Here is a 71,068-nt window from a genome sequence, read left to right on the forward strand (position 1 = left end):
CAAGGATAGGTATTTTTACAATAGATCCGCAAAAAAATTGCATACAAATGTCATCCGTTTTTTTGCGGACCGCAAAATACTGTATTTTTTGCCATTCCCAAAAGTGGGGGGAAAATAGCAGTGCGTCTTATGGGGTGAATGCTGCAATTTACAATGATACACGGCCGCCGTGATGCCGCACAGCGCGGTCGGCAGGTGTATCAACTGAGAGGGAGGAGGGGCTGGGGGTTGGCATCTGGATTAGGAATGACAGCGGGGACCGGTGCAGTCCCTGTATTCTATTGCACCGCCCAGCTCACTGTTGTATAATCTTATCTAACCTGTAGGCATTGTTAAGATATAATAATCATGTGTAATCCAGCTGTATTACTTACAACATTAAGTTCCGTAGCAGAGAGGAAGGAGGAGGGCGTCCCAGCCTGCCTCCTCCCTCCTCTCTGCTACGGAACTTAATGTTGTAAGTAATACAGCTGGATTACACATGATTATTATATCTTAACAATGCCTACAGGTTAGATAAGATTATACAACAGTGAGCGGGGCCGATGCCGGATACGGCATTAATGCATGTCAATGGGAAAAAATGCCAGGCATGTGTTCCGGAATTTTGGATGGAGATAAAACCACAGCATGCTGCGGTATTATCTCCGTCCTGAAAAGTCAAAGTGACTGAACTGAAGACATCCTGATGCATCCTGAACGGATTACTCTCTATTCAGAATGCATGGGGGTAAAACTGATCAGTTATTTTCCGGTATAGAGCCCCTAGGACGGAAAAGAATAACGCTAGTGTGAAAGTACCTTTATATATGTTTTTTATGGAAACTACTGAAAGAAAACAAGTGAGACACTGCTATCAGGGTGTCTGTCAGTACTCACTGCGTGGTGCCCTCGGAGAAGCACCAACCTGGTGCCTGATTCCCATTAAAATACGTGCAGGCATTACTTTCTTAAGACATTCTTTACTATAAAATGAGCCTTGACCTGAGGTCAGATCATGAGATTACGATCCTAAATGTTTTTCTAGGATACCATCCATGATATATCATCCATTATTATATGAAGCAGCATGATGGGGCTATTGCAGTAATATTCATGCTATGCCTTACCTCGCAGATCTCTGGAATACGCCGCTATGATTGTTTTCATGGCTCTGAATGTTCAAGCTTCCTTTTCGTTGTCACCTTTGGTGAATTCTTAGTCTATTGGTGGGAGACTTCATCCATGTGCCCGAAGGGAGACAAAGCTGCACTTAGGTAGGAAAGACGCCAGACTGTACAGGGGGCGATTTGCGGCTGATCTGTGCCCATCTAGAGCTACATCATATCTGAATGAAATTCAGGGGCTGCAAGTTAATAGTTATTGTAAGTACCTGTAATGTCACCCTGCGCATTGTACAATGGAACATTCCACAAACTGATGAAACTTCACTGTCCTTGCTCCAGGGTTAATGGGACGATGTCCAAAACAAACCGAAGTCCTTATCAGTATATGTCCCAGGGGATGCGCAATGGGAGGGGGACAAGTGGCCTCCTCTCAATCTTCAAATCTGCAAATTCGTAAAATATGCAAAAATATAAATTGCAATATACTAGAAATCAATGGAGCTGTGTAAACTAATACATACAATCTGATCAGTATTAGAAAGTTTTAGCAGTTGAAAATCATCAGCCCCTTTGTGCAGCACTTGCTTTCTAAGAAAACGGAAATCAACACGACAACCTGGCACCAATTGAAACCTGAAATGCAGTATGTTAGTGGAAAGAGTAATGTATATGTTTTTATTAAAAATCTTTATTTCTGCTTTTTAAAAATTAAAATACCTTTAAATAGTGACCAATCTAATTCACAATGGCTTTCAGTCCCAGACTGAAAATCTGTCCTATCAGACTCCCTGTGCGCCACCAGTCCCATCCCTGTAATCTGTATCATTTACTTTACGTAAAGGGGTTGTCTCACTTCAACACATGGCATTTATCATGTAGAGAAAGTTAATACAAGGCAGTTACTAATGTGTTGTGATTGTCCATATTACCTCCTTATACAATATAGCGTAGTCAGTGTACAGCCTGTATAACAGTGTAAATTTGGTGTCCCCTTAACATAACCCAGCACACAGTCATTAATGTCTAAGGGTACTTTCACACTTGTGGCAGGACGGATCCGACAGGCTGTTCACCCTGTCGGATCAGTCCTTCCGCTATTTCACCGTGCCGCCGGACCGCCACTCCGTCCCCATTGACTATAATGGGGACAGGGTGGAGCTCCGGCGCAGTACGGCAGTTCGCGGTGAGAGTCCGCCGAACACGTAGGACCTTTAGTCCGATGCCCTTTCGCCGTGCACTGCTGCGCTGTGCCGGAGCTCCGCCCTGTCCCCATTATAGTCAATGGGGACGGAGCGGCGGTCCTGCGGCACGGCAAAATAGCGGAAGGATGGATCCGACAGAGTGAACAGCCTGTCGGATCCGTCCTGCCGCAAGTGTGAAAGTACCCTAAACCGCTGACAACAAAAGTGAGTACACCCCTAAGTGAAAAGGCCAAATTGTGCCCATTTAGCCATTTTCCATCCCATGTGTCATGTGACTCATTAGTGTTATAAGGTCTCAGGTGTGAATGGGGAGCAATCTCACACTCTCATACTGGTCACTGGAAGTTTAACATGGCACCTCATGGCAAAGTACTCTCTGAAGAGCGGGAAAAAAATTGTAGCTCTACAAAAAGATGGACTAGGCCAGGGATGGCCAACCTGAGGCTCTCCAGCTGTTGCAAAACTACAACTCCCAGCATGCCCAGACTACCTACAGGTATCAGCCTACAGCAGGGCATAGTGGGAGTTGTAGTTTTACAACAGCTGGAGAACTGCAGGTTGGCCATGCCTGGCCTAGACTATAAGAAGATTGCCAACACCCTGAGACTGAGCTGCAGAACGGTGATTAAGACTATACAGTGGTTTAACAAGAATGTTTCCACTCACGACAGGCCTCGCCATGGTCGACCAAAAAAGCTGAGTGCACATGCTCAGCGTGATATCCAGAGGTTTTCGTTTCAAAATAGACGTATGAGTGCTGCCAGCATTGCTGCAGAGGTTAAAGTGGTGGGGGTCAGCCTGTCAGTGCTCAGACCATACTCCGCATACTGCATCAAATTGGTCTGCATGGCTGTCGTCACAGAAGGAAGCCTCTTATAAAGATGATGCACAAGAAGACAAGCAAACTAAGGACATGGATTACTAGAAACATGTCCCGTGGTCTGATGAGACCAAGATAAACTTGGTTCAGATGATGTCAAGTGTATTTGGCGGCCACCAGATGAGGACTATCAAGTGTGTCTTGCCTGCAGTCAAGCATGGTGGTGGGAGTGTCATGGTTTGGGGCTGCATGAGTGCTGCCGACTGTGGGGAGCTACAGTTCATCGATGGAACCATGAATGCCAACATGTACTGTAACATACCAAAGCAGAGCATGATTCCCCTCGCTTCGGAAACGGCTGCAGGGCAGTATTCTTACATGATAACCCCACACACACATCCAGGATGACCACTGCCTTGCTAAAGAAACTGAGAGTAAAGGTACTGGACTGGCTAAGCATGTCTGTAGACCTAAACCCTATTGATCATCTTTGGGGCATCCTCAAACGGAAGGTGGAGGAGCGTAAAATCTCTAACATCCACCAGGTCCGTGATGTTGTCATGGAGGAGTGGAAGAGGATTCCAGTGGTAACCTGTGAAGCTCTAGTGAACTTGATGCCCAAGAGAGTTAAGGCAGTGCTGGAAACTAGTAATGGTGGCCACACAAAATAGACATTTTGGGCACAATTTGGCCATTTTACTTAGAGGTGTACTCACTTTTGTTGGCAGAGGTTTAGACGTTAATGGCTGTGTGTTGAGTTTTTTTGAGGGCACCTCATATTTATACTGTTATACAAGCTGTATACTGACTACTTTACATTGTATCAAAGTGTCATATCTTCAGTGTTGTCCCATGAAAATATATAATACAATATTTACAAAAATGTGAAGGGTGTACTTACTTTTAAGAGATACTGTACATGCAAGACTCCTTACTACTTACTTACTTACTAGTGAGATGCAAATGATACCGACAACAGAGGGTGAACTTATTCCAGAAACTAGCAAGTTTTCCTCTACTGTTCTGTGTGTACTGTTTTATGGGCTGCATGGGTCATTGTATGGAAAAGTGTGATCTCCAGGCTTGGGACTAAATTCCCAATACTAGAGGCCCCCTTGCAAGAAAGTTTTAAAGGGGTTGTCCCACGAAAACTATTCTGCAATTTCAAACCAGCACCTGGATCTGAATACTTTTGTAATTCCATGTGATTTAGAATAGCCACTGAGTTATTCAATAAAATGTATCTGTATAGCGCCACCTGATGTCCTGCTCACTGAGATGGCCGCACATGCTCAGTTTCATCCTTCATCTGCCTCCTGAGCTGTGATAGGAGAGCTGAGACACGCCCCCTGAGCTGTGATAGAAGAGCTGAGACACGCCTCCTGAGCTGTGATAGGGAGAGCATGAACACACCCCTGAGCTGCAGCAGAAAGGACACTCCCTTTGGGCTGCCAGCTTGATATAAATCTAGCAGAGCAATGAATGTGGAGATCTCTGGATCCATGTGAGGTACAGGGCTGGTTCTAGCTTTGTTAGAAAGACATTGGCATGTACTATATAAAGTCCGATTTTTATAATGGCTTGTTTTGTCCAGGGAGCAATCATTAGAAAAAATAAAATGGCCGCCATCCTACTAGTCCACACAAAACCTGTCCTAATTACACAGGAGGACAAGTTAAAGAGCTGTGCCATCTTCCTCTCTTATTTGTCAAGGATTATGATCCTGAATACAGTTTAAAGGGTTTCTGTAAGCAGAAAAATGGGTATTAACCTGGCTGACATTAGTGATGTGCTAATGTCAGCTGAACATAACTATATTAGTCCCATTTCACTATGTGCCGTTGTTTTAAAAAAAAATGAACTTGTATAATATGCAAATGAGCGTATAGGAGCAGGGGGATCATTCCTCCTAGAGGCTCTGTTCTCCCAACTCTGGCCACGTCCTGCTACACTAGATTGATGGCCAGGCAGCGTTCACGTCCTCCTGCCTGGCCCTGAGTTTGGATGAAATCTTCAGCCGCAGTAAGAAGTACAGACGTGGACAAAATTGTTGGTACCCTTTGGTCAATGAAAGAAAAAGTCACAATGGTCACAGAAATAACTTTAATCTGACAAAAGTAATAATAAATTAAAATTCTATAAATGTTAACCAATGAAAGTCAGACATTGTTTTTCAACCATGCTTCAACAGAATTATGTAAAAAAATAAACTCATGAAACAGGCATGGACAAAAATGATGGTACCCCTAACTTAATATTTTGTTGCGCAACCTTTTGAGGCAATCACTGCAATCAAACGCTTCCTGTAACTGTCAATGAGACATCTGCACCTCTCAGCAGGTATTTTGGCCCACTCCTCATGAGCAAACTGCTCCAGTTGTGTCCGGTTTGAAGGGTGCCTTTTCCAGACTGCATGTTTCAGCTCCTTCCAAAGATGCTCAATAGGATTGAGGTCAGGGCTCATAGAAGGCCACTTTAGAATAGTCCAATTTTTTCCTCTTAGCCATTCTTGGGTGTTTTTAGCGGTGTGTTTTGGGTCATTGTCCTGTTGCAAGACCCATGACCTGCGACTGAGACCAAGCTTTCTGACACTGGCTAGTACATTTCTCTCTAGAATTCCTTGATAGTCTTGAGATTTCATTGTACCCTGCACAGATTCAAGACACCCTGTGCCAGACGCAGCAAAGCAGCCCCAGAACATAACCGAGCCTCCTCCATGTTTCACAGTAGGGACAGTGTTCTTTTCTTGATATGCTTCATTTTTTCGTCTGTGAACATACAGCTGATGTGCCTTGGCAAAAACTTCGATTTTTGTCTCATCTGTCCACAGGACATTCTCCCAGAAGCTTTGTGGCTTGTCAACATGTAGTTTGGCATATTCCAGTCTTGCTTTTTTATGATTCGTTTTCAACAATGGTGTCCTCCTTGGTCGTCTCCCATGTAGTCCACTTTGGCTCAAACAACGACGGATGGTGCGATCTGACACTGATGTTCCTTGAGCATGAAGTTCACCTTGAATCTCTTTAGAAGTCTTTCTAGGCTCTTTTGTTACCATTCGGATTATCCGTCTCTTAGATTTGTCATCAATTTTCCTCCTGCGGCCACGTCCAGGGAGGTTGGCTACAGTCCCATGGATCTTAAACTTATGAATAATATGTGCAACTGTACTCACAGGAACATCTAGTTGCTTGGAGATGGTCTTATAGCCTTTACCTTTAACATGCTTGTCTATAATTTTCTTTCTGATCTCTTGAGACAGCTCTTTCCTTTGCTTCCTCTGGTCCATGTCGAGTGTGGTACACACCATATCACCAAACAACACAGTGATTACCTGGAGCCATATATATAGGCCCAATGGCTGATTACAAGGTTGTAGACACCTGTGATGCTAATTAGTGGACACACCTTGAATTAACATGTCCCTTTGGTCACATTATGTTCTGTGTTTTCTAGGGGTACCATCATTTTTGTCCATGCCTGTTTCATGAGTTTATTTTTTTACATAATTCTGTTGAAGCATGGTTGAAAAACAATGTCTGACTTTCATTGGTTAACATTTATAGAATTTTAATTTATTATTACTTTTGTCAGATTAAAGTTATTTCTGTGACCATTGTGACTTTTTCTTTCATTGACCAAAGGGTACCAACAATTTTGTCCACGTCTGTACACAGCCGGTAAGCATCCCTGCTTCACTACACCTGCATGCATACTAAACGACTGAAGATTTCACCCGAACTCAGGGCCAGGCAGGAGGACGTGAACGCTACCTGGCTGTTAATCAAGTGTAGTTGGGCGTGGCCAGAGGTGGGAGAACAGAGCCTCTAGGAGCAATGCCCCCCCCCCCCCCGCTCCTAGAGGCTCATTTGCATATCATAAAAGTTCTTTTTTTTTTTTATAACAGCGGCACATAGTGAAATGGGACTAATCTGCTGTAGTTATGTTGTGGTGACATTAGCACATTGCTAATGTCAGCCAGGTTAATGCCCATTTTTCTGCTGACAGAAACCCTTTAATATAATCTTCAGATAAATCTCTGTAGGAATGGAGTTCATGAGGAGACATGAAGTACAGAAAGGAGGTGGGGTTGTAGCTGATGAGCAGCACTTGTATGCAGTCTCCATTACTACAGTCCCATATTACCTGTCCTGTCCATCCTCTCTGTACTTCATGTCTCCTCATGAACTCCATACCTAGAGATTCAGCTGAAGATCTTATCATCTGTATTTAGGACCATAATTCCTGACGAGCAGAGAGGAGGATGAGGCAGCTCTTTACCTCAGTGTTGTGAAGTAACTTGTCCTGGTGTGTATTTAGGACAGGTTTCGTGTGGACTAGTAGGATAGCGGCCATTTTATTTCTCCCAATGATTGCTCCTTGGACAAAACGAGCCATTAGAACTAATGAAAGGTATTTGGTAATATACTTATAATAAAGTAATATTTAAGTATTTTCATGTTCTTAATTCCCAGAGAACCCTTTAAAGTCTGGATCTGGGAAGTCAGAATTTGCGTAGGATTAGTATCCAACATGATCTGGTTTCCACTCAACAACGATTTTTTTTTTCCTGTATTCTAATTCAAAATAAAAATTTCTGGGGGCGGAGCCGACTGAGCATGGTGGAGGACGTGTGCGACTGAGCTCCGCACCATTAACCCGGTCTTTTAGCCTGTTTCAAAGCTACCCATCGCAATCATGGTGAAAACTGGTAGAGAAAGAAGGGGAGAAGTGGAGAGTACCCCGAAACTAAAAAGCTCACAGAGCGATATGAATAAATACCTCAGCAAGAAGGTTTCTTCCCTGCCGGATCGAGGGAAGGCGACACGAACCACGCCATCAGTGGAGACGCGGGAAGATGACTCTGAGGGTGAAAGCTCTGATGCCTGCTCCGAGCTTCTCAGCGACCGGGACGCCCTGCCGATCACTAGAGCCTTCCTGCAGCAGTCGCTGGCCCAGTCACTGGACAAAGCCCTGACTCCAGTCTTAAAAGAGCTGTCGGACATTAAGGCAGAGGTCCTGCATATGGGCCACAGAGTAGAGGCCCTGGAGGATTCACACTCACTCATGACGCAGCACAGTGCAGGATTGCAAACTCAACTTGCCTCGGTCTGTAAGCAGGTAAATAATGCTTTCTTATGCCTGGAAGACCAGGAGAATAGGGGCCGTCGGAAGAACATACGCCTGAGAGGCTTACCTGAGTCGATCCCTGCAGAAGAGATAACACCTACTGTGCGCCATTTATTTGAATTGCTTATAGGCAAAGAACGTGCAGATGCCATCGTTATCGAAAGAGCACACAGAGCCTTAAGACCGAGACCGTCGGCCACAGAACCGCCGAGGGATGTGGTTTGTGCTCTCCTGAACTATCTTGACACAGCAGCCTTGCTTAAAGCCGCACGAGAAACGGGAGACCTTCTTTTAGAAGGCCATAAGATCCTACTATTCCAGGACCTGGCGGCAAGCACGCTGGCTAAAAGGAGAGCATTCCGTCCACTGACAAATGCCTTGAGGGAGAAGAAGTATCCGGTGAAATGGCTCTTCCCTTTTGGACTGACAACCAATATTGATGGCCGTCAGCTCACGGTTCGTGCGCCAGAGGACTTACCTAAGGTATGGGAGGCTTTACAGATGGAGCCGTTGGAAATTCCATCATGGCTCCCGACAGCGGTCCCGCCAGATCTTCCCCAGCTCCCGCTGAATCTACACTGGCAACCAGCCGGTAAAAGTCGCTCGCCGAAGAAGAGGATCACCTGAAGTGCAGGACTTTGATCCATTAAGAGAAGTGTATTTCTATTCCACTCTTCTTTAATTTCATTTTAGTTGGTGTTGATATACCTTGTGAATAATTTTACATGCCTAGTCCAACACTGAAGCTGCTGTGCTTTTCCATTCGATTAGGGGTTAATACTAACTTGAATCTACGTATTTTAACCCTTTTGTTCTTTTACAGTTTAATATTGTGACCAGGGGGTTTCTTCATAAGCTTGAGAGACCGAGTTTATGGTGATGTTCTATGTGGTTTTTCCACACACTACACCCCCCCCCCTCTACCCGCTGGCCTTGCTTTCTTGTCCAGGGTGAGAGTTACGGCGGGGAGACCGCCATTGGGCCCTATAGCCCCTTGTTATGTTCATAGTTAACCGTAGTAGTTACTGTTCCTGCCCTGCCCTGCTTGACATGCATAATGCTATTTGCCACCTAGAGAAATTTATGTTTGAATATGGCTGAAATGAAGGTTTACTCCCTTAATGTTAATGGCGCCAATATTCCTCAAAAGAGGAGTCAATTATATCACACTCTAAGGAAAGGCCATGTTGACATCGCCTTTATACAAGAGACCCATTTTAGGCATATGCATATACCTAATGTGATTAGCAAGCACTTCCCCTCATGGTTTCACGCGTCTCATTCGTCAGCCTCGAGAGGAGTATCAATCGGTATTGGGAAAAATATTCCGTTTCAATTGTTAGCAAAAATTGCTGATCCAGAAGGCAGGTATCTCCTGGTTAAAGGTAAAATCCTTAATTCAACCGTAACTATGGCGAACCTATACGCCCCCAACTGCAATCAGATTAGATGGATCTTGGGGACGCTTGAGATTCTGAAGCCTTTTGTGGAAGGATTGTTGATTGTGGGAGGGGACCTGAACATGGTCTTTGACCCTATGAAAGACACCACGTCTAAGTCCAGGACCTTGTCAACTAAGCAACTCCGCAAGCTTCACTTCGCATTATCGGATCTGGGAGTGTCAGATGTCTGGAGATTATTGCATCCAGAAGATAAGGATTATACATTCCACTCCAGAGTACATGATTCGTACCAGAGATTGGACTATATTTTCCTATCTAACCAGGCGCTTCCATTGGTTACAGAAGCCAAGATAGATAATGCGGTTATCTCGGATCATGCTCCTGTCAGTGTAGTGATGAAGCTTGCGGACTTGCCACATAGAACCTGGACTTGGCGATTAAACACCACGCTAATAGATGACACGCTACATGCACAAGTTATTTCGCAGAAGCTGAGTGAATATTTTTTGAATAACGACTCAGGTCAGGTGTCAAAATCCATCTTATGGGAGGCTCATAAAGAGGTAATCAGGGGGGAGTTTATTAGCTTAGGCACCAGGTTGAAGAGGAATAGGTTGAAGGAGCTGAACTCTCTGTTGCTGCAGATATCAACGCTTGAAAGCCTGCATAAGAAGTCGCGGACTGAGGAGGTGTATGCTTCCCTTGCTTCCTTGCGTAAACAAGTGAAAGATATCCTCAATGTTAGAACAGCCAAAACACTCCAGAACCTGCGTTTTAAACATTACCTTCACGGTAATAAAAGCACCAAATTGATGTCCGCTCTCCTGAAGCAACAGAGAGATAGGTCCTTTATACATGCAATAAAGTCCTCTGAAGGGGATAGATTACTAAACACACCTGCTATTGCCAGAGAGTTCTGTAAGTTTTATGAATCCCTATATAATTTAGAAGATAAAGACACAGGTATAGATAAAGCTTTGCAAATTAAGGAATTTTTGAGCTCCATTAAGATCCCGTCCATCTCGGAGGCAAATATCCTGGATTTACTTAGACCCTTTACAGCAGAGGAGGTGACACTAGTTCTGGACACTATTCCATCGGGGAAAAGCCCTGGCCCGGATGGGTTCCCTATCGTTTATTATAAAAAGTTCAGAGACATACTTATCCCCCAATTTGTAGGTCTGTGTAACTCTCTGCTAAGAGGTGAGACCCTACCCCCACAGGCTCAGGCGGCACATATTACAGTGATCCATAAAGAGGGGAAAGATAAAGAGGCTTGTGGGAGTTATAGACCGATCTCCCTGCTCAACACCGATTTAAAGTGGTGGGCTAAATTGTTGAGTAACAGAATCTCCAAACTTTTGCCTGAGCTTGTGGGGGAGGAGCAAGTGGGGTTTGTCCCAGGAAGAGAGGGGAGGCATAATGTTAGTAGGGTAGTCCATGCCGTTTGTTATGCTAAAAAGAACAAATCCCCATTGGTGCTCCTTGGTACTGATGCGGAAAAGGCGTTCGACAGAGTCAGTTGGCTATACATGCGAAGCGCCCTGGAAGCATTTGGTTTTCCTGAACAATTTGTTCGCGCTATTTTCTCACTATATTCCTCACCTTCTGCACGTGTGATGGTGAATGGGACTCTGTCGGACGCCTTCTCAATACGCAACGGCACGCGACAGGGGTGTCCACTCTCCCCCACTCTCTTTATACTTACCTTAGAGACCTTACTGTTAAAATTTAGACAAAACCCGTTGCTTAAAGGATTACACATGGGAGCATTTAACCATAAAATGGCGGCGTTCGCCGACGATTTACTTCTTATGCTCACTGACCCAGTAGACGCTATGGCAGAGGTTATGAGTACCTTCCATAAATTTGGAGAGTTGTCCAACTTTAAGATCAATATGGACAAATCGGAAGCATTAGGGATCTCCCTCTCACAGGCACAGCAAGCTAAACTTAGAGAGTTGACTCCTTTTAAGTGGCCATCAACTTCTATTAAGTACTTGGGCATTAATATACCTAGGGACCCTGGATTGTTGTTCAGTCAAAATTTTCCTCCTCTGCTGAAAAGGATCGAAACCTTTCTGAACAAAAGCTCTTTGCCTTTCCTCTCCTGGCTAGGGAGGAAAAATGTGGTCACGTCCTATATTCTCCCTCAACTAATATACACCCTTAGATCTCTCCCGCTAAACTTGCCGGCTAATTATATATCTAAGATCAGATTACTGATTGGGAGGTATATATGGGCGAACAAGAAAGCTAGACTCCCCTTTGGGTTGCTTACTAGAAGGAGAAAACAGGGTGGCATCTCACTCCCGGATATAGATCAATACATACAAGCCATACATCTGGAGAGATGGATGGCTTTGACTAGACCTTCACCCCCGCCCATTCATATTGAGATGGAACTTGCTCTTTTGGGAAAATCAGTGGACTATATGCTATGGTTCCCTTTTAAAAAGCCGGATAAGGATTCCTTGATCAGTGTGCTCACGAAAAGCACTGTCATTGTTTGCAACAAAACTGGAGCGCTTAACATGGGGAAGGGGAGACTGTCTCCTTTGATGCCGCTTAGATTGTTACCCCACGTACTGAACACAGCTCGGATTGAGGTTAGCCCCATTTGGAAGTCCTTGCCCGGAGTAAGAATAGGGGACCTTGCAAAGTTGTCCAGCCCTGTAGATTATTATGCCGCCCTTAGTGGAGGGACAAGTGCTAAGTGGGATTTTCTTCAGGCCAGGGATTTTGAAGCCACATGTGCTATGTTCAGGAAGTCCAGATTTGTTCCACTCGCGGACCCTACGTGGTTGGAGACGTATATTTTGCTACCCAAACCACCCCCGAAATGTATTTCACTCATATATACACAATTGCTGAGAGATAAGAATAGCAGTTTACCATCATATATAGGAGCCTGGGAGAAAGAACTGAAGTGTGTGCTGGATGATAGTGACAGAAGATTTGTTTTATCTCATTCACATGGATTCTCAAAATGTATTTTGACCCAAGAAAATTCCCTGAAGATACTCACTAGATGGTACAGAACTCCTCAATGGCTGTATCAATTGGGGTTGGTGATGGATGATCTCTGTTGGAGGTGCGGACAAGGTAGTGGGTCTCTGTCCCACATCTGGTGGTTCTGCCCGAGTCTGAGAGGGTTTTGGGAAAATATTGAAAAACTGATTAACCAGATTTGCTTAGTGAATCTGAAGCTGACACCGGAGTTAGTCCTATTGTGGTTACCCTCGGCCGTCTTCAGACCGGGCAGAATGAACCTCTCCACACATATGATTGCGGCTGCTAAGCTATTGATCCCTATTAAATGGAAAGATACAGAACCGCCGTCTCTAAAAATGTGGCATGAAAAAATGGATGACATTTGCAGGATGGAAGAGTTAGTGGGATGGACCTGCCATACTAGAGATAAATACTTGCAAGTTTGGGGACCATGGATTAAATATACTAAGGATGGGAGGGGTGAGGGAGAATAGGTAGAAAGAATACCGGAAAGTAGAAAACATACCTCAGGGAGTCTTTATAGCTTACTGAAGATAGCTCTAGTTTATTGGAACTGAACTTAGTATTTCATTAGGCGGTATAAGCTGGAGTGGAACCTTCAGTTTTGCCTTCAAGCTAGGTGACGAGGAAACTTAGGTCTCATCTTGGAGAGTCGGGTAGGCAGGATTTAGTTGTTGTTTATATCCTTTTTATTTTTTGCATACTTAAATGTGTGAGTGTTTTATAGTTACGTTTTATGTCTATCTCTTGCTTTTCTATGCAAACATATGGAGATAAACTGAACTGCTTGAATCGACTGTACTTGCTCACCAGCATGTGTTGTCAGGCTGATGCCTAAGAGCCTTGTTTGCCAGATTGTCATTGTGAGCCGGTACACTCGGCAATGTATGTAATTGAATAAGCAATGCTAAATGTTCTGTTTACACTGTATGTATCTGCTGCTCTTTACTTTGTCAATAAAAACAGATTTGACACAAAATAAAAATTTCTGCAAAAAATATAAGCCCTCATATGAATATTTAAACTAAACATTTAAAAAGTTATGGCTTGTGGAAGGTAGGAAGAAAATATAAGAAAATGCAGAAAATGAAAATTCGTCTCATCTTTGAGAAGTTAAAGAGGTTTTGACACATCATCAAGTGGCATTTATCATGTAGAGAAAGTTACTACAAGGCACTTATTAATTACCCATATTGCGTCACTTGCTGTCTGGATCCATTTTTCCATCACTGCTCGCTTCCATGGTTACGACCACCCTGCAATCCACTATCCATCAGTGGCGGTCGTGCTTGCACACTATAGGAAAAAATGCCAGCCTCTCTGCTGACCGGGACAGCGCACATAGGCTGGTGCTTTTTTTATTGTATGCAAGCACGGCCACGCTGATGGATTGCAGGTTGGTCATAACCATGGAAACGAGCAGTGTATAATGAATCCAGCCAGCAAAGGAGGCAATATGAACAATCACATTAGTAAGTGGCTTATAGTAACTTTCTCTACATAATAAATGCTATTTGCTAAAGTGACAATCCCTTTAGGCCCAACAATGGGAATTATCCATAAAATGTGCCATCAACATAGCAATGATATTGCATTGCAGTGCCCACATATGTACTGCTACATCAATAAACCATTGTTGATTTATAGATATTGCTCCCAAAATCAGAAATTTGGGGTGGACGTTCGATTATTTTTTTTTTTTGTAACTTAATGGGGTTGTCCGGGATTTTAATATTGATGGCCTAGCCTCAGGATAGGTCATCAATATCATATAGGTGGGGGTGCGACGCCTGGCACCCCCGCTGATCAGTTGTATGAGGAGACAGCGTGATCCGATATTGATGACCTATCCTGAGGATAGGCCATCAATGCTAAAAGCCTGGACAACCCCTTTAATCTCTTCTGCAGGAGATCGGTAATTTTCGTTTCTATTGAATAAGAGCTCTATGTGGTCAAAACTGCATACAGAATCATAACCCTTGCAGAGCCCCATATCTCTGGTCTACAGATCAGGTTGTTTCCACCAAGAAGATGACTTCCTTCTAGGCACAACTTCCTGTTAGTGGAAGATATAGTTACATGGATGGGACTGTCAGGAGAACACTGTGACACTTGGGCATCAAATAAATTATGATTGGTACTGATAGTTGGTTGGTGCAGACATCATGTCAAGTTCACTTCTTAACAAGGAACTATTTCCTCCAGGATTTGATTTCTGTATAATCAGAGATACTGCTGATGATTAACAGAATACTTGGCAAAATAATACTCTCTGTGTACTCTTGGGTTATGCAGAAGAGAAGTTGAAAACAACAGAGGGTAGGAAGTGTTACACAAGAGCCTATTGGTTGATCAGTGTTCACCTACCTGACCTGACCCCACAGTAAGGTACACATGGAGGGAGGATCTGTCCACAGCTTTATTACATACGTGTGACTAGTGCACCCCTGGGAGAAGAGCTCAGGGGTCTGCATTCTTCTCTAAATACTCCGGTGACTGCTTCTATGTCCTCGGGTGGCATAAAGCTGATCATAACATTTTCTTGAGGTAAAGGCCCTTTTCTATGCATGTGATGTGACTGCTTAGTTTCACGAGTACATACAAAGCAAAGGATCCGCTTAAGGCTACTTTCACACTTGTGTTCAGAGCGGATCCGCTCCTATAATGCAGACTGTGGCTCCGTTCAGTACGGATCCGTCTGCATTATAATGTTAAAAAATTTCTAAGTGTGAAAGTAGCCTCAGATGTTTGAAGATTGAGCCATAGTGTGTCATATTCAAATGGATCCGTCCCCATTGACTTACATTGTAAGTCTGGACGGATCCGCACGGCCAGACGGACACCCGAACGCTGCAAGCAGCGTTCAGGTGTCCGCCTGCTGAGCGGAGCGGAGGCTGAACGCTGCCAGACTGATGCATTCTGAGCGGATCCGCGTCCACTGAGAATGCATTAGGGCTGGACAGAAGCGTTCGGGTCCGCTCGTGAGCCCCTTCAAACGGAGCTCACAAGCGGACACCCGAACGCTAGTGTGAAAGCAGCCTAACCAGGGTATATTTTTGTACTCTTGATGGCATACTATGATTGTTGTCTTCAAAGGGGTTGTCTTATCTGAGACAATGGGGCATATCGTTAGGATATGCCCCCATTCTCTGATAGATGCGGGTCCCTGCAACTATCTCCTAAACAGAGCCCCGAATGTGGTGAAAATAGCTGAGCTGTCAGCAGATCTGTACCTATGACACTGGCTGGCCTGTTACATGTGTGACTGGCAGCTGATGGCATCTGTGTTGGTCCCATCTTCATATGTGCCTGCATTACTGAGGAAAATAATGCCTCTAGGAGCAATGGAGGCGTTGCCGTTACACCTAGAGGCTGCTCTCTCTGCAACTGCTGCACCATCTGCACTCTGACAAGGCCAGGCAATGAAAACATCATCACACCTGGTCCTGTCAATCAAAGTGCATAGGGCATGACAGTTGCAGAGAGAGCAGAGCCTCTAGGTGCAACAGCAACGCCCCCATTGCTCCGAGGCTCATTTGCATATATTAAAACCTCATTTTTCTCAGCAATGAACATGGGACCAACACAGAGGCCTTCTTCTGCCAAGAACACATGCAACAAATCAGCCAGTTTCATAGCCACAAATCTGCTGACAGATGCCCTTTAAGAAGAAGCAATTCTCACAATGGTAAAGGAAAACGTATAGCTGGGTTCTAGGTCTTACATGTGACTCATTTATCGCTACTTGTTTCCATCGAGGATCAAAAAAAAGAGAGATTTAGTTATAGTTATGCACTATGGATCTTAATCACTTTGTGACACAATTTGGGGAATTTAGGTAAAGTACTTGAATAGCATAGCAGGATGAATACTTGACAATACCTGAAATTGTTATAGTCCTTTAAACTTGTTCCGTTCCTGTAATAAAGTGGTAGGGCCTTTTTTCCTATTTTACATTCAAGTACAGTGGTGTAAAAACGATACTCAGGATGGGAAATTCTGAAAGATATTAGCTCTGGGGCCTGGACTCCATGTAAACTCTGCGTCATGCACATACTGTACATTCGTGTGCCGTATGCATCAGTACAGGCCATTTACTCCCACCTTGACCTGCGGGTTATTAGACAGCCATCTGGAACCCAGACAATCTTATCATAAATCTACTGAAGTTTCATCACAAAATCAACAAGTCTCAGAGCTCTGGATACGACACATTAGCATAAGGTAACCTCTGCCGGCAGGGCAGCTACTGAAACTAAATGTAAAGCTATTTCATATAAAAACACATCAATCTGTCATTTTAGTGCAGGAGGTGCAAAACAATGGAGACTGTTCATGTACGATTTTTAAAGCTATAAATCTATATCATACATTTATATGAAAACCCAATGAACACTGCATTACAGAGGCTGTTCTGTTACCACTTATCTCCTATCCACAGGACGTGTCTGAACAATGGTGGCCAGCCGCCGATCACTACAACCACCACTCTGCCATCTCTGGCTGCTCTATAGTGTAATGGGGCTGCAGTGCACATGTGTGTCCGCCGCACCATTCAACATTCAAACAGGCGACCATTAGCCTCCTTTCTAATGACTGGCGGTGGTCCCCGCTGTCTGATCCCCATCAATTGGACACTTGTGACCTATCCAGTGGATAGGGGACAAGTTGTTGTAATAGAAAAACCCCTTTAGGTCTCATGCACACAAACGTGTGCTGGCAATTCCGCAATTTGCCGTCCCCAATATACGGGCACCATCTGTGCAGTTGCCGCAGACGGATGCAGACCCATTCAACTTGAATGGGTCCGGGATCTGTCCGCATGTTCTATTTATTTTGTTGTGCAGAGGCACGGAGAGAAAAGGTTCCTTCCAGATCCTTTCAAATGCCTGGGTCCGCATCCGTGATATGGTGTGCACACGGCCGGTGCCCCTGTATGGCAGACCCACTGTTTGTGGGATGCAATACAGGCACAGCTGGACAATGTCCGTGTGCTTGAGGCCTTCTGTGGAGTCACATGGACATTTTTCACGCATGTTTTTGTTTTGATGAATGTTGTCAATTTTTGAGCAATTGGGAAAGCTACTGGTAACGTTTTGGTTAAAAAGTTATTTTTTTTTTATTTTTTTTATACACACTGGGACAGATTTGCTAATAGTGTATAGTGTCACACTTTACGCGGTCTAAAAATATGAATCAGTCTTTAACTCTTAATATTAGACACATTTACTACTGACGCATGCACCTCTGTAAATCTGGATCATCCTAAATCCAAGTTTACACTAGAATTCTGTCCCTGCACCAGAATTTTGTCTGTGAGCCAAACATTCTGTGCACGAAAAAAATCTCTGTCCACAAAAAAAACTTAACTCTAAGTTTACAGCCCTTTTAAAGTAGAACTCCGGCAGAAAGTGACTGTATTTGTGAGGTGTCCCCTCTCTAATTGTAGCCATGTCATGTGACCAACTCTCTGATCTCCAACTGACGCAGGACAGGAGGTCAGTTACTTCTCTATTCATTCCTATGAGACTGAGGCTCCCATAGGAATACATAGAGAAAGATAAGATGCTGTGGCAGTTGGAGAGTCTGATTGCTGGTCACATGACTCCCAAATACAGCCACTGGTAAGACAATTACCTTCACTACAGATTACATGTACCTTTCTAGCAGGTCAGAGAATAACATTTTTGAGGGAGTTCTTCTTTAAGTTGGTGTAGTATTAAGCATAAAAAGATGCACCAAAATTTTGGAGCACACATTTAGGCCATGCCACCTTCCTTCAAAGCCACGCCCTTTAGTTTATCTTGGAAAGGATGGGTGTGGAGCCCATGGGTAGAGAGTTGGCAATATTTTTCTCGGTGCTCTGACACATTATACCTATATTAGTGGCGTGGTGCCCGTCTCATCCCTGGATGGGGGGTGGTTATTTGTACTACAGTTGAAGGGGTATTTCTCTGTATCATGCACTTTGTGTATCGAAAGTTGGATGTGATATATGAAAATGTCCTAATAATTTTCTAAATGTCCAATGGGAATGTATGTACCCATTCATGTATCCTCTGATGGGCTGTTTTCTCTTTTCTTTTGTTTATGCACATTGGGGGGAAAAATTGTTAATAAAAATGATCTATAAAAAAAAAAAAAAAAAAGGGAACCCCGAGCTCATGTGATTAGTCATGCCAATAGAGGGCACATTGTTGCTTCTATATTACACTAGCAGAAGGACCCGGCTTTGCACGGGTATATGTCATCTATTTCATGTTTCCATGTGTCGTAAAAAGATAGACAGTTTCCCCCATAACAGTGACCTCTACAGTACCCGCCCCTTTAACATTGACCTCCACAGTGCCCGCCCCTTTAACAATGACCTCCACAGTGCCCGCCCCTTTAACAATGACCACCCCTTTAACAGTGCCCTTCATACTGGCCGCCCCTTTAACAGTGACCTTCATAGTGGCTGCCCCTTTAACAGTGACCTTCACAGTGGCCGCCCCTTTAAAGTTACTTTTTACAATAACTGCCTCTAACAGTAACTGCCCCTTTCACAGTAACATTCACAGTGCCCAACCCTTTAACAGGGACCTTCATAGCAGCCGTCCCTTTAATAACAGTGACCTCCACTATGCCCACCCCTTTAATAACAGTGCTACAAGAAAATTAAGACTGGCACATTCTTATTCATAGGTGCATATCCATAAAGCAAACATGGTTGAAAAAAAATATAATGGCTGCACACACAAGCAGTAACACCACTTGAATTTAGAATGATCCCCATTTCTCAGCTTTACTGCTTAAATGTGTGTGCAGCCATTATATTTTTTATCAACCATCTTTGCTTTATGGATATGCACCTATATAAATACGAATGTGCCAGTCTAAATTTTCTTGTTCCGACTGCTGGGACTCACCAAGCCTGAGAATGGGGGGAAAAAGGGCACCGATTCTCAGGCTTGGCGAGCGCCAGCAGTTGGAACCTAATCAATCTAACGCTTATTCTCTGTCCTGTGGTGATAACGTCTAACTAGTCCCCTGCATTTACGTTAAATGGGGGCCATGAACATAATGTGAACAGTGACTAATGCACAAAGCTTATATACTGCAAGATTTGCCTGGTGGCATGTGAAATATGCCTGTAGCTAATGATATGTGTGCAGCATGTGAATAGTGTGGTAGGATGGTACTAATGGCAAGTGGAATGTGTGGATTTACAATCTACCATCCAACAACAATAATAATAGACATAGTGATGTAACATGAACACGTAGTCTATGTACAAGCACGTCGGCAGCATCATGATAGATACTACCAACAAAACATTTATTAAAAATAAAAAAAACAGATCAGAAGTAAATACAGACATACATAAGTGCTGCGTCACAGGATCAGCCACTTTGAGAGCAAAGGCACACACCATACTGTCAGTAGGTGGCTAATGTCACTCCACAGATGACTATCCCTAGCACACGCCGGTCTTACTTGACCAGTAAGTTATGCAGAATCTCTCAAAGGAAGTCACTTAAAAACAAGACTGGCAACAATCCTAGCCCATGTGCTTGCGATTTCCATATCCCCGAGGATGGGTATCTTTCCAGTCATCCCAGTTGCGAGCCTTCTGCAATGCATCTGAATCATCCTGTTCTTCCTTTCGCTCCCGTTCAGCTGCCTCCTGCTCCTCATCTAGCGAAAATCATAAAACAATTTCAATTACTGCTATATAGGAACATCATCACAGGAATTTACTCAATTTGCAATACGGCATTATAAACTGGAATAATAAAGATTCATACATTTGGCTACAGGTAAAGCCCTCTTTGTAAAAGGCGCTTACTGTACTCAAAGGAGTTGTCAGAGTTATTTATTTTGTTCTTTATATGTTTTATGTTCTAACTAATCAAATGTAACAGCTTTACCATGCACTTACTGCATCTGTAGTTGTTCCTTACTCAGATTTCACTGAGGGTCACATGACCTGTGATGTCAGCTTCTCTCCTTGCTCTGATAATGATTCGTGCACAAGCCTGAGAGCGTAGATCTGTGTCTGTACACGAGACTTCACTGTGCTGGCCACGCCCCCCTTCACTGCCGGATGCTGCTTATTGCTCTCTCCCTGGATTCTTAACCCATTCAGCAGCACAGACTCAGGAATGAAGTCTTTACTGAGTAGCTGCAGGCAGGGTGGAGACAAATGCTGGGCACAGGAGCTCACAGACTAGAGGAGTTCTGCAGAGCATTGCACAACAGGTAGGGGGAAGATCCTATGTGTATCAGCAGTGTCATTGTACACCTGGGACCTGTAGTCCTACACATACAACATGCTGCAGGCAGACATGTCACTCAGGGCAGACTTATTCACTCCCTTTACAGAGCAGGGGGAGAGGCAGAGATTGTTATTGCAAGTAAACAAAAGGCCAGAAAAGAACCAGGGAAATTAGGAAAAATAATTTTTTTGCCTAAAACTTGCTTAGCTCAGTTATATATTGCTGCCCATCAGATTTACAGTGCTATATATTTTTTGATAACTGGACAACCCTTTTCTCTCAGGATAGGTCATCAATATCAGATCAGTGGGGGTCGGATTTCCAGCACCATGGCCGATCTCAGCTGTATGAAGAGGCAGTGGACCTCTGTGAGCACTGAGGCCTCTTTCCAGGCAATCTGAAGTCATGTTCATGCGAAGCGATACCAAGCATAGCTGCTATCCAATGGACGGCACTGTGCTTGGTAACCTGCGAGGAGGCCGCAGCTTCCTCAAACAGGCGATCGGAAGTGGCACCCCTGCCAACCTCATATTGAGGACCTATCCCAAGGATAGGTCATCAATACAAAAATGCCAGAGAGCCCCTTTAAAGGGGTTATCCAACCCCTGAAATGCTGCACCATAAGCCTGGGCCCCTCACAAATATACTTACCTTGCTCCCTGCCACCCGCATCGCTTCTGGTCCCTGCACAGCCGCCGCCACTGCTTTTCCCTGTGCGCGGATGAAAACATACGTTGGGGGGAGGCAGCCAATAGCAGTCGGGAAGGCCATGCGGACACCTGATGTTTTTATTCGCGCACGGGCGAAACAGCGCCAATGCGGGGACCAGGAGCGACGTGAGTGCCAGGGAGCAAAGTAAGTATATTGTGTGTGAGGGGCGTATGTTGCAGCATTTCAGGAGTTGGATAACCCCTTTAAGTGTTTGTTGCCTAGCTTTCCAAGGTTTCTATCTGCAAAGATGCTAATGTGTGCAAAGGGAAATACAGTGGGAGGCTCTTTATTACTTATAAGACAAATCCTGCGCTGGGGCTTCCTTTACAGAACTTTATGATTGGCATAAAGCACAAACATATGTAAGGAACAACGTAGGAGCTCTTATAGGGGTTGTTTTATGTCAATATGCCCTACTAAGGAATACAGCCATCATACAGGGGGTTGTCCATCCATGAGCCAGAAGCTGTAAGAAAGGCAAGTCAATCCATAACATTTCCTCTGCAGTGTGTGCAGAGTTTAAAGATGGCACGCCATTTAAAAAAGTGCAATATTTCTCCTGTGCAATATGGTTTTGCAGTTATAATTAGTTATGACTATTGTACAGAGTGGCCCACAAAAAAAGTAAACGTTGGACGATACTGCTCGCAGCTCTTCAGCAGTCATGCTGGGGATAGCTGGGGTCATTTATCAAACTGGTGTAAAGTAGAACTGGCTTAGATGCCCATAGCAACCAATAAGATTCCAGCTTTCATTTTTGACAGCTCCTTTGGAAAATAAAAGCTGGAATCCGATTTGTTGCTATGGGCAACTAAGGCTACTTTTACACTGTCGTTTCTGGGTCCGCCTGTGAGATCCATTTCAAGGCTCTCACAAGCGGCCCCAAACTGATCAGTTTAGCCCCAATGCATTCTGAATGGCTAAGGATCCGTTCAGAAAGCATCAGTTTGGCTCCGTTCCGCCTCCATTCCGCTCTTGAGGCGGACACCAAAACGCTGCTTGCAGCAATGCAGAGCTAAACGGATCCGTCCTGACTTACAATGTAATTCAATGGGGACGGATCCATTTACATTGACACAATATGGTGCAATTGTAAACGGATCTGTCCCCCAGTGACTTTGAATGTAAGTCAGGACGGATCCGTTTGACTTACTTAGACTTAGATTTTTTTTTGGGGACACAATAATGCAGACGGATCCATACTGAACGGATACAAGCATTTGCATTTATAGGTGCGCATCCGTCTGTGCAGATACCAGACAGATCCGCACCTAGCGCAGGTGTGAAAGTAGCCTAGGCCAGTTCTACTGTACACCAGTTTGATAAATGACCCCAAGTGTTTGTGATGTTTTCCTTGAGTTCATTCCGGGATGTAGATTGTTAGCATACACTTTCTGGTTTAAATTTCCCAGCAGATAAAAAAAAAAAATATATATATATATATCAAATGTGGACAAGTCTGGGGAACGTGGCGGCCATAACCCCTTGCTCACAGTTTGCTCCTCGGTAAACAGTTCATGAACCCGGGCCAGTGAGTTCTGTGATGTGCGGCATGTTGTCTTATCTTGTTGGAAAAAGCAGGACTTTTTTCTTCTGCAGCATCAACATAACCCGACATGCCCAGAGATGCATAGACGTGAACGGGACCGCTTTCAGCTTCTTCTCCTGTGACTTGCATTTATTAATTGCTGCAGTTTGTGTGCACGATGTGGAAAATGAACAGATTTATACACCAAGTAAGTAGTCTTACAATCACTCAGATTAAAGCAAGAAGTAATGTAAACGTTACACACCTCTTGGTTTACTTGACACCCCCTGGTCGGGGAGGACTCCTTTACTGCGATGTTGCTCGTACCAGTCATCAACAGTCATGGTAGCAAGACTAGGATATCCTGCTCCAAAGACCCTGCAGATTGAATCATTTAATAAAAATGTATAAAACGATAAAAAAATAAAGAATGCAGAGAAAACTCAAAATGAACATCAACTATCACATACTTGGCCTGGAGGGCATCTCGAGTTAGGATAAATGGTTTCATTGGTGGTCTTGCTGGGCGTGGAGGCCGAGTGACCTCTGCTCCCTACAGGAACAAATCAAAAGTGGTAATAACCAACAGTACAGTTCTTCAGGCATAACAAAGAATACAAAAAAGGAAGTGGATGGGCCATGTTGTAATTTTTTTCTATGGGCCTGTGTACATGAGCATTGTTTTTCATGCATCATCTCTGCGTTATGTGAAAATTGCAGCATGTTCTATATTCTGGTCCCATAGACGTGAAGGAGACTTCCGTGAAAAACGCATTGCATCCGGATGTAAAGCGTTTTTTCACTGATGGTTGCTAGGAGATTTAGATTTATAGTCTTCAGTTTTTTCAAAAATCATATTTAGCATGGCTGGATCTTAAAGAGGACCTTTGACCGATTATGACACTGTGAACTAAGTATACAGACATGTAGAGCGGCGGCCGGGGATCTCACTGCACTTACTATTATCCCTGGGCGCTCCTCCGTTCTCCCGCTATGCCTTCCGGTATCTCTGGCCACTAAGTTATGGGCCAAAAGAGTGATGTTATTCTCCTGGAAGAAGTCCCTTGTCCTGCGAGCATAGTGTACTGTAGCATTGTCCTATTGAAAAACCCAGTCGTAACCACACAGACGATGGCCCTCAGTCATGAGGAATGCTCTCTGCAACATCTGGACATAGCCAGCGGCCGTTTGACGCTTTTGTTTTTTAGGCCCTTCAGTCTCAGATGCCGTCTGATGGTTATGGGGCTGCAGTCAGCACCAGTAAGGGCCTTAATTTGGGTCGAGGATCGCCCGTTGTGTTGACGGACAGCTAATTGGATCCTCCGGCTCAGTGCTGGTGAAATTTTTTGGGGTCTTCCACTTGACTTTTTTGTTCCATAACCCTCAGGATCATTTAAGGCGCGCTGTGAGAGACCCTGCTTATGCAGTTCAACAACCCGACCACGTTCAAAAAGGGAGAGTTTGTTTGCCTTTGCCATCACAACGTGTGACTACCTGACAGAAAATGGCAATGAATCCACATCTTTGCACAGATTTGGCCTTTTAAAAGGCATGTGGTCCTAAAATTTGGATCAGCTGAAAAACAGCCCGTTTCATTTTAATCTTTATTTTCAATTAATTGAATGCTCAAAAATGTTTCGTCTCATTCTCATTTCTTCTTGTTGCATGTTGAAGCTCCACTTGGAACCTTGTTAAGATCCAACAATGTAAAATATGATTTTTTGCCATTTTTCAAGTGATCTTAAACTTTTGATCAGGACTGTAGTAACTTTATCTGACATTGATCACTGAGCAAGGCTGGATAAAGTTTGCTCCAGTGGTAATGGGAGATTATTGTATACATGTGTTTGTTAGCTGGCTATGTTATTTTAAATGATGGTGGTTTCTCATCTTCCTGTATCATCACTTCCTGTATGTCATCACTTCCTGTATCCATGTTACGTGAAGGAAGTGGTCGGGTGATGGGCCTGCCCCTTTCTATTGTTACACTCTTTTTGTGGCAAATAAATAAAAAGGTGAAACAGACTGGACATGAAGGTAGGCATTGCACAGCAGAACTCATGATGAAAACACCTTTGAGTCCTGAAGAGATTTACCTTTCCTTACACAAAGTCTGATGCGAGCGGATTTCTACTAAAAATATTTATATTACACTGACAAAGTTAATGCATTGGAACCCATGAAGCCAATGGCCGAGCATTAAAAAAAAAAAAATTAAATTATATTTTATATCCATGACATAATTTAAATAACATGATTTTACACAAATATCCACAAATTTACTCCACTTAACCATCATGAGTACAAAATTTGTATACAAACAATCCTATGTATCTAATCACCCACCCCACCACCCACTCTCAATGTTTCAGAGCGCATCCATGGCGAACAGGGCTATATGGCCATGTTGACCAAGTTCTATTCCATTTTGTTTTCTGACTCTTATTATGAATAGCGAGTTTCTCAAATATTTACTCATGTGGCAAACATCGCCACTTACAGAATGTCTTTGTATATATCTGCCTTCACTGTAATGTTTACTAGGTTAAATGTATGGCTTTTCTGCACGACTAGACAGCTGGTAGTACCCCAGAAATACAGACAGGAACTCCTTAGAATTGCGCACGATATTCCGTTATCTGGCCACCTAGGGATCACTCTAACTAGGTACCGATTAACCCATGCATTCTTCTGGCCAGGTATCTCTAAAGATGTGCAGCAGTACTGTCAGACCTGTGACATCTGTCAGAGGGTAGGGAAGAGGGGTGACCAACACAAAGCCAAACTATGCCCCCTTCCCATTACTGAAGAACCGTTTAGCAGAGTGACGGTAAATATAGTAGGACCTCTGTCAAAACCCAGTCCCTCCAGCAAGAAATACATTTTGACCGTTGTAGATTACGCCACCAGGTACCCCGAGGCAGTGGCCCTCACTAACATCCATGCTGAAACTGTGGCCAAGGCCAAGGCCCTGATGAAAGTATTTGAGGGTTCCCTCAAGAGATAATCTCTGATAGAGGGACACAGGTTACAGCCGAAGTGACCCACCAGCTGTGGAAAATATGTGGCATTAAGCTGATTGTAAACTCCGCTTATCACCCACAGTCCAATAGGTTATGTGAAAGATTTAATGGAACGTTGAAACAGATGCTCCGTACATTTGGAGAGTCCCATCAGGACTGGGAAAGGTTCTTACCCCATTTGCTGTTTGCGAACCAAGAGGTTCCCCAAGAGTCTACCGGGTTTTCTCCCTTTGAACTGTTTGGTAGAAGGGTGAGGGGGCCCCTATATTTAATTAGAGAGCATTAGGAGGGGAAGAGCCGTGCAGATGGAGTCCCCATTCTGCCATATGTACTGGAGTTCCGGGACCACTTGGAGGCATTAACCCAGATCGTACGGGTGAACCTCCGGGCTGCCCAGCAGTGCCAGCGCCGATGGTACGATAGGGGAGCCAGGGACTGTAGCTTTCAAGTAGGACAGAAAGTTTTGATTTTAAAACCTGTCCACACTGACAAGCTACAGGCTACCTGGCAGGGCCCATACCAAGTGGTGGAACAGTGATTTGACACCACTTACGTGATCGGCCCCTGCTTCATGTGAATATGCTCAAACCCTACCACGAGAGAATAGAGGACGTAGCAGCTATCTGTGCCCCGGCCTCTGAAGATTATGAAAATCTTCCACTGCCTGATTTATTAGAGAAGGAGGATCAGGCAGAGAATCCTACAAGGGTACAGCTGGGGGAGCGGTTAAGTCCCCAGGAGCGGGCCCAGGTACAGGAGTCGATTGCGGCTAAGGGGGCCATGTTCTCCAATTTACCAGGGTACACTCTGTTAGCTACACACCGGGTAGAGACTCCAGGGCAGCTACCTTTGAGGCAGACTCCATATCGTATCCCTGAAGCAGTCAGGGAACATATGAGGAAGGAGATTGAGGAGATGTTGCAGCTAGGGGTTATTGAGCATTCCGATGGCCCCTGGGCATCACCGGTAGTGCTAGTACCCAAGAAGGATGGCACGACACGCTTCTGTGTCGACTACCGGAGGCTAAATGACAAAACAGTGTCTGATGCCCCGGATAGACGAGCTGCTAGAAAAGATGGCCAGGGCCCAGTATTTCACTACTATTGATTGTGTAAGGGATAGCAGATTCTACTAGCCAAGTATGCCATCCCAAAGTTGGCGTTTGTCACCCCGTTTGGCCTGTTTCGTGTCATGCCATTAGGGATGAAAAAACGCTCCGGCTACCTTTCAAAGGATGGTAGATCAGCTACTGGATGGGTTCCAGGAGTATGCCTGCGCATACTTGGACTATATCGCCATATATAGCCAAACGTGGTCAGACCATTTGCGACATATTAGTGCTGTTATTGACCGTATTGGAGAGGCAGGGTTGACGCTGAAGCCCAGCAAGTGTCGCAGAGGTGCAGTATCTTTGTCACCGGGTAGGAAGTGGGCAACAGAAGCCGGAACCAGCCAAAATAGAGGCTGTAGCTAAGTGGCCTACCCCCCGGACAAAGACTCCAGTGTTGGCATTCCTAGGTACCACCGGGTACTACCGCAAATTCGTGCCCAACTACAGTGCGCTGGTCAAACCCCTCACTGACTTGACCCGTAAAAACCTTCCTCATCAGGTCACCAGGGCCCCAGAGTGTGATCAGGCATTTCAAAAGCTCAAGACTGCTTTAACCAATGCACCGGTACTGACTGCGCCTGATCCAACTAAACGATTTCTTGTCCACACAGACGCTTCAATGTTTGGATTGGGTGCAGTACTGAGCCAAGTTGGAACCGATGGCTGAGAACATCCTGTAGCTTACTTAAGCAGAAAGTTATTACCAAGGGAAGTAAGCTACGCCGCCATTGAGAAAGAATGCCTGGCCGTGGTGTGGGCCCTCAAAAAGCTGCAGCCCTAAATTTGTACAGACAACCATTCTCATTATTCACAGATCACAACCCATTGGTATGGCTCAACAGGGTGTCAGGAGACAATGCCCGGCTGCTGCGCTGGAGTTTGGCGCGGCAGCCGTTTGACTTTACCATTCACTACCGCCCTGGGAAACAAAATGGTAACGCTGACGGGTTATCCAGACAAACTGAACTTGAAAAGTGATCTGTGAACGCTCCTCCGGACATCCCCAAGCAGATCCGTTGGGATCAGACTCTGTATGCCGGCTTGGTTCTGGGGAGCATTGTGGCAAACATTGCCACTTATGTCTTTGTATATATCTACCTTTACTGTAATGTTTACTAGGTTAAATGTATGGCTTTTCTGTGCCTCTCCTCCACCCCCCCCTTTCCTGTCCCATTGTTTCTCCAGCAGGGTGTTGTCTCCAGGACACTGGGAGACCAGTTTACACTAGCTGCTCCGTCCCTCCTCAATCTCCCATAAGCCCTTGTTATTGTCTGGTCCCACCCTTCCTTATACCATAGTAATCCCTGTGCACTACTGTATGTAAATGAGGCTGTTGGGGGGTTTAAAGTAGGTGTGCTATGCCAAAATAAAGTAGTTGATTCCCAGAACTGTGTTTCGTCCAGTTACTGGCGGGAGGGGGGGGGGGGGGGGGAGAGATTTGGGAATATTGCCTATTTTCAGCGCTGTATCAGCGGAGCTATTGGGATTTAATATTGCGGCTCCACTACACTTCACTTTATCAACAAGTTGTTGCCATACCGATACAGTCAAATGGTTATTTGAGCCCCAATTCCTGGCAAATACAACCCTGGCCAACATCAGCGAATTCATCCAAAGCATATTTTCTCGGCCCTGCCCATCAAAACACCTAAAACAGCAGTGGTTATGTCTGGGTCATAATTAAATAAAAAGCATCTACGGAGCTCAGAAAAAACATTGGTCCAGAAACCCTGAATCACCAGACATAACCAGACAAGGTGTAAAAAAATGTGCTCGTTGGGCCAGGCATCTACGACATCTATCTGAGACATTATTATAGAACCGGGAAAGAGAAGAGGGCGTATAATATAGACTGTGTCGAATTCTAAACTGAATTAACCTGCGATTCCCTGATATAGAATTTTTTTTTATATTTCTGTATATTGCAATCTCAATTTAATATTTTATTATTCCCTATATCTTGTCCCCATTTCACTTCTGAACTTATTCATTTTACCCATTTCCACGCTCAATTTACTATATATTAGTGAAATAGACATACTATTCTGATATGAATTAAAGCACCAAGCCATAAAATCATGTGATTTGGTCGTAAAAACTCTTTATCTTTAGTGCACATAAAAGCATGTTTAACCTGAAAATATTTATACTTATCTAATATATTAACATTGTGACCAAGTATATCCACTAAAGTCCTAATGTCACCATTGTGTATCATTTACTCAACCCTAATTATTCCCTTCCTTTCCCAGAATTTTATATCAATCTTATTAACTTCACTAAAATTCACATTATACCATAGAGGGGTAAAATAAAGTGTATGAGCGATTCCCAAAATTACTTTAAGCGAGTTCCAGACAAGTTGCATAGAGTGTGATATAATACACTTTTCCCCCTTTTTCCTATATATCCAGTTTCTAGAATACTAAATATATCCCGCTGAACTCCTTTGTAATCTTTGATAAGTTGGGGGTATATATTAAGGGGAGCAGAAAGGTACCATTGTATTTGAGAGGCCAAGTAATAACCCCGCAAATACAGAAAAGATAAACCCCCATTCTCCTCTGCTAGCCATAGATAGTTCTGCTTAATACGTGCTCTTTTTCTGCCCCAAATTAGTTTGTTAAGCAATCTCTCCAGGACTTTAAAATGCGCATCTTCAATCCACACCGGGCAAGGAGCCAGTTGATATAGCATCTGTGGGAGGAGCACCATTTTAATTAAGGCAATCCTATCTGCCTGACCCATCGTCAACTTTTGCCATACCCGTACTTTATTTTTAATTTTATCTATCAGTGGGATAATATTCAATTTAGTATAATCTCTCACCAAGGGACCAATCCGAACCCCCAGATATTCCAGTGAGTCAGTTAACATTAGACATCTGACAACAGCCACTTCAACTGGAGGGGGGGGGGCACTATTTAGCGGTAATAGAGCAGATTTCTGCCAGTTCACTTCATACCCAGAGAAGAAACCAAAATTCATTTATTATCTTCATAACATGGAGCAGGGCTAAATATCCATCCCTTAAATATATAAGAACGTCCTCAGCATAGAGGCTAATTTTATCCTGGGAATCCTGGCCACCAAAACCACGAATATTAATGTCCTGTCTGACTTGCAGTGTGAAGGGGAACATGTCACACTGAACCGGAGCTGCAGGCACCATGTTATAGAGCAGAAGGAGCCAAAAAGATTGATATATAGTTTAAGGGGAAAAGATTCAGTAAAAATTATAATTTATTTATTTTTATCCCTGCTCATTCTGGGCTGTGAAGTCAAGGAGATGGCCCCATCTGTAAATGACAGCCTTCCCTCTATGGCTGTGTATAGCTACCAATCACTGATAGGACCGCCTCCGTGATGCGAAAATCCAAAATGAGCAGGAATTTAAGGGGGTCATTTATTAAGCTGAAATACACCAATATTAGGTATATTTCAGGTACAGATTCTGGCGTAACAGCTAGTTGTGCTGCAATCTGCAACTTCTTCCCGCTCACTCCAGGTCTAAAAAGTTGGCGTGGCGAGGAAGGGGACAGGCGGGCAAGGCCATCTCATGTACCATGTTCTACGCCTGTTTCACTGAATCTTTTCCCATAAATCTATATATCTGCTCAGCTCCTCCTGCTCTGCAAAATGCTGCTTGCAGTTGTATTAGCGTTTTGATGGTGACAGGTTCCCTTTAAGGCCTGCCCCTTCCTGTGAGCTCAGGCTACTGCACAGAGCCGATCTCTGGCTATAGATGGAGAAGCAGGGAGAAGAGAGACGCTTCACTGACTGACATCTATTTAACTGCTTTCTGCAGCAGCTTGGAGATGTCCATGAAGAAAGGAATAGAAACCTTCCTGAGCAGGTTATGCTTCATTTTTCTTGTTTTTCTGGGTTTATTGTCCCTTTAAAGGGGTTGAACCCGGACAATCCTCCATTTTCACCCAGGTAGCCCACCTGACTTGAGCATCGGAGCAGTTCATGCTCCGATGCTCTCCTTTGCCCTGCGCTAAATCGAGCAGGGCAAAGGCATTTTCAGGAGTTCCGGTGACAAACCGGGCTCTCCATGGGGCTACCAGGAAGCCCGGTGATGTCACCGGCACTGATGGGCGGGATTTAGTGCTGCCCTAGCTAGTAAAACGGCTAAAGCACTCCCATCTGAGCCAGTGACGTCACCGAACACACTGCCGGGCGGAAGCTTCTGCCCGGCAGTGTGTTATGATAAACAAAAGAGCCCATGCCCTGTGCGATTTAGCACAGGGCAAGGGAGCAGCACATCGGAGCATGAGATGCTCTGATGCTAACATCAGGGGGGCTGCCTGGGTTAAAATAAGGATATGTCCGGGTTCAGCTCTGAAACCAGACAACCCCTTTAACTGCTCTGATCAAAACTTTTTCATTTTTCTTTTTGTTTTCAATGACCATCACAGACTGGACTTGGCAATCAAAAGTACTTGCCAGAGCACTAGTGGGTGCAGATCTTCTCCTGCATAAGAAGCCAGGCTGACTGCTTTATAGGCATGTCTAGCACCCCACTCACCTTCATCATTTCCCTTGCCTTTACCATCGGCAGCTCTTGGTCAATGCTCTCCACCTCCTCGAGGGCAATGCACACCCAGTGCTGTAGATGCAGTAGATAATATTCCCTCACTTGCTCTTCTTCCGCAGTGCCACTTTTCACTGATGCTTTCAAGCTGGACAGTCTGTTCTCAAGCTCTTTCTTCTGCTTATACCTATAATCCATTTGATAAAAATGTCATTAAATGAAGTGATGCGGCAAGGGAATTCTTACAGGAGATGTCACACTTCAGCAAGTGTCATTTAACATGTAGAGAAAGTTAATACAAAGCACCTACTGATGTATTGTTATGACCCATATTGCTTCCTTTCATAGCTAGACTCATTTTTCCATCACATTATACACTGCTCGTTTCCATGGTTATGACCACCCTGCAATCCATCATCGATGGCCGTGCTTGCACAGTAAAGAAAAAAAAACACTGGCCTCTCTGGTGGCCGGGACCATAGCAACACACACAGGCTAGTGCTTTTTCCTATAGTGTGAAGGCCACCAATCCTGGATTGAAGGGTGGTCATAACCTTGGATGAGAAAGACATGTATAATGTGATGGAAAAATGAGTCTATCCAGCAAAAGAAGCAATATACACAATCACAATACATTGTAGTAAGTGCCTTGTATTAACTGTCTTTACATGATGAATGCTGTTTGCTGAAGTGAAACAACCCCTTTAAAGGATTTGTCCCGGACTTTAATACTGATGGCTTATCCTTAGGAGAGGTAACCAATAATTACTGTATGTTCCACTGTATAAGATGCACTTTTCCCCCTGAGGGAAATGGCGTCTTATAAAGCAAATACTACTGAGTGCTTCCATTATGGAAGAAGCGGGAGGTGAAGCATTGCTGTGCTCATCTCTCCCTGATCTTCTCCGGTCACTGCGACGCACTATCCTGTGTACAGCGGCAAGATATAGTGCATGCACGCAGTCAGGCCACGTTGCAGCGCAGGCCCAAAGAAGAACAGGGAGCGTGACTCCAGCATATAGACCGCCGGACCTGAAGAGCAGCAGCAGAGCTAGAGAGGTAAGTGAATTTATATATTTTATTTCTGATGTGCAACAGATCTAATATGGGGGCCTGATCTGAGGTCTGACATGGAGGTCTGATCTGAGTTTTGATATGGGGGTCTGATTTGAAGTCTGATGAAGATTGAGGGTCTAGTTTGGGGGTCTGATGAAGATTGGGGGTCTGTTCTGAAGGTGTGATGAAGATAGGGGGTCTGTTGCTTATTTTCCTCCTGAAAAACCTAGGTGCGTCTTATAAAGCAAAAAATATGGTAAATCCCGGACAAATCCTTTAGTAAATGTTTTAAACACACACAAAAAATGCCCATGAATCAGTATCAGTTTTTTCCAACAGAATTTAGCAAACTCCACACTAAAACTGTGGGCTGCCTGCAGGGCAACTGCTGCCTATTGTTTTCAATAAGAGGACGCTTTGCGGTTTATCTTCCATGACACATCCTTTCCTGTTGTGGCATCCACATGAATGTCACAGGAGACCACACAGGGTGTCTACTTGAGGTATAGCTCCATTCAATGGGTCCCAGGGGCACTCAAACTGAAAGACTGTAGTCAAAACCGGAGGGGTTTCTGCCACAGGTAAAAATCTGCAGTGCGAACTAGCCCTTACAGAGTTCACTGGATTTTTACGTTTGGTTGTCCATTTTAGTAAAAGTTTCTACAGGAAATACAGGAATATTGTTGACACCTTTGTATTAGCTTCTTGGTAAATTAGACCTTTGATATTGCTGTAACATGAACATGACAAGCGGTCATCGGTTACTGAGAAGAGGATTCAAAAGTAGTAATTAATATGGCTGCACATAGAAATGATAATTCCTCACGACGATGGAGTTTCTATATCGCACAACAGCATCGTGAGACGAGGGCGGGAAACCTGGATCTAAATAGAAGCACTTTGAGGTGCATTTATTAACCTCTTCCTGACTAAGCAATTTTCAGTTTTTGTGTTTTCCCTTTTCACACTCTGCCTTCCTGGGTCCATTACTTTTTTATTTTTCCGATCACATAGCTGTATGAGGGCTTGTTTTTTGTGGGACAAGTTGTACTTTCTAATGCCACCATTTAATATGGCATACAATGTAGAGGAAGCTGGAATTTTTTTTTTTTTTTTTTAGATATTTTTATTTTTTATTTATTTTTTACTTTTTGTTAGGTCCCCAATTGGACTTCAAATTACAAAAATGAGATTGCAATTTATATAGAAAATTGGAAGTTGGTCCATTATTCTTTACATAAATCACTATATTACAGTTCAGTGCTGCTACCTCCTGGCCTGAACTGTAATGTAAAAGCCTTGAAGCCTAATATAAGCTCAGGCTCATCAATGTAAAGGAACATCTTCCCAGATCTCCACCCAGGGGCTTTACTTACTCAGAAGCGTGCACTTCCAGGTTTTAGCCCCATCTGACCATGGCATCTGAAGGGTTACATGTCTGCGGTCAGCACTACCTGCGGGAAACAGCAGGCACCTGGTGGCTATGGCGCTCAATCCACTCCAGAGCGGGCACTATCTTTAATGACCTGACATCGACCGTACATGTACGGTGGATGTTGTCAAGTGGTAAAAAGGTTTACGTCTCAATAGTGGTGTAAAAAAAAAGTCATGGCACATAATTTGCAGCTTTTCATTTCTATTCCCACTTTTCAAGAATGGCGAGAAAAAAGTGGGTCTGGCGCACGGACTGTGCCTCAAACAGTCTTTGTATATGTGCTCCTTTTTCTCTCTCCCCTGTGGAGTACTGAGATCCCAACAGAATAAAAGAGAATAATTGAATAAGGGTATTGCCACACTGGTACGCAAGACATGTGACGCGGCCAGGATAGAGGTGTAGCGATGATCCCATACGCTGTGTAGCCGTACCCTAAAAAACAGCCAAAGATTTTTTTTCTGCAAGTGAACAACGCTAAAACCAGTGTTGTCATATGACCAAGACGAGCGGATTACCAATGAGTAATTACCATTTTCAGCTAAATAAAATCGGGGTGGGATTACAGCTTAAATCTGCACCCAAAGGAAAGGACTGCACCCATTTAATATTTTTTTTAAAGTTGAATGGGAAAACCAGACATTAGTGCTGTGAATCATCTATCATCTGTGAAAGTAGACTGCCATGGACAAGCACAGCCAAAGGCCATTAACCTCTTCAGGACACATGACGTACCGGTACTGTATGGAAAGGGTAAACAGTCAGGGAGCTCCCTCCCTCTCCCATCGGGGGGCTGCTGTGCCTTTGCAGCCCCCAGACAGGATGGGGTGACAGAGGGAGGGAGCTCCCCTCCTTCCCCTTCCCAGAATACTCAGTTGTGGCAGATGGGGAAGGTTCCCATGGCAACAGGACACCTTCTCAGGCATCCTGCTGTCCATGGTGCTGAACAGATCTGTGCTAAAGGCATAGATCATTTATTCAAAGTCCCTTTTAGAGACCCTCGGGATGTTAAATACAATTCAAAATAAGGTCTATAGGACCAATAATCCCTTTAGGGGTCCCTAACTAATGTAAACATAAATCTCATCTTTATTGAATCTATAAAAAGGACATAAACACTAAAGAAAACTGTTTAAAATGATCAGGGTACAGTGAGTGTTAGTAGGCAATTCGTATTTTCACTGGTTGCTCTTATAGCCCTCTGTTTGTCCACTGGTGCCTATTGGGAGCACTGCTTAAAGTGCATGGCAGTACATCCTATACATACTGGATCCATTTTGTGTGTTAAATCTGTGGGGTAGTTTACGCCGATCATTCTAATCAACCTTTATATTTAGGTCATAGAGTATTGCTTAGATTGTTATATCAATCATTTGGGGTTGCTATTCATTATAGCACCTTCCTTGTGTGTTACAACTGTAGCACATTGCCTACACGCTACAGTTATTGCGATCTAAATGAGCAACTTCTATGTCATTTATAGTAACAGTCCAGCTGTCTACTCATGCTCCTATTGGACGCCCCACTGATCGGTATCTCACACTAGGTCTACTGCAGACTCCTCTTGCTAGCTACAAATCAAACCCCAATGATACTTGATGTTATCTCATGTGACACGGTCATTTTCACCTTCCATTTTCTGCTTTGACTGCCTATGCCGCTTGCAGTGTTTCCCTAATGACTCACTAGCCCTGTCTAAAAAGCACACTACACTAATACACCCCTCCCGACATGTTTTGCCACCTGCATGGCTTCGTCAGGGAAAGTGGGGTGAAGGAATAGATCTGCTCAGACAAAGTGTAAGTAAAATACAGTACAATACCCTATATAGTGTACTGTACTGTATTATACAGACATCAGACCCACTGGACCTTCAATAACCAAGTGGGTCTGGGTCAAAAAAAATAAAAAAAAAAAAAAAAAAAAAAGATGAAAATTCCCTACACGTTTGATATCACCGCGTCCGTAACGACCTGATCTATAAAACGGTCATGTTACCTTACCTGAATGGTTAACGCCATAAAAATAAAAAACTATGATGAAATTGAAATTTTACCAACCTTACTTCCCCAAAAAGGTAATAAAAAAAGTGATCAAAAAAGTCGTATGTACGTCAAAATAGAGCCAAACAGTCATCTCATCCCACAAAAATCATACCCTACCCAAGATATTTGCCCAAAAACTGAAAAAACTATGGCTCTCAGACTATGGAGACACTGAAACATGATTTTTCTTTTTTCAAAAATGAAATCATTGTGTAAAACTTACATAAATAAAAAAATATAGTATACATATTAGGTATCGTCGCGTCCGTGACAACCTGCTCTATAAAAATATTACATGATCTAACCTGATGAATGTTAAAAATAACAAAAAATAAAAATGGTGCCAAAACAGCTATTTCTTGTTACCTTGCCTCACAAAAAGTGTAATATAGAGCAACCAAAAATCATATGTACCCTAAACTAGTACCAACGATACTACCACCCTATCCCGTAGTTTCTAAAATGTCACTTTTTTGGAGTTTCTACTCTAGGGGTGCATCAGGGTGGCTTCAAATGGGATATGGTGTCAAAAAAAACGGTCCAGCAAAATCTGCCTTCCAAAACCGTATGGCATTCCTTTCCTTCTGCGCTCTGTCGTGTGCCCGTACAGCGGTTTACAACCACATATGGGGTGTTTCTGTAAACTACAGAATCAGAGCCATAAATAGAGTTTTGTTTGGCTGTTAACCCTTGCTTTGTTACTGGAAAAAATGTGCCCAAAAAAAACTAAATTCTGAAATTTTATCACCATTTGCCATAAACTCTTGTGGAACACCTAAAGGGTTAACGTTTGTAAAATCAGTTTTGAATACCTTGAGGGGTGTAGTTTCTAGAATAGGGTCATTTTTGGGTGGTTTCTATTATGTAAGCCTTACAAAGTGACTTCAGACCTGCACTGGTCCCTAAAAAGTGGGTTTTTGAAAATTTCGGAAACATTTTAAGATTTGCTTCTAAACTTCTAAGCCTTGTAACATCCCCCAAAAATAAAATATCATTCCTAAATTGATCCAAACATGAAGTAGACATATGGGGAATATAAAGTAATAACTATTTTTGTAGAAATTTTCCATTTTTTTAAAAAAAATTGTAAATTTTGTATTTTATATACAGGTCCTTCTAAAAAAATTAGCATATTGTGATAAAGTTCATTATTTTCTGTAATGTACTGATAAACATTAGACTTTCATATATTTTAGATTCATTACACACCAACTGAAGTAGTTCAAGCCTTTTATTGTTTTAATATTGATGATTTTGGCATACAGCTCATGAAAACCCAAAATTCCTATCTCAAAAAATTAGCATATCATGAAAAGGTTCTCTAAACGAGCTATTAACCTAATCATCTGAATCAACTAATTTACTCTAAACACCTGCAAAAGATTCCTGAGGCTTTTAAAAACTCCCAGCCTGGTTCATGACTCAAAACCGCAATCATGGGTAAGACTGCCGACCTGACTGCTGTCCAGAAGGCCATCATTGACACCCTCAAGCAAGAGGGTAACACACAGAAAGAAATTTCTGAACGAATAGGCTGTTCCCAGAGTGCTGTATCAAGGCACCTCCGTGGGAAGTCTGTGGGAAGGAAAAAGTGTGGCAGAAAACGCTGCACAACGAGAAGAGGTGACCGGACCCTGAGGAAGATTGTGGAGAAGGACCGATTCCAGACCTTGGGGGACCTGCGGAAGCAGTGGACTGAGTCTGGAGTAGAAACATCCAGAGCCACCGTGTACAGGCGTGTGCAGGGAATGGGCTACAGGTGCCGCATTCCCCAGGTCAAGCCACTTTTGAACCAGAAACAGCGGCAGAAGCGCCTGACCTGGGCTACAGAGAAGCAGCACTGGACTGTTGCATGTCATTCGGAAATCAAGGTGCCAGAGTCTGGAGGAAGACTGGGGAGAGGGAAATGCCAAAATGCCTGAAGTCCAGTGTCAAGTACCCACAGTCAGTGATGGTCTGGGGTGCCATGTCAGCTGCTGGTGTTGGTCCACTGTGTTTTATCAAGGGCAGGGTCAATGCAGCTAGCTATCAGGAGATTTTGGAGCACTTCATGCTTCCATCTGCTGAAAAGCTTTATGGAGATGAAGATTTCATTTTTCAGCACGACCTGGCACCTGCTCACAGTGCCAAAACCACTGGTAAATGGTTTACTGACCATGGTATTACTGGGCTCAATTTGTCTGCCAACTCTCCTGACCTGAACCCCATAGAGAATCTGTGGGATATTGGGAAGAGAAAGTTGAGAGACGCAAGACCCAACACTCTGGATGAGCTTAAGGCCGCTATCGAAGCATCCTGGGCCTCCATAACACCTCAGCAGTGCCACCGGCTGATTGCCTCCATGCCACGCCGCATTGAAGCAGTCATTTCTGCAAAAGGATTCCCGACCAAGTATTGAGGGCATAACTGAACATCATTATTTGAAGGTTGACTTTTTTTGTATTAAAAACACTTTTCTTTTATTAGTCGGATGAAATATGCTAATTTTTTGAGATAGGAAATTTGGGTTTTCATGAGCTGTATGCCAAAATCATCAATATTAAAACAATAAAAGGCTTGAACTACTTCAGTTGGTGTGTAATGAATCTAAAATATATGAAAGTCTAATGTTTATCAGTACATTACAGAAAATAATGAACTTTATCACAATATGCTAATTTTTTTAGAAGGACCTGTAAATAAAAATAACTTTTTTTTACTTCATTTTACCAGTGTCATGAAGTAGAATATGTGACGAAAAAAATCTCTGAATGGCCTGGATAAGTCAAAGCGTTTTAAAGTTATCAGCACTTAAAGTGACACTGGTCAGATTTGCAAAAAATTGTGTGGTCCTTAAAGGGAACCTGTCACCGGTATTTTGTGTATAGAGCTGAGGACATGGGTCGCTAGATGGCCGCTAGCACATCCGGAATACCCAGTCCCCATAGCTCTGTGTGCTTTTATTGTGTAAAAAAACAAATTTGATACATATGCAAATTAACCTGAGATGAGTCCTGTATGCGACTCATCTCAGGGACAGGACTCATCGCAGGTTAATTTGCATATGTATCAAATAGGTTTTTTGACACAATAAAAGCACACAGAGCTATGAGGACTGGGTATTGCGGATGTGCTAGCGGCCATCTAGCAGCCCATGTCCTCAGCTCTATACACAAAATCCTGGTGACAGGTTCCCTTTAAGGTGAAATAAGGCTGTGTCCCTAAGGGGTTAAAGAGGTTTGCCAGGCTTTTAATATGGATGACCTGTCCTCAGGATAGGTCATCAATACCAGATCGGCGGGGTCAGACACCCCTGTCGATCAGCTGTATGAAGAGAACTCACGCGCCGTGTTCACATGCAGTCTCCCGTCTCTCTTCCTGCTCGCCGCTGCTAGGTCTACAGCAAGCAGGAAGAGATGCCTTCTCGTCATACAGCTGATCTTCGAACCCCCCGCCGATCTGATATTGATGACCTATCCTGAGGACAGGTCATCCATATTAAAAACCTGGAAAACCCCTTTATCTCTCCACCTGGATTTGGTGGTTGCTTCACCAGGCGGAATATGGCTTGGAGGCCCCCGTCCTGGAGATAGATCAGCCGGACATTTATGCCAGATCCTGAAAATACACCGTTTGCAAAAAGAGTACAAGGCGCCACAAAATGAAGTACAAGCCACATTAATAGTGACACACAAGCCAAAATCTATGAAAGGCCTATACCCTAAAGAGGTCTCCTATTCATCATAGAGTATTCATATTTAAAGGGATTGTGCAATGGTTTAATATAAATGACCTAACCTCAGCAAGGGTCCACTTACCAGAACGGTGCTCATGTGGGAGCTGTGTCCTCTTTAGTTTAACTGCACGCCGTAGTAGTCGCTGTGCAGTGTGATAACCACTGGTTTTCCCGTTTACTTGAATGCGCGAATGGTTCAGCCATACCCTGCACTGCATGGCACAGCCTAGCTGTGGCCCACAATACTCCAGCAGAACTGGGACCAAGCCCTGATATGCCCGAAGAACAGAGAAGATCCCCCAGACAGTATACTGGTACTCCAGCCTAGGGACTTATACTGCCAACTAGAGCGCCCAGGAGTCCCAACTACCAGAACAAGGTCTCCCTGAGAAAAACGTGGACAGCGATTGTCTGCTGCGTGTCAAGGCATTTACTGCTGCAGTCCAGGAGGAGCGCCTGTTTTTTTTTAACCCATTCTAGGGAGATTGCTAATTCTCAGACAACCCCTTTATTAGTCACGTTCTGACAGGCTGAAATAATAATAATGGTGCTCATTACAACAAGGAATGATTTCTTACCTTTCAATCTTGGCTTGCCTCTGCATTGCCATGGCAGTCAAACTGGGTGGCACTCCAGCATGGGCACTGCGTACTGGTACTTGCTCTCCTTGCACTGCCTCTACCTGTCCAGGAAGGTTGAAGCTGGAAACTTTGTAGTCATGGCACCTTTTCAGGAAGTCTAGGAAATAGGAGCGGGCGGCTTCAAGGTGCTGCAGTCTATGACTGAGGCCCACCTGCTTCAGAGTCAATGCGCCCAGCAGAGCTGGCAGCAGGAGATACCGAATATCTGTAGAGGAAATCTCATCCAGATCTTCATTAGAGCTACGAGAAAACATACAAAGTCATTGCTACAAGATGGGAGATGGGACAGCGACATAAGGAGCCTGTACAAGACCTAGTGATGACGTCTACCTCTCAGCCCACCACACAGATGTGAACAGAGCCTTACTTACCTACTTCCTTCCTGCCCATGCCTGGCACAGACACCCTTGGGTAGGCATCACATTTCATTACACAGAGAATGGCACGAGCCACTTCTGCTTTAACAAATGTTCTGCAGAAGCAGCGCAAGACATGCAGTACTTTTAGTCTGGCTGCCTCTCGCCGTGCGCTACTGCCGGAGCTCCGCCCCCGCCTCCATTATAGTCAATGGGGACAGAGCGGCAGTCCGGGGGCACACGTGAACTACGGATCCGACAGGCTGTTCACCCACCGGAACAGCCTGCCGGAGTCCCCTGCCGCTGGTGTGAAAGTACCCTAACACCATACAGATGGCTCAGCTTTTTTTTCTTTTTTTTTTTTTAAATAAAGGAATGGTGGTCTTCTATCACAGATTTGTATGGTATCAGACTGATACATTTCTTAGGTATTAAGACTCCAATCTGGATAGTCTGCAGCGATACTGGTGAGCCTGGCACATAATGGGCATGTAATAGGCATCCCTTGGCTCAAAAGGGCGCACATGACAATTAGAGGAAGGTGTGGAATAGAACTTGCTAAAGGGACACTTCCATAAAAGTGATCACGTATTCGTGTGTACGTGACTATTCTATGGTTTTTAATGGTTTTACGGATGTACTCCACCTATTCTCCTTCCATCATCTTTACCGAGGCCTATCAAAAAAACAATAGCGCTGTCATATTGTTATCCCGATTCTACCCCTACTGTTAGGGCTCATGCACACAAACTGTTTCCCTGTCCGTTTCTTTTGCAGACCACTTCCGCAAAAAAAAAAAAAAAAAAAACTGAAGTTACCCCGTGTGCATTCTGTTTCCGTATGTCAGTATTTCCATTCCGCAAAAAAATAGAACATGTCCTAGTATTGTCCGCATTACGGACGAGGATAGTACTGTTCTATTAGGGGCCAGCTGTTCCGTTCAGCAAAATACATCCGGTCGCATGCCTGAGCCCTTATCATGAGGATAAGCCTTCACATAACATCTTCCCCTCACAGCAGCAATAAACTGACAATGGATTACCTGCCTATATAGGAGGTCTTATCGCCCATGCTTTCACCAGTGGGGGTGGACTGACCGTAGACGCTATGGGGAGATTTCCCAGCCCTCCGTACTGCCGCTGGCCAAGTACATAATGACCTGATGCTCTCAGAGGTAATCATGTGCCCGGCCGGCGGCTGCAGGTGTCTGGCTGCCCTCTGGACCGTGATACGGTTGAATGCTGCAGCGGGGCGTGGTTGCCGATGGCTCCATATCTTATGTATAGACAACTGGAGGAGGTCAGAACGTGCAGCTATTGATGGCCACCACAGAAGGACAGATGCTGGGGCAGTACTCTGTGCTGCAATGTGGTATTTGGTTCTGCTGGGGCAGTATTGTGTGCTGCACTGTGGTATTACTGACCCCCCCTCTAGTCACCAGGATCAACCCTATACAACTAGGCATAAAGCCTGATAGGGTTGATGAAGCTGAGTAAATCGATACCTTTCTTTTCATGGTCAGTCCCGGCGTTCAGGAGAAATTAACAGAAATTTTTATGCAAATGAACTATTCGGAGCACCAGAAGGCGGGTTTACGCCCTGCTCCCCTCACATTGACGTCTGGTTTCCTAGCACAGCGCGTGCACGCCATGTCTTCTGCTGCTTGCTAAGCACCAAAGATGATCAGTGAGGATCGCACCAGTGACGTCGCTGAACCCCATAGTGGAGGCGCCGCAGTCAGCTTCATCTGCAGTTGTCGTCAATCTAAGGGGAGGGGGCACACAACCGTGCGTCCGCCGTGTCCCTGCTGCAGACAACAAATCTCAGTCCGCAATGCATGGGCACGGACAGAAAACCCACGGCAGCACTCCACTCCGTAGCACTTCCGATCCATGCCTCCGCTCTGCACCGCTCCTTCCAGATTGCAGACCCATTCAAGTGATACGGTGCTCACACAGCCAGTGCCCGTATATTGCGGACCACAATACCGGTATGGCTGGCACGCGTTCGTGTGCATGAGGCCTAAGGATGAAGGTGTCAGTACGGAGCACCAGGGGCATCGCTGAAGCGGCGCTCAAACAACATAAGCCCGCCGCCTGGTGCTCCAAATAAGTTAATTGCTCCTGAACGCCTGTGTTCTGCCGAAAGTCTATAGCGGAAGTCACGTGGCGCACTGCGCAAGCGCACAAGCGTACTTCTGCGAATCATTCCTGCAGCCTCCACTGCAGTAGTTCGCACACCGCGCGTGTGCACACTTAAGGGTATAGAGACTTCTTAAAGGGCCAGTCATCTCCATTAAAATACAGCTCCGCCGCCTCCCCCCCACCAGCACTCATTAATCTACATTAATTTGTACGCTCGCCACGCATCGGGTTCGGCCTCGCTGCGCACGGCATTTAGTAAAACTAACTCTATGCCGCCATTGATAGTAAAGAAGGAAATGGATGGTAAAGAGATGGATAGTCCCTTTCTTTACCATCCATTTCCTTCTTTACTATCAATGGCGGCACAGAGCTAGTTCTACTAAATGGCGAGCGCAGCGAGGCCGAGCCCGATGCGTGGCGAGCGTACAAATTAATGTAGATGCTGTATTTTACTTGAGGTAACTGTCACTTTAAGATGTCTCTATACCCTTAATGGTACGCAAAGTACTTTAATGGAGGCTGCAGGGATAATTCGTGGAAGTGCGCCTGTGCACTTCCGCACCACGTGACTTCCACTATAGACTTTTGGCAATCTATAGAGATCTGGCAGAACGCCGGCGCTGACAAATGAAAAGAAAGGTATGGATTTACTCAGCTTCATCAACCCTACCCGCTATATGGCTGGTTGTACAGGGTTGATCTGGTGACAGATGGACCAGGCCTGTAGCCCTGGGTGGTTGCCCGTCTATCACTCTCCACACCTGCTGTCGTTAGGGTTATTTGCTGGGGCAACCTGAGGGGAAGTCTAATCCCCAGCCACTTCCACATGGTCACCACTGACATTTGCAGTCATAAGCGGCATCTGTAATCCGTCCAAAATTCCTGCAGGGGCGAATACACTCAGGTGCCATCCCACACACCATGGCATGGACAGCAGACAGGCCGACCCACAGCCACCTCCACCTGGGCGGTACCTGAAGAGCTGCAGCTGGCTGACCATCAGGGTGGCTTGCTCCAGCATCCCCAGCCCTCGCTTCACCTTGTCCTGCACTTCCCGCGCCCCGGCCGGCTGGCTGCTGCTGCCTTCCACCTCCTCCAGGATCTGCCATCCTTTATCTAATAACTCCGATAATTTCGGCTGCTCGGGTTCAGATTCGGCCGCCATGTTTGTTGAGCATGTCTGAACTCTGGGGCTTCCGTAGTCAGGAAGTGACGTTGAGTGTGGCCACAGTACCCAGCGGTAAACGCGCGCCATCTTAGGTGTGGTGGAAGACGCGTGCTAGCTCGCCTGTAGAGGGCGCTAACAGAGCAGGTTCTTCAGGTTTACCGCTCTGTGTGAGGGCTGCTGGCCGCCTGGCTCTCTGCTGTACCCCGCATGCGCATTATGCTGGTGTCTGCACTGGGGTGTTCCTGTTGTTTCTGCCTCTGTGACAAAAAATGTAAAAAAAACAACTGCCATGTCTGTTTGAAGACAGACAGTATCCTCATAAATCATGGCAGGCAGTGCCCCCATAACCAGTGACAGGGTGTCCTTAACCAGTGCAGTGCTGACAACCAGAATTTTTCTTTTTTTTTTTTGGACAATATATCCCAAAATCATGGACAGACAATATTTTTTTACAGACAAATTAGAAAACCATAATGGATGATAAATAATTATTTGCAGACCCCATAACAAGTGGCTGCTAGGAATGTCCCCATAACCAGTGGCTGCTAGGAATGTCCCCATAACCAGTGGCTGCTAGGAATGTCCCCATAACCAGTGGCTGCTAGGAATGTCCCATAACCTGTGGCAGCCAGAATGTCCCCATGACCAGTGGCAGCAAGAATGTCCCCATGACCAGTGGCTGCTAGGAATGTCCCCATAACCAGTGGCAGACAGAATTTCCCCATAACCAGTGGCTGCTAGGAATGTCCCCATAACCAGTGGCAGACAGAATTTCCCCATAACCAGTGGCTGCTAGGAATGTCCCCATAACCAGTGGCTGCTAGGAATGTCCCCATAACCAGTGGCAGACAGAATTTCTCCATAACCAGTGGCTGCTAGGAATGTCCCCATAACCAGTGGCTGCTAGGAATGTCCCATAACCTGTGGCAGCCAAAATGTCCCCATAACCAGTGTTAGACAGAATGTCCCCATAACCAGTGGCAGCCAGAATGTCCCCATGACCAGTGGCAGCCAGAATGTCCCCATGACCAGTGGCAGACAGAATTTCCCCATAACCAGTGGCTGCTAGGAATGTCCCCATAACCAGTGGCTGCTAGGAATGTCCCCATAACCAGTGGCAGACAGAATTTCCCCATAACCAGTGGCTGCTAGGAATGTCCCCATAACCAGTGGCTGCTAGGAATGTCCCCATAACCAGTGGCAGACAGAATTTCTCCATAACCAGTGGCTGCTAGGAATGTCCCCATAACCGGTGGCTGCTAGGAATGTCCCAAAACCTGTGGCAGCCAGAATGTCCCCATAACCAGTGGCTGCTAGGAATGTCCCCATAACCAGTGGCTGCTAGGAATGTCCCCATAACCAGTGGCTGCTAGGAATGTCCCCATAACCGGTGGCTGCTAGGAATGTCCCAAAACCTGTGGCAGCCAGAATGTCCCCATAACCAGTGGCTGCTAGGAATGTCCCCATAACCAGTGGCTGCTAGGAATATCCCCTAACCGGTGGCTGCTAGGAATGTCCCATAACCTGTGGCAGACAGAATGTCCCCATAACCTGTGGCAGCCAGAATGTTCTCATAACCAGTGGCTGCCAAAATGTCCCCATAACCTATGGCTGCCAGAATGTCCCCAGGGGTCAAGTCCTGGGAAAAAAAGTGTGGGAACTCACCCAAGATCCACTGCAACCCCCCCCCCCCCCCCCCCCCTCCAAAAAATAAAAAAGCACAGAAAATCTAGCATGCTGTAATTTGTGTCGCTGCGGACTAAAAAATAAATTAAAAAAATAGCACTTTTAGAAAAGTTTGTCCTGGGATTCGATCTCATGACCTCTACACAGCAGAAGCAAGGCATATGCCCTCACAGCTATGAAAGCTGTCTAGCTTGCTACTTAAAAAAAATATATATAAGACTTCTACTGTAGGTAACTTTGCCCACTGTGTATAGATGTAGCAGAGCTGGGTGTGTTGGGGCAGCTGTCATGTGTATGGTTGTACACTAGGTATCAGTACACAAGGTATCAGTAGAAGTATCAGAAAAAGAAAAAAAAACACTTTTAGTTTGTCCTGGGATTCGAACTCATGACCTCTACACATTACAGGCAAGGCATTTACCCTCACAGCCATAAAAGCTGTTGAGGTAGTTGCTTAAAAAAAAAAAACTAAGACTTCTACTTATACCTAGTGTACTGATACCTAGTGTACAACCATACACATGACAGCTGCCCCAACACACCCAGCCCTGCTACATCCATACACAGTGGGCAGCTGTCATGTGTATGGTTGTACACTTGGTATCAGTAAACTAGGTATCAGTAGAAGTCTTATAAAAAAAAAAAAAACACTTTTAGAAAAGTTTGTCCTGGGATTCGAACTCATGACCTCTACACATCAGAGGCAAGGCATTTACCCTCACAGCCATAAAAGCTGTCAAGGTAGCTGTTTAAAAAAAAAAAAATAAGACTTCTACTTATACCTAGTGTACTGATACCTAGTGTACAACCATACACATGACAGCTGCCCCAACACACCCAGCTCTGCTACATCCATACACAGTGGGCAGCTGTCATGTGTATGGTTGTACACTAGATATCAGTACACTAGGTATAATTAGAAGTCTTATATTTTTTTTTTTAAGCATTTACCTAGATGGCTTTCATGGCTGTGAGGGTAAATGCCTTCCTCTGATGTGTAGAGGTCGTGAGTTCGAATCCCAGGACAAACTTTTCTAAAAGACATTCTAAATGATCTCGTAGTGAAGGAGATGATGTCATTAGGGGGCGGGGCGCCATGAGAGGAGTCGCAGGCAGTGGCACCGCACAGACAGCTTCCTCTCAACTGAAGCCTCCCCTAGCCTGCCCTGCACAGTGCGCTCCGTCTCCCCCTGTGAATCTGATTCAGCCGTGTTCTCCTGGCTTGAGGCTGAAAGGGAACGGCGTTCCTGCCATGAAAAAAGTGCAGGAACGCCGTTCCCATGCGTTCCCCCTCCACTCGACCCCTGAATGTCCCCATAACCAGTGGCTGACAGAATGTCCCCATAACCAGATTTCTAAGATTTTTATACTCTATCCTCTGGATAGGTCATCAGTATCTGATAGTGGGGGTCTGACACCCCGGACCCCCACCGATCAACCTTCCCCAGGCCAGTGACCGCACATCCATCGATCATATGGCCTAGGAGCAGCTCAGCCCCATAGAAGTGAATGGGGCTGAGCTGAGATACCAAGCACAGTCGCTATATAATGTACGGCACTGCGCTTGGCTGAATGTGGTTGCAGTGCAACTCGCAAGCTGCTGTGCTCGCGACCCTGGAATTGCAAAAAATTCAAGCAACCCCTTCATTTCTATGACTGCACTGTTACACAGCGACTCAAGTTCTTATGACTGGTGTTCTTATGACTGGCTTTATCATAAGTTAGGTGCGTCCTCTGGCAGTCTGTACTCCTAGACGGAACTCAACTCCAGCTGGTAGTAAACTGGCAAAAATGATAGTGAATGTGCTGAGGCTAATGGCAATATGGAAAGTGGTGGGTTTACATGGGCTGATTGTCGGGCAGATTATTAGGGAAGTACATTCCTACAAACGCTCGCTCCCAATAATCTGCCCGCCGAGAAGGTTCCGCTGATCACCTGATTAACGAGGTGATCATCGGGTGAAACAATCGTTAGTTCAGGCACCTAAATTATCTTTTCTAGGCAGCAGATCGAGGGGTCTAAACAGCGATCTACTGCCCAGAAATAAAGCAGCTATTTGAGGACGAGCGATTGCAGTAGTCATACTTCATACTATGGAGGTGATCACTGCGTGTAACCCTCACTGGATGGGCAGCCAGATGTCATCCATATAAGCTTCCTTCTCTATAATCAGCTGCTGCTCAGAGTGTGTAAACCTGCCTTTAGGGCGCCTTCACATGCGGCAGATCTTGTGGCAGAAAATTCTGCAACTAAAAATCAGTTCCATTCATTTGAATGGGGCAGCAAGAATATGGATTTCTGCACGCTCCATTAAAGTGAGTGGAACTGATTTTCAGTCGCAGAATTTTCTGCCACAAAATATGCCACGTGTGAAGGCGCCCTACTCTGCAATTGCAATTTGCTAACTGACATACCTTAGGATCCAGATTTGGAGTGTAATACTTCAGGCAAGGTCTCACAACCAATAAAAGCATTCCCCTCCGTGGCAGGCATACACTTCTGCTACATTATTTGTATAGGTTTCTAATCCTCTCTTCCACCCTTGGGATGTGAAGGTATACAATGGTGGGCCAAACTGTGTTGAATGTGCTGAGGCATCAGAGTCTTCTCCTGTCTCCTGTCTTCTGTTGTAGAGTCCATAAAGTCTTTTTTAAAACTGGTTACCTCTACAGCTCTTTCTCTAAAAAAACAAAAACAAAGGTAGGTCCAACTTCTTTATTGGGATCTCTTATGTGGACGAGTTCAAGTAAAGAACTCCTTTCTCAAGTCTTAGGGCGGGCAGGCAGACACGAGCTGAATGTGATAAACTCACATCCTCTAGCAGGGAGAGGTCCCGTTCTGGCCTCCACTCCTCTGACAGGAACGCACAGAATTAGCCCTCTTGCGCATGAACGTTGTGTGCCTGTGGCCTTATTGCCGCCAGCATATGGCGGATCCACAATACACGGAGATGCAGAACGGAAGCACGGATTGGAACCCCACGGAAGCACTACGGAGTGCTTCCATGGTGTTTCTGTCCGTGCCTCTGTACCACAAAAAAATAGAACTTGTTCTTTTTTTTGTGCTGCGGACGGATCACGGACCCATTCAAATTGAGTGGGTCTCGATCCATCCTGGCCACCACACAGACGTTGCCTGTACATTGGGGACAGCAAATTGCGGTCCCCAATGCACGGAACGGATGCACAACATTTGTGTGCAAGAGGCCTTATACCGATTTATAATTCTGTGTAACCCTTAGGGCACATGCACACAAACGTATTTTTTGTCCACATGCAATCCGCAATTTTTGCAGGTCAGATGCGGACCCATTCGCTTTAATGAGACCGGAAAAGATGCGGACCGCACTCCGTGTGCTTTTTTCATCCGTATGTCCATTCCGTGCCATCCGCAAAAATATAGAACATGTCCTATTCTTGTCTGCATTATGGACAAGGATAGGACTGTTCTATTATAGAATGGACGTTCAATTGCGTAACGCACATGGCTGGGATCCTCAATTTGTGGATCGCAAAATAGGCAACAGTGGTGTGCATGAGCCTTTAGGGTACTCAAATCTACGGAATTACACTGTCATAACGCTGTAAGTGTAAATCTTTATAATGCTGAGCGATCCTGTCAGAGGAGCGGAGGCCAGAAAAGGACCTCTTACTGACACATGCTGCGAGTTTATCGCATTCTACTCGCTCATATGTGTCTGCCCTAATAGAGATGACCACAAATCCTTGTTCTCTCTGCTATATCAGCTTGAGGAATGCTCTAATGACAGGCCTCTGGACCTCTGCCGTGCCGTACATGTATGGGGAAGTCCAGTTGTTAACAATAGCGCTTGCTTACAAGTGCAGCATGCACCATAACCACAGGTTTCTGCTGTTTCATACGGCAGAAACCCAAGGCTATTGCCTGTGATTTAACCCCTCAGATGCAGTGGTCAAGTGTGACTATGGCATCTGAGAGCAGAAAACTCAGGAGCGCTACGGTAATTAGGGGAGCTGTTGGTTGTATCTGAAAGCCCTGGTTTCTGAAGAAAGCAGAGCTTAGGCTGGGTTCAGACCTGAGCGTTTTTGTTGCGTGTTTTTGTCCATAGTCAACGCACGTAAAACACGCGTTTGTGTGATTGACAGCAGTGTTGTCCAATGAAAATACAGCCCTGTCTATATGAAAGGTGTCTAATGAGAGAGAAATGGAGGTGAGAAATTTCATGTGTGTTGGGAGAGTGGATTGTTTGCAGTCATGGAATTCTCCAGAAGGCGACAAATTGCGGCAATTGTGGCAGCAATCCTTCTCCGACGTTTGCGGCGAAGGAGAGAGAGAGCAGGCGACGCTTCTGGGTCCATCCTGTCATTGCCAATCGACAGGAAAGGGGACAGTTCTGGGCACTGTACGAGACCCTCCGGGCCCATGAAGACAAATGTTTTTCCTACACGCAGATGTCCATCACCAGGTTTGTACAAATACAGTAGTTCTAGGAGTGGGGTTCCAATTGTGAAGGTACCAGTTGTAGTTTTTTGGTATTGTTAACCCTCACCATTTTTGTTTTCAACAGCTTTGATGAGCTCCTGGGGTTGTTGGGCACCCGTTTACAACGTCAGGACACCTTCATGCGGGACAGTATACCACCAGCGGAAAGACTGATTATTACTTTGCGGTAAGTAGACTGTAATTGTGGCCTTATAAAGCATTTGCATTGTGTGATGACTGGATATTAGTGTGGCCTTTGTTATTTTCTACTGGTGGTTGTGACGTTTCAAGTGTTTTTGAGGGGGGGTATTGGATGTGTATGTATGTGTATGATATCTATATGCCTTTTTAAATTTGGCATATAGATACCATACATACATAGTTTACCCACAATTTTCCCTACGGAAACACTCTCTTCGAAATAAGAGTCCCAAAAAGTTTGCAAATGTTTTTATTTTTGGGAAAAGTAATAACATCTTAGAGTTCCTCAAAAAATGCGCAAACTGTGTTTAACACAATCAACATAAGTATCGTACTTTTTAACTTAAAATTATTAGGTAATTTTCAGATATTAACAATGAAGGTCGAACACCCCTGATGCACCAAATTATGTATGGTATTTCTCAAAGATTTTGGTATTGTGGGAATGCAAAATGTGGCTCGGTATCCCGCATGGCCTCTCTCATTCTGCCTGATTGCTGGCCAGGTTGCATTTGAGTGGTGGTGAAGGTGTTGTTGCCCATGCTGGTGGAGGGATAGCTGTATGATGATTGTGGTTGTGTGTGCCATGTGTCGTGAGGGTGTGGTATGTTAGTTTGTGGGTATGTTTGTGATGTGTATGTGTGAGTGGTTGGTGGATGTTGTGGTGGATGTTGTGGTGGATATTGTGGTGGATTGTTGGGCCGTGTGATGTCATAATGTGTAATGAAGCTGTCTAGGGTCCTTGTTATGGCCTCCCTCACTTCAGTTATGCGACTTCTGTGAACTTGCTGCATTTTTTCCTCCAAACTTAGTAAGAAATGGGCATCACTAGTGAGTTTGGGTGCTGGATAGGCAAGTGCATCCAGGCATGCAATTAGCCGGTCCTCCTGGCGATCTGTTCTTTTCCTTTTTGGACGGTGAGTCCAAATGTTTTCGGGTTCCACGACAGGTGGGGCAGGCTGTGTGGGTGTCTGGAATGGAGGGGTGGGATCGGGTGGAGGAGGACTTAGTGGCCCCGTAGACGCACAGGCCTCACTGTCCCTGGTGACCTCCTCCTCTTCCTCCTCCTGCTGTTGTCTTTTCGACCAGCTACTATCGATGCTGTGAACATGAAAATATACATAAGTATGTGCAAGATATGAAAGTGAATGCATGTCATACCACACCCTCTCCTGCATGTGTATGCCCTGGACTCACCTACGCATTTCAGTGCATGGTATTAGAAAGGCCATTTCCTCTGTATGGACAAAGCTGGACCGTGCACTTGGCGAAGCTCCGCTCCTCTGTTCCTTCACTTTGCGCCGATGACGAATGAAGGCATCTTTGAGGCTCTTCCATTTGCTTTTTAGTAAGTTTACTATTACTATAATAACATCCATTAATTTTTATCTTTATTTTCTCACATTTTTTTCAGCTATTTAGCTACAGGCCAATCTTTGATCAGTCTTCACTCCACCTTCCAGATCGGGAAATCCACAGCCAGTGTGATCGTGAAGGAAACCGTCAGCGCCATTTGTCAGGTCCTTCATGCTGTTGTGATGGGCCAACCAAACAAGGAGGAGTGGCTGAAAATTGCGGATACTTTTCAAAAAACCTGCAATTTCCCGAACTGTGTAGGAGCAATTGACGGAAAACACATCCGCGTTCTGAAGCCAATGAGGAGTGGCAGTCAGTTCTATAATTATAAAAAATACTTTTCTGTTGTTCTTTTTGCGGTATGTGATGCTAACTATTGTTTCCGTAATATCGATGTGGGTTCCTATGGCAGCAGCTCTGACTCTGCTGTTTTTGGGCATTCTGACTTTGGTCAAATGCTCAGTACTAATGCCCTTGACCTTCCCGGGAACACCACACTGCCTGGCACCACTTATCCATCTATGCCATTTGTTTTTGTTGGTGACGAGGCATTTGCTCTAGGTGAGCATCTTATGAGGCCATACTCCAGCCGTAGTCTCTCCATTGCGCGACGTGTTTTTAATTATCGCCTTACAAGAGCATGCAGGGTGGTGGCGCATTCGGCATAATAGCCAACAAATGGCGAGTTCTGCACGCACCCATAAATCTCAAATTGGAGACCGCCATCTCGGCTGTGAAGGCAGCATGTGCTCTTCACAATTTTGTCCGAGAAAGAGATGGCTTAAATTTTGAGGATTCGTTGAGCCATTCCATGAAGAGTCAGATTCGCAGCGGTGTTCGTGGGACCACACATGGTGCCGCCATTCGGGACCGCTTCACTGCTTATTTTATGTCACCACAGGGGGAGTTACCTTGGCAAATGCAAGCCATATAAATTTATATTATTTAGTCTTTTGCAGCTGCAAAGATTGTTTCTTTAACTTGTAATATTCCATTTTCTTTGTTTATTGTAATGGCTGAATTAAAAGATTTGAAGAGTGAATTTGTGCAATGCTGTTTTTTCACCTATATTGTGCCCCTTGTAGAAGCCCCAATAGTGCCCACCAATACTCGTCCATTAACAAGGGAAAACAATGTGGGCGGAATTAGGGGTCCCATTTATGTGCCCAATACTCGTCCATTAACAAGGGAAAACAATGTGGGCGGAATTAGGGGTCCCATTTATGTGCCCAATACTGGTACTATATAGACATACAATCACCTATAATGTGCCAGTGCTGCAATAGCCCACAAGCACAATAATGTTTCAACGTAGACAATATCCATATCAACTTTATAACCCAAATCCGCACCACAAATGTAGGCCAACATTTGAATTTAAAATACATTGCCAGATTGGAACAAGTGCAAATTGAGCATACTGGCCCACTACATTGTGCCAGAATGTAGGTGACGGGGAACCATTGACGGGCCATATACTAGAACAGGGATGGTGAAGCTGCGGCCCTCCAGCTGTAGCAAAACTCCAACTCCATGCATGCTTGAACAGGCTACAGCAAGTAAAATACAGCACAGCATATTGGGAGTTGTAGTTGGACAACAGCTGGAGGGCCGCAGGTAGAGCTGGGCTGGACTATTACATATAGTTTTTACACCAGTGCACACAAGGAGTTTGTTTTTTTTACACTCAGAACACACATGTCAATACCTTTGGCTTCTTGCACTGTTTTGGATAATCTCTTCCACTGCCAGATGCTTTGTCCAATGTCCTCCCATGCCTGCTGCCTGCTTCTCCTGTTTTTGTATTTGGCATCTTGGATGTCATACAGGCAATCCTATGGCCGCAAACGCGCGACAAAACGCCCCAAAGAAGCTCAAGAACTTTTTTGAGCGTAGGGCGTTTTTCAGCGCGTTGAAACGCGCTGTAAAACGCTCAAGTGTGAACCAGGGCCATAAGGAAGCATTGGTTTTCATGTGTTGAGCGTTTTACAGCGCGTTTGAACGCGCTGTAAAACGCTCAAGTGTGAACCCAGCCTTACAGAGCTGTAGTTCTTATGGAGCCTTACAGGTGGCAGGGTTTCATAAGAAAGAAGCAGTCTTGCAATGAATTGCAGTAGCAATTCAATGCAATATATTGTAAAAGCAATTTTTTTTTAAATAAATCTTTATTACAGTTTTCCAAATTTTACATAGATATTCAACAGTCATCTTATTCGTACATTACATGTATTCCCCATTCCCCCACCCCCAACCCATTAGTTGCTGGAAAAAAAATAAAAAAAATAAAAAGGATTTATAAATAAAAAAATAAAAATAAAATCCCCCTCTCTCTCTCCCATCCCCCCAAGGGCCCAACCTCCCCCCCACCAGGCTCAATTTCTATTTAACCATTTCTGCCATAACCTGGCAAATCTGAGTTAAGAAAAACAAATTGTAAAAGCAATCTAATGAGTGTTTATTAGTCTTTTAGGCTGACTTTAAACCAATAAAGAATAAATAAATAAATAAAAAGTTGTTAAAGATATTTAAAAAAAAATTAAATCACCCTCTCCCCATAATTAAAATAAACATAAAAAATAAATATCATTGGTATCACTGCATACAAAAATGCCTGTACTATTTTAATATAAAAATATTTAGCCCTCACAGTAAGCGGCCTAACCATTTTTTTCGTTGCTTCATGTCCCCGGAAAAAATGGAATAAAAAGCTCTCAAACAGTCAAAAGCACTTTAAAATGGTATCATCTAAAACTACAGATCATCCTTGAAAAAATAAGCCCTTTAGGCCCCTTGCAGACGAGCGTTTGTCACACTGCAAGTCCGCAGCGCAGCTCCCAGTCTGACCTCCCAGCACTGAGCAGGTCACATAGCATTATATTGATTAATGATGCTATGTAACCCTTAGGCCTCTTTCACACGGGCGTTATGTTTTTGGCCCGGATAAGATGCAGGTGCGTCGCAGAAAAATGCACAATTTTTCCGTGCGAGTGCAAAACATTGTATTGTGTTTTGCACACACGTGAGAAAAATCTGCATGTCTGGTACCCAAACCCGAACTTCTTCACAGAAGTTCAGGTGTGGGTTAGGTGTTGTGTAGATTGTATTATTTTCCCTCATAACATGGTTATAAGGGAAAATAATAGCATTCTTAATACAGAATGCTAAGTAAATGAGGGATAGAGGGGTTAAAAAAATAAAATAAAAATTTAACTCACCTTAATCCACTTGTTCGCGCAGCCCGGCTTGTCTTCTTTCTTCTTCTTTGAGGAATAGGACCTTTGATGACGTCACTGCGCTCATCACATGGTCCATCACATGATCGTTTACCATGGTGATGGATCATGTGACAGACCATGTGATGAGCGCAGTGACGTCACCACAGGTCCTTTTCCTAATGCACAGCAAAGATGAAGACAGAAGAGAAGCCGGGCTGCACGAACAAGTGGATTAAGGTTAAAGTTAAATTATTATTATTATTTATTTTTAACCCCTCCAGCCCTATTATACTATGCATTCTGTATTAAGAATGCTATTATTTTCCCTTATAACCATGTTCTAAGGGAAAATAATAATGATTGTATCCCCATCCCGATCGTCTCCTAGCAACCGTGCGTGAAAACCGCACCGCATCCACATTTGCTTGCGGATGCTTGCGATTTTCGCGCAGCCCCATTCACTTCTATAGGGCCTGCGTTGCGTGGAAAACGCACAAAGAGGAGCATGCTGCGAATTTCACGCAACGCTCAAGTGATGCTTGAAAATCACCGCTCATCTGCACAGCCCCATAGAAATGAATGGGTCCAGATTCAGTGAGGGTGCAATGCGTTCACCTCACGCATCGCACCCGCGCGGAAATCTCGCCCGTCTGAAAGAGGCCTTACAGTTCTGGAATATATTGGATAACACTGGCAGCATTATGTCAATGTTATCCAATACATTCCAGAACTGTAAGGGTTACATAGTATCATTAATCAATATAATGCTATGTAACCCCTGGCAGCGCTGGGAGTTCAGGCAAGGAGCTGCGCTGTGGACTCGAAGCGTGACAAACACTCGTCTACAAGGGGCCTTACACAGCTCTATAGACTTAACTATAAACAAACATGGGGGTCAGAATATGGCTATGAAAAGTATTTTTTTTCAGTATTAAAACACAAGAAAAACTATATACTGTATGTGGTTTCATTGTAATCGTACTGACGCAGAGAATGAAGGCAACAGGTCAGTTTTACGGCATAAAAACAAAACCCATAAAACTGTGGAGGAGTTTTTATCCAATTCCATCCCATTTGGAAATTTTTCTAGCTTACGACTTCATTGTATGTAATATTAAATGGTGCCGTTAGAAAGTACAACTTCAACTGCAACAAACCTGCATACGGCTATGTGAACAGAAAAAAAAAAAAAGTTATGGCTCTGGGAACGCAGGGAGTAAAAAATTAAAATGGAAAATCACAAGGTCCTGAGAGTGTTATGAATCTTCCCACCTACCTTTAACTTAAAAAACAACACACTGCCGACGATTCATAAACACCAGTGTTTTACGACATTCATTTCCCTCCTGCGCTGTGGAAGGATGCGTCAATTTTGACGTAAATTTGTTTTCCCTTAGTCCTAACAGCAGCACAAGTGGGGATTAACAAGTAATTCACACAACCAAAAGGGTGGGGAATTTGTGTGCTGCTGTTAGAACTAAGGGAAAACAAATTTACGCCAAAATTGACGCTTCCCTTTCGTCCTAACCAGCAGCACAAGTGGGGAAGTAGCAAGGACTATATACAAATCTGGGAGGGCAAAATATTATGTGAACATATACACCAACAAATAATTTCTCTCAGTCTAAAGGAGTGCAGCACTTAGAACGGAGTGTCCAAAGGCAGCTCTTTCAGCTCGCCTTGAATCTATCCGGTAGTGAGAGATAAAGGTGTTCTGGGAACTCCAAGAGGCGGCAGCGCAAATCTGGTCTAAAGGAATTAACTTCCTTTCAGCATACGATGTGGATACTGCCCTGGTCGAATGGGCAGATACAAATGACGGCGGTGACAGATTTTGTGATAAAAAGGTCAAATGGATAGTGTCCTTGATCCACCTACTCAAGGTAGGCTTGGAGGCTTTAAGCCCTCTGTTTTTCCCTGAGTAGGCTAGAAGGAGATTCTCAGATCTTCTGAAGTCCAGTGTTCTATGTAGATATATTTTTAGAACTCTTGGAATGTCCAGGGTAAGTAGCCTTTCCTCCTCTGGAGATGTTGGAGCAGGGGAAAACTTTGGTAATGTTATTGTCTGGTTAAGATTTGCGAATGAAGGCACCTTCGACAGAAAGGTTGTCAGGAACCTCAACAGGACCCTGTCCTGGAGGAAAGTTAGGTATGGCTCTGCCGCTCCTAGAGCTTGACGTTCCCCAATTCTTTTAGCCGAGGTAATGGCTAATAGAAAGGTGACTTTGAGAGATAGGAATCTCAAGTCTACCTTGTCTAATGGCTCAAAGGGGGAACACACAACCCCTTTAGCACTATTGCTAGATCTCACTCAGGGATCGGTCTCAGGATGCTAGGTTTAAGTCTCTGAGCTCCTGCAGTGTCCCACTAGGTAAAGGTGGGCACTACACAAGGGTTAGCATGTCTATTGCATTAATGTAATGTTTACTGTTCATTTCCCTGTATTATCTGGGTGTCAGGCCTGTCAGGGTGTAGTTTAGCCTCCTAGACGCTAGAGGGAGCTATAGAACCCTAAGTATATATAGGTAGGCCAAGACAGGGGAGAGTTAGTTCAGTCCAGGTGGCTAGAAGTGTAACCTAGTCAGCCTGAAGTTCCTGAGTCTAAGCTTAGCTCAGAAGAATCACCCCAGCAGAAGAAGTTACCTCCTGGGAGAAACCTGCAGCTTCCTTCACAACAGGAACAATACAACCAGCTCAGATAAGTAAGCTGATGGGCAGAGGTACTACAAAATAGATGCAAGGGTCAATAAGGGATGAAGATTTATTGCCAAGGATTAAAGCCAGCATTTAGGCATCCGGGCCTTGGGATCCAGATAGAGCAGCCTTGTCTGCGAAGCATTAACTGTTTACCCTCCAAGTATCTTGCATGATTATTACCTGCCATTTATTGGAAGTAAGCCTGCTGTGGCATCTATGATATGAGGGACTGCATAATCAACTGTCTGTACAAAGTTGGACTGTTACCAAGTAAAAGCAACGTTTGGTTCACCATACCATCTGTGTACCTCAATTACTACTGCTATAAATCGGTGTGTCACCGTTACAGGCACTGGCGTCAAGATCCTTAAAGGGACCTTGCCATAGGCACTCAAAATACCTGCAACATCCAGGGCACCTCATCCACCATCAGGCCTGGTCCCTACATACAGAGTGTGCCCCAGAGGAACTTGTGTCAACCTCTCCTTCACTGCCGCATGCCTGCCCAGGGTTCCCCTCCAAAAAGTGAGTAACCCCCGATTGCCCATAACCGTGACCTCACTATCGCAATACCCTGCAAGTATGGCGTGCTGCACTCCTTTAAGGAACCTCCTGATTAGAGGGTCTTGAGAAATCGGCCTACCAATACATGCCGACAAAGCAGAGACGTGAGCTCTGAGCGTAGATGAGCTTAGACCCTTGTCTAGACCATCTTGAAGAAACTGTAGGATCGCAGAGAGAGGAGGATCTAAGGGAACTACCTCTCTCTCAGTACACCATAGAATGAATGTATATTCTGGAGTATTTCTTGTTTGTGGACTCCGCCCGGGAGTGCAAGTTTGTTCTCAAGACCTCCGCAGATAACCCTCTAGCGTCTAGAAGGGACCTGTCAATCTCCAGGCTGTCAGACTGAGCCTCCTCAGATCTAGACAGGGACCTGTGTCCTGATACACTAGGTCCTGTATTAGGGGAAGTCTCCAATATGTGCCCTGGCTCATCTGCATGAGCTGGGTGAACCAAGACCTCTGAATGGTATGATGGCTATCACTGAGGTCTGGTCTTGCTTGATATTCATAAATACCCTTGGTATCATGGAAATTGGAGGGAACACATAAGCCAGCCTGAACCTCCAAGTTATGGACAGAGCGTCTATCGCTACAGGGTTGTCCTCTTTGTAAAGGGAGCAGAACCTGTTCACCTTGGCGTTCAAACGAGTTGTCATAAGATCGATTTCTGGAGTACCCCAACGCTGGACAATCCTGGAAAAGATGTTCTCGTTCAATGACCATTCCCCTGGAACGGGAAGGCCCCGACTTAGGCGATCTGCCACTACATTGAGGTCTCCTCTCATATGAACCGCCATTAGGTGGCATAGGTTGGTCTCTGCCCAAGCGAGAATTAGTCCCACCTCCCTCAGGAGAGTCTGGGATCTCGTTCCTCCCTGTCTGTTTAGATAAGCCACTACTGTTGTGTTGTCTGTCCAGACTCTCACCGCCTGACTGCGAATAAGAGGAGCAAAATGATTAAGGGCTAGTCTGACCACTCTCAACTCCCTCAAATTGGAAGAGAGAAGTCTCTCCTGAGGACTCCAGGTACCTTGTACTGGATAGTCCTCCAGATGGGGCTCCCCAACCTAGAAGGGAGGCATCTGTGGTCAACGTGATCCAACGCGGTTGGATCAAGGACCTCCCATCTGTTAGGTTCCTCCACCACCTTAATGAAGAACTGGCTTTTACAGACAGTGAGTGCATCCGATCCAAGTCCTTTGGCTTGCGATTCCATACGGTTAACACTTCTTCCTGAAGTGGGCGTAGATGCCATAGGGCCCATTGAACTGCCTCTGCAGATGCTGACATGTGGCCTAGAATCCTCATGAGAACTCTGATAGACACCCGTCTGGGTGGAAGTAGAATCTCTGCTGCTTTTATTACTCTGTCTTTCCTCTGAGGTGAGAGGGATAGGATTATCTGCTGTGAGTCGATCACAAACCCTAGGAATGTTCTCGTGGTGGATGGGATCAACTGTGATTTGTCCCAGTTTATAAGCCAACCTAGAGTCTGCAGAGTGTGGAGAGCTTGCTGGAGGTGAGTCTGCAAGACGACTGCGGAGGCGGTTTTTAGCAGCCAGTCGTCTAAATAGGGGACGACTTCTAACCCTAGAAGCCTTAAATGCGCTACAACAGGAGCCGCCACCTTTGTAAAGGTGTGCGGGGCAGAGGAGATGCCGAAGGGCAACACAGCAAATTGGTAGTGCTTCACTACACCGCCTATGGTCACCGTAACTCTGAGGTATTTTTTGTGCGCTGGATAGATGGGAACATGAAGGTAACCATCATTCAGATCTATCGTCACCATCATATCTCCTGGGTTCAGGATGTTTAGAACTGAACAAATGGTTTCCATCCAGAAAAGCTTCTTTCTGATAAAATTGTTTAAATAGCATAGGTCGATGATTATACGCCAATCCCCTGATGGCTTTGGGACCAGAAATATGGGAGAATAGACTCCCCGACCTTGCTCACGCGGAGGAAGTTCCTCCAGTGCCCCCTTTTGTACGTACTGCCATACAGATTCCTCCAGGATTAACTGCCCGGTGGGAGTCAAAACCCTTGTCAGGATAAACCTCTCCTGAGGTAGGGAAATAAAGTCGATCTTGTACCCTGATGTTATGACTTCTAACACCCATGGGTCTGGAATTTTTTTATTCCAAAAAACTCAAAATAAACTTAAACGACCTCCAACTGGAGGAATGAACTGAGGGTTTGGGGCTGGGACAGTAAGTGGAGATGGGGGGCCGTCGGGCTGCTGAGAGTCATGGTTCAGCCCTGCGGTTTCCACGACCGCGGCCTCTACTTCTTTCATTTCCTTCAGGACGCCTCTGGGTCCTATCTCCCCTCTGGAACCTTGCTGGTCTACCTCTTCCTCGACCCCGAAAGGAATGTTGAGGAAGGGACTTCCCTTTTTTATCAGCGAGGTCCTCCATTAAGCGATCCAGCTCAGAACCGAATAGTCTACCCGGCTCATAGGGAGGGGAGCAGAGGTTGAATTTTGATGTGTTGTCTGCTGCCCATGGCTTCAGCCACAAGGGGCTTCTACTGGCCAAAGAAAGTGCCATAGATTTAGCAGCTAACTTTAGCTGCTGCTGGGACGCATCAGCCAAAAAATCTATCCCTAACAAAAGGGTCTTGAACTGATCCAGTATATCATCTCTGGCAACCCCAGAATCCAGCTCAGACGAAATTCTAAGAGTGCGGGTGCGGATGAAATTCGAGACTTCACTGCTGGCGACAACCACAGAGGCAGAGGCAGCAGCAGCAGTGTAGTTGCGTCTAAGTGAACATTCAGCTCGTCTGTCTAGGGGGTCCTTTAAATTACTTCCATCATCAGAGGGAACTAGAGTTCTCCTAGAAAGCTTAGCTATTGCCATATCTACTTTAGGAGGTGGAAACCAACTCTGTGAGTCTTCCTCCTGTAGGGGAAACATTAATTTAAATCTTTTGGTCAGGACCGAACCTTTTTCCGGGTGTTTCCATTCCAAGGCTTTCCCATGCTCAACATCCTGGTCTCTTGACCTGATGGAGCGAAGTAACCTCTGAGTTTTTTCGGCCAGGAAGAAAAATGGCACGTCATCACCAGAGGAAGAATTATCTTCTAAGGAGACGACTTCTTCTAACATGGGGACTGGCCCCGGAGAGGCCTCCCTAGGTCTCTTATTTGAAACCGCGCCTTTTATCTGCGCGATGGAGGTGTCCATGAACTCTTTCATCCAGGAGAACATCTCCACCATAGTAGGTTCTGGATTCACAGGTCTTGGTCGACAACCTGGACAGCGGTGGAACTCATATCCATCAGGCAAGGGGGTGCTACAATTAGAACAAGCCAGATGTCTCTGCTTGTGCGTAGACTTCCCTAGAAATAGTAATAATAATACAGTTAATATAGGTGTATTTTACCTCACCGTAGAAAAAATTGACCTCCACCTTACCAAAAGAGGGCATAGAGGGATTTGGATTGATCGACATGCTGGAGACACAGAAGACACTACTCAAGTCAGTCAGCATACAAACTGAGTGCAACTTTGAGCTCTAGCACCTGGAGGTTTAAATAGGGCGGTAGGCCACGCCCCGCGCCTGTTCCACCCCCCCCCCCCCCCTGCCCCAGTCCTTGAATGATGTACTAAGCTGTTTGATTTTAATCAAACTAAGGGTACCCATAGTGTAATACCCTGTGCCGCTGAGGGAAAGAGCCTTAGTGGAGTCAGCCTTCTTGTTTTATTATTCCTCGGAGCGCACGAACGGCATCCGAAACCGGAAGTGATCCATGACGCACTTCCGGTATTACGAGAATGGCAAAGGGAGGCTAACCTGCGGCACTGACAAAAGCGCAGGGTAAAGCTATGAGCAATGGAGGGGGAAGGAAAAAAGGGGGGAAGGGGAGAAAAAAGGGATCTCTACAGCGGACACTCCTCATATCCTGGCCGGATCCATCATCTGCAGCAGCAGGCAGCGGACCTGTAATATATACACACATTAACATACTCAACCCTACCAGGGGAGAAAACTCCTAAAGGAGTTTCCAGTCCACAGGACAGAAAAAAAGCAACCCCGTCCAGGCAGGGAGCGGGTTTTATGGGGGGGGGAGGGGGGGGCATCAATTAATTAATTAATGATACTTGGCAGAGATTTTTGTTCAATAAAAATTCTGCCTGTCCTGACCAGCTTCACAGGGACAAATCCCCACTTGTGCTGCTGGTTAGGACGAAAGGGAAGCACCTAATTTATGATGAGGTGTGTGCCTCGTCAGGTGCACCTTTGGCAGTCTGTGCACCCAGTATAAAAACTACTCCAGCCCCTGACTGGAGTAGTTATATGCCAACATTTATACTTGTTTCGAGGCACAAATATTAGTAAATTTGTCAGGGCCGGCCCAGCCTCTGTCGCTCCCTCATCATTCACTTAGCAGTGGCGATGACGGCGTATAAACACCCATGCGGCAAAATATTGTCGCTTTTAGAAAGGTGACATTTTTTTTACTCTAAAAACTGGTGTAAAAATTGGGTAAATAACCATTCCTTTTTCGTATTCCTGGTCTTGGTGACAGATTGCTCTGTCTGTTCCCCTACACACACTGGGGGTTATTTGCTAATATATTTACACCATATGGAGTAGTTTTTTACTCCAGGTGCAAGGACTGCCGGCTGTGCGCCTAATTAATGATGAGGTCTGAACTGGGTGGGGGGAATAAAGACCAGCATTAAAAGCCGGTCTTTGTAAATACTGTGTGACAAGGGCACTTTCACATCAGCGCTATTTATTTTCATTCTGCTCCTTTAACAGAGCAGAAGAAGAACCAAAATAATGGAAGGAATGGAAAAAACTGACAGGAATGGACCCTAACAGCATCAATTATAATGTAATGCCTCCCAACCCAACCACCCTGGATCCGGTGAGACAGTCCTGGATTTTGGTGGCTGTCCCGCGGTCTGAGGTATGTCCCGCTCTCAACTGTCTCTGTGTCCATAGGATGCAGAGACAGTTGCTTGTAATGGTGAAGCATGGAACTGTCTTCTCCCTTTTCCACCATTCAGCTCAGCTGCCAGTGCTCCACACTGCTGAGCTGGGCAGGAGGAGCATTAGTCTAGCAGCGCAATGTGTGACCGTATCCTGCTGGAGAGTGCAGGGTGAGCTTTGATGATCATCGGAGGAGCTAGTTGAATATTTAATCGTTTTTTTTTTTGTCCTCTGAAGGAGGGACATACCTGGTCATAACTACTGTGAAGGAAGCACATACCTGGGCATAACTACTGTGAAGGGGGCACATACAAAGGCAAATATACTGTGATGGGGCAAATACCTGGACATAACTACAGTGAAGGAGGCTCATACTTGGTCATAACTACTGTGAAGGAAGCACATACCTGGGCATAACTACTGTGAAGGGGGCACATACAAAGGCAAATATACTGTGAAGGGGCAAATACCTGGGCATAACTACAGTGAAGGAGGCTCATACTTGGTCATAACTAGTGTGAAGGGAGCACATACCTAGCAATAGCTACTGTGAATGGGGCACATACCTGGGCATAACTAGAGTGGAGGGGGCACATATCTGGGCATAACTACTGTGAACGGGATGCATACCTGGGCATAACTACTGTGAAGGGGACATATACCTGGGCATAACTACTGTGAAGGGGACACATATCTGGGCTTAACTACTATGAGGGAGTACATGTGGGCATTACTACAATGAAAGGGTCACATGTGGGCATTACTACTGTGAAGGGGGCACAATGTGTTCACAACTAGTATGCAGGGCACAATGTGGGTATTACTAGTGTCAGGGGGCACAATGTGTGTATTACTACTGTGAAGGGGGCACAATGTGGGCATAAGTACTGTGTGGTGCTACAAAGGGATTGGGTGTGTGTAAAGTTATGTTTGGGGCAGAGTTAGAGCCATGGCTTAGCATGAAAAATTTGCACACAAATTATGAGCACAAATTCTGAGATGAAAGTCCCGAATGGAGCCTCCAACGCAGATGTAAATGTAGCCTAAGGCCCCTTTCACACCGGCGAGTTTTCAGTGTGGGTGCAATGCGTGTAGTGAACGCATTACACCCGCACTGAATCCTGACCCATTCATTGCAATGGGGCTGTGCAGATGAGCGGTGATTTTCACGCATCACTTGTGCATTGCGTGAAAATCGCAGCATGTTCTATATTCTGTGTTTTTCACGCAACGCAGGCCCCATAGAAATGAATGCGGCTGCGTGAAAATCGCAAGCATCCGCAAGCAAGTGTGAATGCTGTGCAATTTTCACGCATGGTTGCTAGGAGATGATAGGGATGAGCAACCCCGGATCCCATTAAAGTAAGTTCACTGTATTATTTTCCCTTGTTACATGGTTATAAGGGAAAATAATAGGAGGAGCTAGGTGAATATTAAGTAAAATGTCGGATGTGGGGTGAAAAAAAAAAAAAATTGACTCACCTTATCCACTTGATCGCGCAGCCGGCATCATCTTCTTTCTTATTCTTTCAGGACCTGCAAAAGGAACTTTGATGACGAAATCGCGTTCACCACGTGGGTGGTGAGCATGGTGACGTCAGCGCAGGTCCTGCTGAATGTAGATAGAAGGATCCATGATAATAAAATCTACAGAACACCTAACCCAAACCCAAACTTCAGTGAAGAAGTCCGGGTTCGGGTCTGGGTACCACAGTCAGTTTTTTATCACGCACATGCAAAACGCATTGCACCCGCATGATAAAAACTGAACAACACAATAGCAGTCAAAACTGACTGAAATTGCGTGCGCAGGTTTCCTGCAATGCACACACGACGCATCCAGAACAAATCTGCAACGCCCTTGTAAAAGAGGCCTAAGGCTTTGTTCACTGATGCACTGTATACGCCAGGAAAATCTCTGACATGTCCATAGTCATCAGCCCATCATTCAGTAAGGGTATGTTTATGGAAGTGAGTTGCTGTTACGCAGCAGGTGTGGACCCACTCTGGGTCATTTATTAAAGGGGTTATCCAATCCTATAAAAAGCCCTTCAATATGCCAGGCCCCCGCTCACTGCCCCCGCACCGCCGCTGCTACTTCTCCCCGTGCGAGGATGAAAACATCCAGTGCCGGGGGGGGGGGGGAGCGCAGCAAATGGAAGGCGGTGACGGGGACGAGCCTCCCTAGCATTGCGAGTGATGCTCACAGGGCTACTGGGGATACCTGGGGGAGCCAGGTAAGTATATTCAATGTGAGAGGCCGGCATATGGGGGGACATTTTATAGGATTCGATAACCCCTTTAGGGGTTTTGCCATCTCAGACAATGGTGGCATATCGCTAGGATATGCCACCATTGTCTTATAGGTGCGGGTCCCACCTATGGGACCGACACCTACAAAGAGAACGGAGAGGGGAAATTAATGGCGGGCGCACTGCGCATGCCCAGCTGCCCCCTATTCATTTCTATGGGGCCGCCAAAATTAGCTGAGCGCTGTCTCGGCTATTTCTGTCTGCCCCATAGAAATGAATGGGAGCAGGTGTCACGCATGCGCGGTGCGCTCCCGTTGACTTCTATGGGAGCAGCGCTTGGTAGTGGACGGACCCCCGGAAATCCAGGGTCCTTCAGCCACAGCTCTCCCCTGCTGCGTGTTCTGTCCCCACATGAAGGCGAATGAAGGTGTAACTGATAATGACCTTGTGACTGTCCTACCTTCGTATCCAAGCAGTGGAGCAGACCGGACCGGCAGATGCTCAGGTTAGATGGACCCAGACGCAGACATGAGGATGCAATCAAACGTGGGTTTATTTGATCCAGAGCAGCGACATACGGTTATACAATACAGGGATGCAGTAGCAGTGTAGATGCTGTCATGTGGATGTCTTCCTGAGGCTAACTGCTGAGGCAACTGCTGGTCACAAGCCAAGATGTGTGTCTCCAGTCACAAGGAGTGCAGCACTGAAAATGGCTACAGGAAGTGACCGGACCAAGGCTGCTAAAACCACGCCCAGAAAGAAAAACTTTATGGATAAGGAACAAGGCGTGCAGCATACAAATTCCGGCCAGCAGATGGCAGCAGAGAAACAATACGTAGAAACAACATAGTAAAAGGAGATATAATAATACAGTGCATTAATTAAATTTGAAAGAAACAGCACACTCCCCGTCTGAAATTCACTTTGGGGATTTCACTATGACGAATGTCCATAAAATATAAACAACCTGTAAAAAAACATGTTAGAATGCAGAACATAGATAGTCCTGTTTTCAACTTGGAATGGAGAAGATCTGCGAAGCTAAATACAGTCCTGTTCACCCGTCAGGGACGTTCTCGATGGGTAGTATTAAGATGAGTTCATTGATTGGTCTTGAGAACGTTTTAAGCTCGCCTTTCCTGAAGATCTTCAACTCCACCTTCCGGACCTTACCATCCTTGCTAGGGAAAACCTTTGAAATTAGCCCAACAGGCCAGTCAATCCTTTCGGTTTGTTGCTCTTTCATCAATACAAGGTCTCCTTCCTTCAAGTTTGGTTTGTGGTGTTGCCATTTTCTTCTTCCTTGAAGAACACTGAGGTACTCCTTTCGCCACCTGTTCCAGAAGTAATCTGCTAGATATTGTACACGTTTCCAGTGTTTTTGATAGATGTTCGCATGAGTGAATTCTCCACTAGGAATAAGCGTACTCTCAGTTTTTTGGGTAAGTAGAATAGTCGGAGTCAGAATGGCTGGTGTCTCAGGATCCATAGACACTGGCACAAGGGGTCTTGAATTGATAATGGCTGAAACTTCAGCGAGAAGAGTAACTAGAGTCTCATGTGTGAGTCTAGACGAGTTTACATCCATCAACATAGAATTTAAGATGTTGCGTGAGATGCCGATCATTCTCTCCCAGGAGCCCCCCATGTGGGAACTATGAGGAGGGTTGAAAATCCAGGTGCAACCTTTTTCCGCCAACTGATCTTGAATGGACTTGGTGTCGATGTTAAGTTCTCTACAGGCTCCGATGAAGTTGCTTCCCTGGTCAGACCTCAATTGTTTTACTGGTCCTCTGATTGCGAAGAACCGTCTTAAGGCATTAATAAGGCTGGATGTGTCCATAGATTCTATCACCTCTATGTGAACTGCTCGCACACTCATGCAAGTAAATAGTACGGCCCAACGCTTACTGTTTGCGTGACCGCCGCGGGTCCTGCGTGCGGATACCATCCATGGCCCAAAGACATCTAGGCCAACATAGGTGAAAGGCGGCTCTGTACATCGTCTATCTGCAGGCAAGTCGGCCATTTGTTGGTGTAGTTGTTTTCCTCTTGCTTTACGACACACACTGATGCAGTACTTGGGCCACACGTTTTTTCATACCTATTATCCAAAGGCCTGCAGACCGTAATTTGCCCTCAGTAATTTGCCTGCCTTGGTGTTCGGCCCTTTCGTGGTAGTGTCGGATTAGCAAGATGGTGATATGATGTTTGCTGGGAATGATGAGAGGATTTTGTTCTGCAATTCCCAGGTGGGCTTGATTCAAACGACCACCAACTCTCAGCAAGCCAAAACTGTCGATAACTGGATTTAAGTTGGCGAGAGGACTTTTTAAAGGAATCTGCTGTTTGTTGTACAAACACTTCCATTCTATGTTAAAATTTTCCTGCTGGACGTGACGTATTATGAGGTACTCACTATGAGAGATGTCCTTAGCAGAGAAGGGTTTATGGCAGGCATGCCAACCATGACAATCTTTATCTTGGTGAGTATTATGATAACATCTTGCAATGTGCACTAACCTTGCAATAGTTCTGACGAGTCTCATCCAACTGGAGAAACGCTCGAAGCGCTGACAACCGAAGCTGGCGGTTTGCTTTGTTCCAGTGACTAACGCACTAACTTCAGCGCGGATTTCTGGATCATTATCCGGATCCTGGATGCTGAAAGCTTCCTGTACATATTTGTCCGCCTCTTCAAGCAGAAACTCTGGACCTGTAAGAAGGACATCATTAAGAGATACACCTTGATGTTTGGCGCTTGAGTCGAAAACAACCCTAATTTGATTAGGTTTTCGTGGGTGGTACACTCCGAATGAAGGCAAGTACCAGCACTCGTCGTTCTTCCCTAAGGGCGGAGCTGGTTCTGCATGGTTGTTGCGGAATATTTTGTCGATAAAGGCAACAATGTGTTCTCTCATCTCAGGCTTACTGTTCATGGTACGCTGAAGAGAGTTAAATCTAGACAGAGCTTGTTCCCTATTGTTCGGGAGTCTCACCCTGGTAGCTCGGAAGGGTAATGGAGAAACCCAGTGATTGGTTTCGTCTTTAAGGAACTCATTGTCCATTATCTTGATAAATTCTCTGTCTTCTACTGACAAAGCTACTTTATCATCGTCCTTGCTTGTGTGAAAGACTAATCTTCCCAAGTTGTCGGCAAAGAAGGGAGGAATGTCGTCAGGTGGTTGTATGAGGTCTGGAGGCTTCTCTTTCACCTCGTAGTGATGAGGACAAGGCTTAATGCAAGTTGTGCGTCCATCTCCACGCACGTACGTTTTGAAAGAGTGGACTCTTGGTTGATACAAACATACATTTCCTATGACTACCCATCCCAAGTCCAGTCTCTGGGCGTATGGTGCATAGTTAGGACCATTACACTGTTGACGCACCTTGTGTACCCTTAGATTGTCTCTGCCAAGCAGGAGTAGAATCTCTGCGTTGTTGTCCATAGGTGGGATAACGTTGGCTAGGTGCCTTAGGTGTGGTTGGTGCAATGCAGCTTCCGGGGTAGGAATTTCATCCCTATGGTTGGGTATTTGATCACATTCGATCAGCGTCGGTAGAGGTATTTCTGTATTCCAACTGACGGAACAAGCGATGAATCCTTGTGCCCTCCTGCCGCTAGTCTCTATGCGACCCGAGCAGGTGTTTAAGATGTAGGGTTCTGACGGTCCCTTTATTCCAAAGGCTTCAAAGAATTTAGGTCCTGCTAGGGAGCGGTTACTTTGGTCGTCAATGATGGCATACATTTTTACTGCCTTTTCTGGTAGCCCCTCCGGGTAGACCTTGATTAGGCATATGCGGGCACAACATTTCTCACTCTGGCCCTCCCCACATACATCCAAGCATGAGCAGGAAACAGCAGTGGCTGTGTTGGCATTATTTTGGGGCTCCCCGCCATGACTTGGAGCGGGACTGGTGGTGACAGCAGCCGGTGAATCCCTTGTGAGTGGAGTTGGGTGCATAGCTGAGGCGTGTCTTTCACTATGACACTCCTCACACTTGATAATGGATTTACAGTCCTTAGCCATGTGCTCCAATGAAGCGCAGCACCTGAAACATACCCCAAGCTCGGTGAGGACTTTCTTGCGCTCCTGTATGGTTTTGGATCTAAATCCTCTGCATTTGTTCAGTGAGTGTGGTTTTTTATGAATGGGACATTCACGATTAAAGGCCTTGTCTCCTGATGAGGTAGTGTACTGTTTACCAGTGGGTACTGCAGATCATGGTAGGTTAGTCTTCCTAACATTCACGCTGCTCTTAAAGTCTCTGTGTTTATGCACAATACTTTCATACCTTGATGATGGTGTCACTGAAGCTGTAGTATTGAACTCCAGGAAGTCGAGGCTGGGGTCATTCCTCATCTGGGACTGTTCATCGATGAACCTACAGAAATGAATAAATGGGGGAAAGGTGACGTCATGCACTCTTTTGTACCTTGAGACTGATGCCGCCCACTTCTCTTGCAGGCTGTATGGTAGCTTCACGACAATTGGGTTCACCCCATGGGCAGTATCCAGGTAGCACAGCCCGGACAGACGAGGATCTCTTTTGGCGAGCTCCAGTTCCATGAGCAAATCACTTAAATCCTGAAGCTTGTGGACATCCTTAAGACTGATCTTGGGAACGTTCTGCAGTCTCCTGAATAGTGCCTTCTCTATTGCTTCTGCACTGCCAAAGGTGCGTTCGAGTCTTTGCCAGGCTGTAGCGAGACCTGCTTCTGCTTGTCCCACATAGACAGTTCTAAGGCTCTTGATGCGATTTGTGGAGCCTGGGCCCAGCCAGTTGATCAAGAGGTCGAGCTCCTGCTCTGCGGTTAGGTTGAGGTTGGCAATGGCGGCTTTGAAGGTTGCCTTCCAGGCTCTGTAGCTCTCTGCACGGTCATCAAATTTTGAGAGACTGGTGTTAATTAGCTCTCTGCTCACCATAAACCTGGCAAACTCAGACATATCTGATCTCTCACTGCTTGTTGCCATGACAACTTGTGATGCCCCTGGGGCGTATAGGCTGTGTGGCGTGAAAGGGTGAGATGCTTCCGGGTAGAATGATGTTGCTGCAGGGTTGAGCTGTGGTCTAGCCTCTGTAGATTCTGATGCCTGCTGCTTGAGCTGTGGAGGTAGGCCAGGAAACACCTGGTAGCCATCTTGCTGTAATAAATGCCCTTGAGAGGGCGCGCCTGGGCAACTGTTATTGGGTTGCTCAGGTGCTGTGGGTATCGCTGGCACTGCAGGTAGAGATGACTTGGAGGTTTCAGTGTTTGCTTGGACAGTACTGCACACTGGGGGCGGT

General features: G+C 45.2%; 2 protein-coding genes and 1 long non-coding RNA gene across 3 annotated transcripts in view; 1 reads left to right on the top strand and 2 right to left on the bottom strand.

Moving 5' to 3' along the window:
* The window catches only part of LOC122946501 (diacylglycerol O-acyltransferase 2-like), a 23,816-nt gene extending 22,438 nt beyond the window's left edge, over positions 1-1,378 (bottom strand). Inside the window, exon 1 of the mRNA XM_044306188.1 lies at positions 1,110-1,378. Coding sequence (XP_044162123.1) covers positions 1,110-1,149 — 40 coding nt within the window. The 5' untranslated portion in view covers positions 1,150-1,378. The remainder of the gene's footprint in view (positions 1-1,109) is intronic.
* An 18,566-nt stretch (positions 1,379-19,944) lies between these two features.
* On the bottom strand, positions 19,945-44,424 carry IGBP1 (immunoglobulin binding protein 1). The gene is made up of 6 exons (XM_044306384.1): positions 44,205-44,424; positions 40,668-40,970; positions 31,836-32,028; positions 23,641-23,723; positions 23,436-23,548; positions 19,945-20,350 (listed from the first exon to the last, which is right to left on the bottom strand). Exons 1-6 carry the CDS (start codon positions 44,393-44,395, stop codon positions 20,214-20,216), a joined length of 1,020 nt encoding a protein of 339 aa, XP_044162319.1. The 5' UTR covers positions 44,396-44,424; the 3' UTR covers positions 19,945-20,213.
* On the top strand, positions 43,809-53,145 carry LOC122946634. Its single transcript, XR_006391247.1, has 3 exons — positions 43,809-43,869; positions 50,632-50,733; positions 52,162-53,145. It is a non-coding gene; the product is annotated as an uncharacterized LOC122946634 (long non-coding RNA).
* Positions 53,146-71,068: the final 17,923 nt, after the last annotated feature.

The sequence above is a fragment of the Bufo gargarizans genome, chromosome 9 (assembly GCF_014858855.1).
Source record: "Bufo gargarizans isolate SCDJY-AF-19 chromosome 9, ASM1485885v1, whole genome shotgun sequence".
Classification (NCBI taxonomy): domain Eukaryota; kingdom Metazoa; phylum Chordata; class Amphibia; order Anura; family Bufonidae; genus Bufo; species Bufo gargarizans.

Bases quoted from the DNA above. Each gene is read 5' to 3' on its own strand.
- IGBP1 (XM_044306384.1), bottom strand. From the start codon at position 44,395: ATGGCGGCCGAATCTGAACCCGAGCAGCCGAAATTATCGGAGTTATTA. The intron at 32,029-40,667 runs GTAAGAAATCAT...AATGGATTATAG, and splicing joins AGGCAAGCCAAGATTGAAAG to GTATAAGCAGAAGAAAGAGC. The intron at 23,549-23,640 runs GTATGTGATAGT...TTCAATCTGCAG, and splicing joins CGAGATGCCCTCCAGGCCAA to GGTCTTTGGAGCAGGATATC.